This window comes from Centruroides sculpturatus, unplaced genomic scaffold (genome assembly GCF_000671375.1).
Source record: "Centruroides sculpturatus isolate CEXI.00-Female unplaced genomic scaffold, Cexi_2.0 scaffold1532, whole genome shotgun sequence".
In the NCBI taxonomy this organism is placed as follows: Eukaryota; Metazoa; Arthropoda; class Arachnida; order Scorpiones; family Buthidae; genus Centruroides; species Centruroides sculpturatus.
This window is the reverse complement of record NW_019385728.1, coordinates 1-51,656: the sequence shown is the minus strand read 5'-3', so window position 1 is coordinate 51,656 and position 51,656 is coordinate 1. Positions and strand designations below refer to the sequence as shown.

The 51,656-nt window shown below is 35.7% G+C and overlaps 4 protein-coding genes across 5 annotated transcripts; all 4 read left to right on the top strand.

Annotated features, from left to right (window-relative positions):
* Nucleotides 1-2,181: 2,181 nt before the first annotated feature.
* Nucleotides 2,182-7,556, top strand: LOC111641593 (protein sidekick-2-like). Its single transcript, XM_023387777.1, has 8 exons — nucleotides 2,182-2,381; nucleotides 2,450-2,634; nucleotides 3,706-3,820; nucleotides 3,997-4,197; nucleotides 4,938-5,033; nucleotides 5,285-5,469; nucleotides 5,551-5,692; nucleotides 7,343-7,556. The coding sequence occupies exons 1-8, from the start codon at nucleotides 2,312-2,314 to the stop codon at nucleotides 7,456-7,458; spliced, it is 1,110 nt and encodes a 369-aa protein (XP_023243545.1). The 5' UTR covers nucleotides 2,182-2,311; the 3' UTR covers nucleotides 7,459-7,556.
* A 1,569-nt stretch (nucleotides 7,557-9,125) lies between these two features.
* LOC111641594 (contactin-like) lies at nucleotides 9,126-20,543 on the top strand. 2 transcript variants are annotated; one of them, XM_023387778.1, is made up of 25 exons: nucleotides 9,126-9,205; nucleotides 9,290-9,395; nucleotides 11,598-11,655; nucleotides 11,734-11,932; nucleotides 12,001-12,129; nucleotides 12,356-12,474; nucleotides 12,863-13,020; nucleotides 13,697-13,886; nucleotides 14,081-14,173; nucleotides 14,247-14,447; nucleotides 15,496-15,598; nucleotides 16,407-16,594; nucleotides 16,705-16,992; nucleotides 17,066-17,341; nucleotides 17,700-17,866; nucleotides 17,929-18,049; nucleotides 18,127-18,282; nucleotides 18,348-18,589; nucleotides 18,657-18,897; nucleotides 18,963-19,084; nucleotides 19,157-19,346; nucleotides 19,418-19,533; nucleotides 19,701-19,887; nucleotides 19,967-20,063; nucleotides 20,410-20,543. In XM_023387778.1, the coding sequence occupies exons 2-24, from the start codon at nucleotides 9,348-9,350 to the stop codon at nucleotides 20,056-20,058; spliced, it is 3,684 nt and encodes a 1,227-aa protein (XP_023243546.1). In that variant the 5' UTR covers nucleotides 9,126-9,205; nucleotides 9,290-9,347; the 3' UTR covers nucleotides 20,059-20,063; nucleotides 20,410-20,543. The 2 variants fall into 2 exon arrangements, with proteins under 2 accessions (XP_023243546.1, XP_023243547.1); XM_023387779.1 differs by lacking the exons at nucleotides 9,126-9,205; nucleotides 9,290-9,395 and adding an exon at nucleotides 10,675-10,871.
* A 3,224-nt stretch (nucleotides 20,544-23,767) lies between these two features.
* LOC111641585 lies at nucleotides 23,768-26,403 on the top strand. Its single transcript, XM_023387764.1, has 2 exons — nucleotides 23,768-24,006; nucleotides 25,829-26,403. The coding sequence occupies exons 1-2, from the start codon at nucleotides 23,931-23,933 to the stop codon at nucleotides 26,401-26,403; spliced, it is 651 nt and encodes a 216-aa protein (XP_023243532.1). The 5' UTR covers nucleotides 23,768-23,930.
* Nucleotides 26,404-33,690: 7,287 nt separating this feature from the next.
* Nucleotides 33,691-45,588, top strand: LOC111641595 (protein sidekick-2-like). Its single transcript, XM_023387780.1, has 8 exons — nucleotides 33,691-33,927; nucleotides 35,750-36,043; nucleotides 39,699-39,822; nucleotides 41,751-41,932; nucleotides 42,004-42,188; nucleotides 43,670-43,784; nucleotides 43,864-44,061; nucleotides 45,453-45,588. Exons 1-8 carry the CDS (start codon nucleotides 33,852-33,854, stop codon nucleotides 45,575-45,577), a joined length of 1,299 nt encoding a protein of 432 aa, XP_023243548.1. The 5' UTR covers nucleotides 33,691-33,851; the 3' UTR covers nucleotides 45,578-45,588.
* The last annotated feature ends 6,068 nt before the right edge of the window (nucleotides 45,589-51,656 follow it).

The following is a 51,656-nucleotide window of genomic DNA, read 5'->3' as shown; positions in this document are numbered from 1 at the left end:
TTTTTTTAGGATTAGAATTTTCAGCTTCTACTTTTTTACTTTTTATTTCTTTTTGCAAATCAGCTCAACACTTTTTCGGCTATCATTTTCTGGGGTGGACCGTAATTCTCGTTGAAATTGTAGTTTTTTTAACGTAGTGTAGGTCCTACAAACTCTTGTCTTTTTCTTTTACCCGCGACCCCCGTATAAGGCTTCGCGACCCCCAAGGGGGTCGCGACCCACAGGTTGAAAAACACTGTACTAGAGCAATGCAAACACAGATAATATATGTACTGTACATACATTTCAAGTCTAAAATGGGATTTTTTTTCTATCTTACAAAGGAATTATTACAGTGTTTTGAAATGATAGAGCCACTTTGAAATAGTGACATAATATAGAAATAGTAAGCAAAACTTAGAAGGGGATTGATTATTGGTTTATCATGATAATGTGCAATAACAGGACGGTATAAAATACAAAAGAATAATAGGAGTGAATTTGTGTAAGAATGAAAAGTAATATACATCAGTGAAATCATCAAAAAGGTAATAACTGATGCTTGGCACGAAATCACACATAAGGAAAGGAAAAATTTTTTAAATCAATGCGAAACGAGTTTATGAAATAATTAATAGTCAAGGTGGATATAATACTTATTAATAATAAATAAAATCAGCTCTTAATTTAATATTTAAATGCTGCAGTGGATCTATCGGTTTGGAACAGATTGTATTTAACATGATGGATCCTTCAAAGTAAACTGTCTTCTAAACAAATATTTTAATCCTCAATCTATTGCAGTTCAAAGCTTTTAGTGAAAATATATTTTAAGAATAACTATTTAATTATTAATATGACGATTTTAGTCTCTGTAATCCAAAAATATTCTTGGTAGACAAATCTCACAGCAATCTTATTGGCAAATTAAATTTATTTTTATTAAATTTATTGCTGATATATAAGATTGCTGTGAGATTTGTCTACCAAGAATATTTTTGGATTACAGAGACTAAAATCGTCATATTAACTATTATACAGCAAACCATTTATATATATTTTAATTATTAAATTCTGTATTAATATTAAAAGTCAAAATTTAACACAGAAACCAAAATGAAAAAATTGTAACACACTGATCCAAAATTTATATCTTGCAGGTGTGGAGTTTAATTGCCCAAACATTGCAAGAAAATGATTTCCTTGTCACGGGTAATCAATGTGATGAAAAATGAAGAAACTTAAAGAAAAGTTATAGGAAAATTAAAAATGGAAACAAGCAAACTGCCCGAGGAAGAAGCCAGTGGGAATTTTTTTTCCCATGATGGATGAGATTCTCGGACAGCGGCCAAATATTGAACCACCTGCTACATTTGAGAGTTTCTCTTCAACTTTACAGGTTTTGAGTAAGTGATTTTTGTTTGCATTATACAGGTGATTTACCTGAATGTCATATTACANGATAATTCCATTTTATATGAATTCCATGTTGTACGAGTCACTTAGATTTTATAAATATGTGTGCTGGGCTGTGAATGGCTCATGTATTTGTAAAATCTAAGTGACTCGTACAACATGGAATTCATATAAAACGGAATAATCAACAGTGTTATAGGAGGGTCGACTTGTAAACTTTTTAAGGAAAACAAGTAGGATAATTAATGTATTATATACACTTTTAAAAGTACATCTAGGTGATTCAAAAAGAATTTACTTACTGAGTAATACATTTTATTACTTAATATGTAGCAAATTAAGAAAAAATCCAGCAAGGAATTGCTTAACTTTCCTGGCAACGACCCCCCCTTTATCTCCTCACTCCGACCACCTTTAACCATGAAAATTTAATAGCATCGATCTCCCTAATACACAAACCTCCCTGCAAAATTTCAGAAATTGTCGACAAAACGCATGGAAGTTATTAAGCTTCAAAGAGGGTGAACAAATCGTAGCCCCCTACACACACTAAAACTTCGACTAACTTCTGCACTGTCGCAGATGTTCATCGAAAAAGTTGTGGTGACGGGGGTGGCCCGTTCTTGTTGAAAACAAAATTATTGGTTTCTCGGTGTAGCCGTGAGTAAAGACATCCCATTTTTCTTTTTGAATTATCTCACATTGCCTACAGGGCGATTCCAATAAAAATAGTACAAATTTTGAATTCCAGTCTAAATATATATTAGTTTCATCTGTAAATATATAAATTCTTACTCATTTCAGAATAGGAATTAAAGGATATTGGGATTTAAGTAAAGGAATAAAGACCTCAAATAACAAAACAGAATTTCAGGTAACGAATTTGATACCGCATACCGAATACTCTTTTATAGTAATGGCAGTTAATATCATTGGAGAAAGCGAACCTAGCAAACCGTCTTTATCTGTACTTACGCTAATGGAAGGTAAGTGAATCGGATATAACGCATCTGAGAAATTATATTACATTAAATAATTAAATATTTGTTAATAGTTCCGGTCGGAAAACCCGTCGTCACCAATGCTTACGGTGTTGGCAGTTCGTCCATCCGTCTACATTGGGTGCCACCGTCACAGTCGACCATATACGGAGAGTTTTCCGGATACCGCATCACATTCAGGTTCCGGGATAAACCGGAAGAGAAGAAAGTTATTGTAATTCGTGATCCCATCATTAGAGTAAGTTATTGGTTTTCACATAAATAAATAAGTATACAATAATATATGCAGTTTAGTATATTCATCTATGATGACTTTATGATACATGTTACACCTTTGATACATTTTTCTGCTGCTCTGTAAGACGGCACACTAGCTTCCTCCATGTGACCCTACGTACCAGATTCGAGAGTTGGAGGTGTTATTCTGGAACGGAATCATAGACACTTTCGATCTTTCTAGTAGAGAAATCGGGTCCCTGTAATTGCACAATATATCTTATAGATAAGCTGTGCAATAGCTAGGAAAGATGAACCAAATAAAGGATGAGGTAAACTATGACATCTCTCTTTTCTGTAATCTTTAAAGTGGAGATGGGTTCAACGTCCACGTGACCTTAGGGTTGAGAGGTTTAAACTTAGCACTAGAATAACCAGCGTATAGAATTGTGCAATAGTTGTAGCTCAGCTTCTACAAAGTATTGGGAACGGGGGCAGAAATAAGCTCTGAGGATTAATACGGAGATGGTAAAGTTTTCGTAGATTGCAGTCTGCAAGAAAGATGCTGGTATGATTAAGGGATTCGTCCCAAATTTATAACTAATGTCAAACGAATGTACTAGATCTTCCCACTATATGTAGCTAGATCAAGGAAAGAGATGGTACATCGAGCAACTTTTTTCTCTAAAGTATACTTAATTATTGGGAAGATGGACGACAAGAACTCAGTAAACTGTAATAACTCTTTATGCTTGCTGTCCCGAGCAAAAATCTGTTGGGTAGTGACACCTTTATCAATTGGCAGTGTGCTCGCTAACTTAACTGCATCAAAGACAGGGTACAATGAGACGATATCTATTTTGCAAAACTTATAGCAAGACATCAGCGGGGGACTAAGAACTTTTTGAATTTGACATTTGGCATGTAATAACGAGGAGATTACAAATTCTGATTTACGCAGGGTTATAGTTAAGGTGCTCGTATAGGCCTATATATGTTTATTTTCTTGTACCATTTCTTTCATCATTTCTCTAATTCTTAGTACTTTATTGATAATAAAAAGTAATAAAGCCTATACTAAATTTTTTCACAGGACTTTACCATCAACAACTTGGCAACGTTTACTCGGTACATAATATCGGTACAAGTGTTTAATCCCAGAGGAGAAGGCCCTTCGACTAGCGTAGGAGTTAAAACGGGCGAAGGAGGTAAGTCTTTGTCGTTGCAATATGTTAATTAACAATTTAAAAAGTACTTTACATATCTTTAACCGTTTCACAAACGATTAAACATATAATTATATTTACTTTGTGGAGTAGGACAGATCGAGAACCCCGAGAATATTTTGTAGTAAAACAGAACGTTTTTTTTTTTTTATTTTTAGTTTCGAGTGCACCTTCAAATTTTACTGCCGTGGGAATCACGGATAATTCGATTCGGCTGAAATGGAATGGACCGGAAAAGCCCAACGGTATTATACGAGGGTATAAAATATATATTGTTCACTTCGTTCGCAATCTCACGAAAATTAATAAGCTGACCATTCACCATCCCGAAAACTTCGAACAGGTTCTGTATAACTTGAGTGAGTATTTAGATTTAAATTATGCACCATAAAAATATATACCAGTTTCTGTTAAGTAGACAAATCAGCTTATATGTAAACTTACAACGACGGTACGAAAATACAGTAGAATTTGCTTTACTGTAATCATTTTGGGCCTCATCATTATACCCATAACGATAAGCCAGGTAAATTTGGTGACATTAGACAATATGTACGACTATATGAACAGATTTTACTGTGTATTCTGACCGTTATGACAAACGGGAATAATTTTTATTCAAAATAATAAATGTGATAGATATAATAATAATTTTATATTTAAAAAAAATCAACATAACCCTATGGTTTCAGATTTACAAAACACTCTGTATTTAAAGCAATTTGCAAACTAGTACAATGTAAATTATATAAAATGGCAAGTTTTGCGAGTTACTTTGCTTGTATTAAAATTATATCTCATGCCATAACAATAAGATCCTCGATTGTTTTCTAAAAGAGTTTAAATTTACTTATTTAAATTAGAATGGTGTTAAATACTATATTTTTATGCATATACTCTACACTCTAACGCGCCCTTAGCCTTTAGGAGCACCCATTGTGCCACAGGCTCGAATTTAAAATTGACATACATGCACCCCATTGCGTAATCTGTATCACTTTTCAAATCGTCTTTCCAACGCGGGTTATTCGCATAAAAATACAATAAGAATAATTTTGAATGGAACCAGTCTCATTATATTTTGATATATTGTTTGCAGATCCGTTTACTCGATACAGCATCTGGATTAGAGCATATAATTGGAAAATGGAAGGAGATTCAAGCAAGACGTTAGAAATACAAACCGACGTGAGAAGTAAGTAATCGAGGATAAACACATTAATTCCTGTTAATTATAGTTAATTATAGAAAGTTTTTTAATAAGATATGACAGCAGATGGCGCCACCAAAGTTTTAAATGTTGCCGGGAAAGTTGAGCAACTTGAGCTGGTTTATTTACTTATATATCGCAATATAATATTTTATAACTATGGCAATTGCATTGTTTATTTAACAATATATTATATATTTCCGATTAAATTATGACTTCGACTTTCTTTTCTGCAGGTCCGAGCGCACCAAACATTACAAACCTGACGTGTATATCTGTAAATAAACTGTATTTACAATGGAAAAGACCGCAGATCGTCTACGGTAACGTCGATTATTACACGATATATTATCGATCGGAAAATTTCGAGGATTTTCGAGAAGTGGTGACGACACCGTCTTACGATAAGAAAGGCCACGCCGTAAGTTTCTTTGTACGAAAGTACAGTTTACTTACTTTACGTGGCTCCCACACTAACGATTTTTTACTTATATTGTTTAAGACGATTATTCCTAATTTGACTGAGAACACGTCGTACGAAGTTAAAGTCCGAGGAGTGTGTCGCAGCGTGGTTGAAAGAAGTAAATTATATAAAGGTCGGTTTTCCCCGTCATGGAAAGTAATTGTTCAAAATAACTGTCGAGGTACGTTAAGATTGAAATGAAATTTATTTATTTATTTTTAAACATATTAATTATGTAATGTAAAATGTTTATTATAATTCGGCTGATTGTGGTATGATTAACCCTATTCAACGCTGTATACAGATATTTAGCTGTCTGAATGCAACCAAATCTGGTGTGGCGAATTTGACACAACACCATGAAGACATTTCTATAATAAATTGTTAACAATACTCACCACTAATTGCACTTTTGACGCTGCAAGTTTGTGACACGAAGTGTGTGTTCGGCAGCCAATCGTAGCCGATCCTTTGCCGTGTTTTTCGCAGGCGGCACCATACTTTATTTCAAAGCTGCCAACTCTGTCTCCGTAACTAACTTTTTACAAACTTTTGTTGATTGCAATGCCAAAAGTGCTGTAGCGATGAGTTTTGGCACTTTTTTTTACGAATATGCCTTCGGCATTTGGCTTGCTAAATATCTCTCAAGACGGCGTTGAATGGGGGTATTACGATCACTCAGTATACATAATATAATCTTTTTGTTTGTTTTTTACTTAACAAATCATTTGTCGTTATAAAATATTCAGAAGGAAGCTTAGCAGCACTTACTTGTGATTTAGTTATACAGATAAACGTGAAATTATTATATAATATTTTCATAATAATTGTTAATAGTTTATTATAGTCGTGCGAATACCGATGAGTAATTTATTGATTAAATAAGCCAAATGAATTTTGTTCTATGATTAACGACAATAATGTTATAAATGCCCACTGTCGTCCGTCCGTCTGTCTTTCCTTAATCTAGAGAACGAAGTCAGATAGATGAAATACGAGACCAGATATGGAGACCTTAAGGGAAGGAGACCAGGATTAATTATATAGGAACTTCCTATACAAATCTAAAGTCACGTTATTTTAACTAAAATGTTTTCCCCCCGAAAGGAGTTAGATTAGTTAGTTAGACGGCATTATCCTATTGCCAACAGGAAAAGTATGATGTAAAAGGGAAGACTTCAATTCCATTCGAACGTTGGTCTTTCCTAGCAATGTCTTATGAATTGGTCGATCCTCTGTTAATAATTTGTTCAGGTTAATAATGTTATATTCCTCACTCAATCTCTTTTCTTGTATCGCTTTGTAAATTTATACAGTTGTTTCTTTGAAGTAAATTATATCCCTGAGTATTTATTGTCTACTTGGACCTTATTTGTTAATAGAATTTATTACACTGGTGAAGTTTCTGATTAGCAAAGAGAGGAGATCTTAGTCAAAAATCAAAACGAAATATCTTTATAATCAGAAACTATACCAGTATAATAAGTACCTATTAATGAACAAAGTCCGAGTAGACAATACGTACACATAAAGATAGAGATAAAAAGAATAAATCCCTTTCATTTTGGGAATGAAAAGGGTATAATTTAGTGTTCTTTCAAAGGAATTACCGCATGAGTTTATAAAACAAAACTTAACTCCTTAAGATGCATGACGTCGGCGGCAGTGTTGTATACCAAAATAATATTTGAAACCAAATCCTAATGCATAAAATTGTTATCGAGAGACCTAAACCTAAAATGCCAGTCATTGTCTTTTATATAATTTTTTGGCATTAAGCAATTTTACCTTCGTTACGACCCTATAATAACTGCTTGAATTTTTTTTACAGGTGTCCTCGGATCGCTACACGACGATAAACCAGCGAGCGCGAGAAAAATTACGGACGATGTCTGCTTTGCGTGTTTAATGTTGCTGTATATTGTATCGTTTTGTATATGGAGGTGAGTTGTAAATATGCCGTGCGTCGATGATAGCGATTATTGCCTTTATGTAAATTTGTATTTTATTTTTATGATAAAGAAAAAAACATTAAATTATCGAAAACTCGCCCTCGTATTTTGTAATCACTATCCAGTACATTTTACGGTAAGGAATCAACGTGGTTAATTTTACCACGTGGTGTTTACACTTAGGTGCCTTACAAAAGGGCACCTTAATACATATCACGTATTAAATAAACATAGAAAAGACTACCTCAGCTATAGAGGATACACAGTACCAATACTTGAATATAACAGTACTGTCTTGTACCACGATGGGGTAACATGAGCCGATTTATAGATCTGTAGCCTTCCAAGTGGTTCGATCCAACTTTATTTCGGACGGGTTTTATTACTTCGCATTGTCGTAACCCACTACAATAGCCTTTCTTTTGCATATGTAGTTAACGCCGTTTACTGACTGCTCATTCGTTATAGGGTATTTTTCGTGTTTTAACGAAACGTAAGATCGCGCAAACGTGCTTTGTACCATTACCAATTCTTGATCTATTATTGGCACCTCGTAAAAACTGGATATTGACATTAGGCCCGACCCACCTTTATCATTTCTTAGAGATTGGGTTCTTTCCGTTCGTTACAGAAGAGCAACTTAAGAGTGCCGGAATCAAAGTTTTTGGTGAAGAAATACGATTATTTGCGCAGAAATGATAAATTAAATTTGACTCAACAAGTAATTTGGTGTAACAAAAGGCTTGAAGATAGATAAAAACAAGCGGGGACTACCGAAGATCTTCGTCCAATGACGTAGTTTCTGTAAGAATCTACAAGAAACTAGGCTGGTGGACACCGCTAGTGTTTACACTTACGATTTTACACGCGAGTGGAGAGTTCTTATACGAGTTGAGGTTCGTTCGTATTTAGACATCGAACGTGCCGGACGCGACGAATATCGTTTAGTATGTTATGTACTATACGAGGACATTCGTATCTAGCGTAACGTAGTCGTAGAGACTATCCTTGCCCGAGATTAAGGACGGACGGACGGACGGACGAAAAGTGGGAATTTATAGGTCTACAATCGAAAAATCCTCAGGAATTTTTCGGGATCGGACCTCGTCCATCCGGCCGCCCCATTGTGGGCTTGGCCGAACCCATAATGGGCTTGCTAAAAGAAGGCCCTCTTAGTGTCTACAGAGCAGAAAGAGTTTTAAAAAAATCTAAAATTTTTTCAAATTGCAGCCCATTAAGAGTTATAAATTAATTTTGAGTGTAAATTGGCATAAAGCTAGTAAAAATAGCTTAGTATTTTTTTATTTTTGTCTCTTCGCCCTGTGGGCACTAAAGAGGACCTTTTTAATCGTACTTGTCATTGGTATTGAGGGAAGGGACCCGACGTATACGGGATAGACTTACCCTCCCTGTTGTTAAATATTTCGGTATTAAAAAAGCAATTTGCACAAAAACGCATGGAAGCGCCGTAAAGTCGCCTGGTGGCCGTTGTCTGTAAATTTAATCATTTATTTATTTAAATTATAATAACATTTTCACCAATTTTATTTAGATGAAGAAAAATATAATGAATTATCCTTTAAAGAACATTGAGGGTATTGGGTATTCGAACTGTTCTGTTGATGCAGAACAGTTCGAATACCCAATACCCTTCAGTCGCTGTCGTAATGTCGGTTGTCTGGACGTTTAAAAAGTTCCAAAACTCAAATTTATTCATAACCTAAAGAAAATCAATTACAGATGTAAGTAAGCACTTATCGTGTGAGAGAAATTTCCAATAAATTACGATAATAAATACTAAAACATAAAAATTAATAATAATTTAGGAAATGCTACTTTGTGATGACTCGTAAATTTCGGAATAATCTGCACCATTGAGGTGGAATGCGATCGAACGTTTTATACCTAATTCGTGAGGGTTTTTCGTCTGCGGTACGTATCTAAACTTTCGTTCTATTGTTTTTTTTTAAATATAGATTAATATTTTACTAATTGTTAGAGCATTCTGGTGTTTAAAGGAATCGATTACAATGGACACGAGTCGAACTCGATGACCAAGTCCCACCTGCTGTTTGTTCATATAAACTTTAATCCGATACGTTAGGTATATTAACCCGATTCGGTTTCGTCCAATCGTAATTCGTGTTGGAAGAATTGTAAATACTATTGATTTACAAGAAAATATTAATTAAATACCTTATTTAGATACGCGTGAGTTTACAGAAACGAAATCCAGAGCCGGTTATAAAAAAATTATAAAAAACAATATAAAAGCACCGTCATTTATTCGACAAAAAAACAATATAAAAGCACCGTCATTTATTCGTAGACAAAACAATACTAAGTGCAGTTTTAACAAATGATTACGAATTTTTTTTTTGCGGTTTAGGAATGAAATTCTAGAGAATCTCGGACGGGGAGATCTTACAGAAGGAAAAAATGATTCGAATTTACACCCCCTTTTGAAAGAACAATACAAGTCGACCCCCCTATAACACTGTTGATTTTTCCGTTTTATATGAATTTCATGTTGTACGAGTCACTTAGATTTTACAAATACGTGTGCCAGGCTGTGAACACCTCATGTATTTGTAAAATCTAAGTGACTCGTACAACATGAAATTCATATAAAACGGAAAAATCAACAGTGTTATGGGGGGGTCGACTGTATTCAATTTAATAAATACAACGGACGTATGTCGACATTTTTCAATATGGACTCTCTGCGTACACGTCATTTTCGTGTGTTAGAAACTAAAGAGAATGCCGTTAGAAATCCTGCTCTACGTAATAGGTTAAAAAAATGGCGGACGAACTGTGTCTTTTTCGTAAAACACTACTATACACTTACGTCAATATGACATCATTTCTGCCTTTATAACCAGTGTGAAAAAATGGCGTCATATTGAAAAGACTGTTAAAGCCTCTGTAGATAATGTAATTTCTATAGCTGCTCTAGAAAGTAATTTTCCGCAGCTTCCGTTAGCGCGAGCTCTAAATATACAGTTGACCCCCTATAACACTGTTGATTTTTCCATTTTATATGAATTCCATGTTGTACGAGTCACTTAGATTTTACAAATAGGCCTACATGTGCCAGGCTGTGAACGGCTAATGTATTTGTAAAATCTAAGTGACTCGTACAACATGAAATTCATATAAAACGGAAAAATCAACAGTGTTATGGGGGTCGACTGTATTGTTATTATTTAATAGGAGACGATCGGAATCTCGATCATTCAAAACAAATTTTAAAAACAAAATCGAGGTATTTAACACCACAACGAATTTGTTTACGGAAGACAAAATGAAAAAATAATTCGTGGAAAAATAATTACGTGATCGCTTTTTTTTCCTAGACGTTCTTTAAACGAATTTACCCATTTATATAAATTTCCATTCTGTAAGGTACGTAACAATATGTATTGTTCGAATTACGTGTTACGAAAGTGTCTGAAGAGTAATTTAAGACGATTAAGTATACACACCTTTACACAGAACAATTATTATATTATTAATTAGTGTAATAATAATTTTTTAATTAGTGTAACGAGTGACGAGCAAACACTATCTCTTAGTATTCTATTCACTATTCTGTATAATTTTTGTGCGTTTATAAGGGTGAAACTAGTTCGAATGTACGGTGTTTTCGCACTAGTGTTTGTAAATTAATTTTTTAAAATTAATTTCGTGTCCTTTCGGGAGCTTTTCAGACAGGCGAGACCTTTTACACTATCGTAACAGTACATCTATCGTATTTGATGATACTAATGCATCTATTCGGTGGCGTAACCTTTTCAAAACGGGAGCCCCATTGGGCTTTCTGTAATTTACACAGCTTAATACACAAAAAATTTTAAGCTGTAATTTATTCGTCTTAGAAATAGTAAACTACTTACTATATTGTTTTGATGAACACTACGCCTAAGGTAACAATGAATTGGGCCATCTCTTCAGTTGAAGTTCCCTCCTCACCAATGTGAGAATGATTATAAGTAATAAAACAGAGACCAGGACCCTTGTGCAATTGCACCTTACACAAATGATAGTAACGTCACTGTATCTATTATGTCACACTACACATCTGTATTTCTATATAAATGTACTTGTAAGATAATCTGATATTTTAAACAGATGTTTCAGCATGCGCTTTCAACTGTTACACTCTACTGTTTGTGCCTGTGGTCCGTAGGTAAGATAACGAAATTTTGATTTTAAAAAATTAATATTTACACCTACTTTTTAAAAATTTATCATGGTATCTTTTCAGTCTACGGTCATGAATGTCCCAAGAAGTGGATTCCGTACAACGAACACTGTTACAAATTCGTGCGCTACCCCACTCTGGATTACCAGTCAGCTCGATTACAATGCGACTTCTACAATGCCCAATTGGTTTCTATCAGTTCCTCGGAAGAATTTCGGTTCATTGAGGAATGGTTAACGGAAAACGATCCCTTTTATCGCAGGTAACAATTACTTTTCAGTTTAATTACGCTGGTTCTTCTTAAATGAAAATTCCGGAGTGTTTTTGCAGATGGTACACCAGTGGAATTTTACGCGTAAACAGTTGGAATTGGGAAGGAGAAGACAATAGTTATATAAATTTCGATTTCTTCTTGGATCCTCCTTACGATCCTGGCCAAAGAAGAAATGCGGCTTATACGTAAGTAAAGTTCATTTTTATAATTCGTGAGTTGTAATTTAACACGTAAAATATGACGAATGGATTCCAATCATACGACGTTTTTGACGTAACAATACTTCCACGTGGTAAATTAACCAATTAGAAAGAATAATTTGTGTTTCGAGGAAGAAGGGGTTAAGACAATGGCATTACGAAATATTCTTTATATTTTATAGATTCGAAGATAATTGTAATTATTTTTCAGTTATTCTTCTTCGGCCAAAAAATCGGGATTAATTCCGGTGTTTTCCGACGAACAATTACCTTTCATCTGCGAAATTCATCAGAAAAATTCGCACGAAATTCCATTGGAAAGATATATTGGTAAGTAACCACAGTACACTAAATACAGTGCGATGTAGTACACTAACTACACTAAGCTTTCAACGTACTACAGCAGTTTACACTAAAAACACAATGCATTACAGCTGTTTACACTAGAAAACACGATGCACTGCAGTAGGCCTACATTACAATATAATAAACATCACTAATTAGATAAATACAGTGCATTAGGTAAACACACAGTACATCTACAGTAGATATTCTGTTATTAATTCATAATAAAACTCTAGTGTTTACTAGTCTTTGAAGTCACTTAATTTCAGTGACGTCATTTTACCGAAATCTAGACAATGGAAGCGAGTTACCTGAACTATTTGATACCATTTTCTGACGAAACACAGTTAATTTGCATATTTTTCTTCTTCAGGTTACGGTGTAAACGTGTTGAACGAAGAAAAAGTTCCGAGAGGGCCACGTTTTATAAAAACCCCCGAATCGGCGGTAGTTTCTCGACACAGTACAAAAGTGGTGGTATTCGAGTGTGCAGCTGACGGTTATCCTCTACCCAATTACGTCTGGTATAAGGTGACTTTCTTGTATTACCCTCTTGCCATCTCTAACCTACTTAATTTTAATTCTTTTTTGAAATTACCATCATCATTGTATCGAAGAACGAAGAAGACAAAACAATGCTGGAATATCTTGAGAATTTGTGATCATAAGAGGAAATTATTGGATAATAATTTCCTCTTATGATCACAAATTCATTTAATTTAATTTCATTCTAGGGAGAAATTAAGTACAAATTACTAAACAATTGATTTAGATTGCATACCACGTGGTATAACTATTGTCATCAGGTATTTCGCCATCAAGCACTACAAGAACCAAACTTCTGTAGTGTAATTTTCTTCTAGGTCCTAGAAGAAAATGGTAGGATGATCTTAAAACGCAAGGGATAAGATTGACAGTAGAAAAGAAACACTACAGAAATCTGGCTCTTGTAGTGTTTGGGGAAGAGATCTAATAGATGAATATTTCACCTATTCTCTCTACCATTCTCTTGGCATTCATGACTGTAATGTCCCGGTCTTAATCTTATCTTTTCCTCTTCTCTTCTCTCTGTTCATCCGTTTCTTATTGTAATTCCCAGCACTAGCGTGTTATTGCTTGTGTTACCGATTGTTTTGGTTCATTGTTCTCGTTAAAACGATTCTCGATTCCTCTTTCGTGTTTGCCAAATTTTTCTGTTTAATTACAGGCAGAATACAGGAGGGACGAAATTGTGAACAAAACAGTCGATCCTCTCTCGGATTATCGTTACACACAGACGGACGGAACTCTTCAGATCCTCGATCCAAGTCCGAATATCGACAGAGGACAATACTTTTGCATCGCATCCAACCAATACGGACTCGTCAAAAGCCCAATTGTCAAGTTGACATTTGGAAGTAAGTATTTTCATTGTAATAAATTTTAGGTTTTGACAATAGACTTACGAATGAAGCCGAAGGAGCCGGGTATTTGCTGTAAAAAAATCCTACTCCTAAGGAATCTTTATCAATCATACAATGAAGTTGACAGACCAGACATGAAGTAATAAAGCACGTGTCATTTCGTATACAGTATTACGTTTTACTTCCAGATAACGTCGAATTTCCCAAAAGTAGGCAGATGGAATACGGGAAAGAAAACTGGGGGAAGGCCTTGTCTTGCAATGCTCCTCGGTTTTATCCAAGTAAGCAACCAAAACAAGGACTGAAATTGTTTTCGTACAGTACGAAAGAATTCCATCGACTTTCTAATTGCAGGTGTTTTCTACGCCTGGAACAGAGACAAATTTGCCAGTTTCGTACAAGAGGATCGAAGAGTTTTCTCCTCGTTTGACGGGACTTTATACTTTTCTTCTGTGGAGAAAGCCGATCAAGGCAATTATTCCTGTATGGTCAAGAATCCCATCACCGATGACGGTCGCATAGGACCCAAATTCTACTTAGAAGTGCAACCTGCGAGTAAGTTTCTTGTTATTTTCGTATGCATGAATTTCCTTTTCCTATACTACACGTAAAAGTTTGCAGGACGTAAAACGAATCAAACATACTACTTCACAATAGTAACAAAATACGTGCATACATTCAATCGTGCATTTTCCCTTCTTGGAGCTTGTTCTAGAAAATGGAGAGTGCGCTTCTTTTAGACCCATGCCATACTACATCTATATGTCATTAGCTTACATCAATTTAGGTACCAAAACTCTAACATACGGCCATTATAGTCTATATATTTCATTGTTCTCTAGCATGGTACAAAATTGTAAATGCTAAGGGGAGTACTAAAGGTAAAGTACTGTACGTAAAATACATTCGTCTTTTTCAAAATAATACACGTCATCTTATTGTAATTACAGTAGAGCGTCGTTTATCCGAAAGTCGGTTATCCGAAAGAATTCCAGTCGGCCTAAAGTATAATTTTTATTTGTTTTTATATTTTTCAATGTATTTATTTCGTTTGTAAAACATAAAGAAATCATTTTTAACGATACAACAGCCACGATTATTATTTTAAAAACTTTACGTTAGGCTTAACATCGAAGAAAATTCAACGCGAAGCGACACGCAACGGAGAAAAATTTCAACACGGGATAGGTTAATATATTTTTTCGTGCGTAATCGGTTATCCGAAAAATAAGTTATCCGAACAACTCCAGTCCCCAATTGATTCGGATAAACGACGCTCTACTGTAATCAAAAAAATACTGAGTACAAAGTGATTCGAAAATACCCTACAAAACACTTGGAAGCTTGTATGTAGACTTTACTCGTATTAAAATATTGTTTTCTTTGTATAGACTTTGTGTCTTGCCTGTACTCGCGTTCACACATAACATCAGATATATTAACACGCTTTCTCTGCTAGTAGAAAGAAAATTACCCCATACATAGAGATTGTTTGTGTAGAAACTCTTTAATACTTAGACAAAGACTAGTTTACTTTTATAATTGTAAGTTTGAAAAATATTTTATTTGTTTAAATGATTAATTCTTGTGTTATTATTGACAGCCAGTAAACAAAAGTTACAATTTCCAAATAATTTCTTAAAGATTTTTCCTGATAATCCTACGGTTGGTAATGACGTTCGATTGGAATGTATGGCATACGGATAGTAAGTTCTAATTAGCATTTCTCATCAAGTATTTTTTTAATTTTTTTTTATAAGTTTTTAACAATTTAAAACTAAATTATTGGATAAAAGCATTAATTAATTAATATACTTTAAAATAATCTCAATATTTAAGTTATATTATCAAATACTGGGCGGTTTGAAAGTAACTAAGCATTGAGAAAGCACTATAATTTTTACAATAATAATGCATTATGTCTCCATATTTTCTTTTAATAAGGTACAGTTCATGTTTTGTATTTGCAGTAGGAATATGAACAATACAACGCCTAGTTACTTTTCAACCACCCTGTAGAAGTTTAATAAGCTAGAAATTTTGGTTTTAGTAGAGTAACCCATGTAAATTCTGTAAAATTCTTTTTCTTAAATTAAAAATCCAACTTCCGCATTTGTAAGATATAAATATTAAGTGACAAGCCTTTTATATTATATAATCTAAAACCTGCACCATACTCGATATTTTACAAGTGTATTATAGTTAATAGTAGATGCCAAGGCCCTAATGAAAAGCCTAGAACCTTGCAGTTTCTGAAAATTTCATGGAAAATATACCAAAAACAGGTATAAATTCTAGTAGAATATTAGGTCTGAAAAATATAAGAAGTTTTATCAAACGGCCACCAAATACAGGTTCTAGAAACAAGCACAAGTATAGAAAATTTTACATACAGACATACAGCATACTCTGGCGAAGCGTATGCCTGTAATGAGCCTCCCAAAGATAAATATTTCCCCCCTCGTACACGCTAAATTAAGACTTAATTAAAATTGTAATCCTATATATTTGTAGTCCGACGCCATTTTATAAGTGGACCAGAGAAGGCCGTAGGAATGAATTGCCCAAAAATTCTAATCTAAAAAGTTACAACCGAGTGTTGATAATATCGAACGTGAAAGAGGAAGATCAAGGAAAATACGTTTGCAAAGCCTACAACGAAGAGGAATCCATCGAAACCTCCATTAAACTGAGCTTAGAAGGTATCGTCATTTTAATAGTATTTAATTTAATAATAGAATATTTGATAATCCCAGCTTCAAGCCACCGGTGAATTGCTTTGTTTTTCTTACTTTGTCTAATCCAATTGCAGCATTTCCCAAATTTACCATTCCTTTGGAAGACGCCATATTGGATTCCGGTTCGCAGTTGAAATGGAAGTGCGAAGCGTACGGAATTCCGGAAGTGGAATATTCTTGGTATAAAAACGGAAATAGATTGAAGTCCAATATGTCCAGTTTCGGTTACGGAAATCGCTACAGAATACAGGATAACGTTCTTATCATAGACGAAGTGTCAGAAGAGGATAAAGGCACCTACCAGTGTAGGGCAAAAAATGAGTTAGGTGTCGTCATCTCTAGCGGGAGGTTGAAGATTCTTTGTTAGTACGACTCTCCTTCTTTTTTACGCGAATCGTAATGATTTGTAGCGTCTATAACCATTTATTCTTGCAGCTCTCGCTCCAAATTTCATCAAATACCCGTTAGAACCGGATGTGTACGTTGCGGAAGGTGGCAATCTTACCATTCCTTGTCGTCCGGAAGCTGTCCCTCCTCCCAAATATTCTTGGAGCCACAATGGTAAAGCTGTATCTGGAGGAAGATTTCGCATCAAGGATAACGGATATCTTCATATTGAATCCGCCAGGTTCCTAGACGAAGGAATTTACACGTGCGAAGCAACTAACAGATATGGTTCCGCTAAAAGTAGTGGACGTTTAGTAGTGTTACGTAATTATAATTTTATTTATTCCTTAATCAAGTAAACTTACATATGATGATGGTGCCAAAATACTTTTGCTATTATCATCACCCTTATATAATAGTATCATCATATACTACTACTGTATATCTAGTGTCTCAAAATGTATACATACTCCAATAACCCCATATTCAAACCCGAAACTTACAATTTTGAAATGAGGCCTCATTTCAAAATTGTAAGTTTCATTCCAGAGGTCATCAAAGTATGTATACACTTTTTTAGACAGGCTCCATCAGTGCGACACATAAACCAGGTTAAAAACTACGGATTTATAGTGTTGTATCTGTGGTAAGTTGATATTAATCAACGACTTTTACATATTAGCTTATCCATCACTGAGGGAGTTCCCCCCTCGTACTATGACAGCCAAAATAAACACCAACCTGACCTTAAAATGCGAAGCTCGAGTGAGTCCTCTACTAGAAGTTGCATACATTTGGTACTTGAACGGCTTAAGAATCGACTTTACAATGCAGAAAGAATATTCCGTGGTAAGTAAATCTACCACATCATCTGTTCCATTGTATTCGTGTAAAACTACTTACAATTGCAGGGTGATAACGCCGGTTATTTGGACATAAATAACATCAGCCTGGCCCAAGCGGGCGTTTATACTTGCTTAGCCAAAACATACTTGGGATCCGTCAACGCCTCGACCGAATTGGTAGTATTGGGTGAGTATTGTGAGTATTTGTCCATCGCTAATCCCTCTGGTTAACAATATCGTTGTATTTTAACCTTTGACCCTCAGCTCCTCCGGCTGCACCGGCTGCCGTGCTGGCCGATGATCTGTCCATCACATCTGGATTCATACACTGGAGCGACGGTACCGATAATGGGCGCCCCATTCATCATTACGTAGTAGAAGGTTACACGGAACACAACAAAACTTGGAGCTTTCTCATCAGTAAGTTCCTTTGACACTTTACTTTTGTAGACAATTATAACAGTGGCCTGTGTTACTATTGTTAGATGCTTCAATATCCAAAACCAATGTGGATCAATACAATGGCCGGCGAAGACTGTTTCTAGAAAACGTACTGTCACCATGGAACGTTTACAGTTTCCGTGTTTCTGCCATTAACGAAATCGGGAGGGGACCACCCAGTTTGGCTAGTCCCACTTACCCCACCGGAAATGACAAACCATACAAAACCCCCAGTAACGTGGGGGGAGGAGGTGGACACGTCGGAACTCTCACCATAACGTGGAGTGTAAGAACGTTTGTTTCCTTTCACATTGTTCATACAATTTCATATAAACAGTCATGCAAATTTGCAGCCTCTTCCGATGGTGGACTGGAATGCCCCAAACATCTGGTATAATGTTTATTATAGAAAATTGGGATCGAAAGAAGAATATTACCGGATAGACTTGAAAGATGTTCGCACTAACGGTTGGTATACTGTCAATGTAGGAGAAGAGAATTACTACTTAAAATACCAGGTCAGAGTTCAAGCCATTAACGACCTAGGCCCGGGACCAATCAGCGATGCGGTTACAGTGTATTCGGCAGGAAGAAGTAAGCCTATACTTTTCTACACAGCTGTAACACTTGAACCTGGTTAATTCTTCTTTGTTTCGTAGTGCCCCAGGTTCGGCCAATCAACGTCAAGGCTCTTCCATTTAATTCCACGTCATTGAACGTTTCTTGGGATCCAATAGACATGACCCGCGAGAAAGTCGGAGGAAAACTTATTGGATACAGGGTAAACAATGGCCAACAAAGCAGCGCTAACTTCCTTATTACGTTCATTTTAATTAATTTCAATTCATTTTAGATCAAATACTGGATAAAGGACAAAAACCCCGAAACAGACTCGTTAATTTTGCTAAATTGGGGCACTACGCCCTGGGGTCTGATCGTCGGATTGAGACCGTTCACGGAATATTGGGTGTCTGTCATGGCCTATAACGACGCCGGAAGCGGGGTTGAAAGCGAAAAATTCTTGGCCCGAACCTATAAAATGGGTAATGCTTTGTTTACGCGCTTAAAATTTTAAATTTTACGTAATTTATTCTAAGAAATCCGTTAATTTCAGCGCCGCAAAGGGCCCCGACCAACGTTAACGTTAAATTTGTATCGTTTACTTCCGCATCCGTTAGATGGAGAGGGATGTTAACCTCTACCGAAGAAGAACCGATTATGGGATACAAGGTAAATCTCTCTCTTGTTTTAATTCCTATTTTTTTGGGGGGTATGGCCCTTCGAATTAATATTAACACGCGGTAAAACCGCATACCGCGCGTTTCGATCGCCAAACTGCAAGTTTTGTACAGCTTAATTAAGATTTAAATTTGCTCTCTATTGTTTTTCCCGTACAGGTACGATATTGGGTGTCTGGACAAGACCTGGCCAATGCCACTGACGTCATCAAGTGTCTTGACGGAGAAGATTTGGAAGTTAAAATTTCCGGTCTCAAGTTCGGGATAACGTATACTTTAAGAGTTTTGGCCTACAGTTTGGGGGGAGACGGGAAAATGTCTTCTCCCCCTTCGAGATTCACTATTGGTAAGCAGAGAATACAATTTCAAAGTTGTTTTTTTTATTCTCTAGAAAATTAATTTACAAAAAAATTTGAAAAATTTAGTCTATCCCCAGAAGGGAGGAGAGGAAAGTCGGAAATTCCAATTCCCAATTTTATTAATTATTTTGATTATCCATTTTGTGAATAATCCGTAATCCAGGTGAGTCATTTGCATAAGTTTGCATTCGATTTCGTGAAATTTTTTTTTGCCACCGAGAATAAAGTCGCAAATTCTACCGATGGTAACAAAAGACTTCTTTGAGCCTGGGATTTTATTTGGTAAGGCCTCGTAAACAAGAGGCCCCACCAAATCCCTCAATGATAACGAGCACGGGCCACTCGGATGCCGAAGAGGTCTTTTAACGTGTGTTTATCGGAGGTAGAGGGTATACTTAAAGTTTAAATTTAATTATTTTAAATAATAAATTAGTTAACAATTTGATTTTCTAAATTTAGGTTTTCATATTTTTATAAATAATTTTATTTTTTTTTTTTTTATTTTTTAGAGGAGGAAATTGAAGACGTAATTTTCTGTGTATATTTATTACAGAATTTAAATACAAATCAACGAAACCTTTGTACCTTTTAATAATTGCTTTAATAAAGGATTACGCTAGTCACTGATCTTTGAATACGAACATTAGGTTGTCAGTCTGTAAGTAACTTGTCGTAATTACTTGTTTAAATTTGAATTAAATTCGCGTTTCTTTGTTGTGTTACGTTTCTCTTATACGAGTGTAAACAGATAAATTTCTCACTTCCGTTGTTCCTCGATAAAACGAATTAATAGGATCCAACAATAGTTAAACGTGGACAAGGAAGTGTTATGGTTTGTCAAGTATGTCACGATTTTATTCACCCTCTTTGAAGCTTAATAACTCCCGTGCTTTTTGTGGAAAATTTCTGAAATTTTGCTAGGAGGTTTGTGTATTAGGAGGGTCGATGCTATTAAATTTTGGTGATTAAAGCTCGACGGGTTTGGGAGATAAAAGGGTGTCGTGTGTCGTATCTCCTGTAGAGTCGGACTTAGTGATAATTTTACTCATCGTTAGCATTTATAATTTTTATAAAAACCCATTCCTACTCTCAAAATTCGGCTTTTTGCCATTTTATAATAATTAAAAATATAAAAAGTTTTTAATAACAAAATATCGTAATAGATGGCACCACGCATGCAGATTTAAATGTTGCCGGGAAAGTTAAGCAATTCGTTGCTGGATTTTTTTTCTTGCATCCTATGGTAGTCCTGTGAGTTTTCATTTATAACACTTTTTATACGGGTCAAAACGTTCTATCTGTTTAGGACATGTCTACAATTGCGATCTCTGAAAAAACACAAATTTAAAAAAAAGGTGACCTGTGATTCGATTAAAATATATAAGAAAATCTCCGATTGGATAAATTGAATTAATTAATTTAAGAAATAAATCCGTTAGAACAAGAGATTAATTGGTTTTTCCCTCCTCCTTTTCTGTTTAACTGAAGGTGCTGGCAGCTTGCTTTGAAAGATTAATTGATTGATAAATAGTGACAAAATATCCTATTGGATAAAAGATCTATTACGTAATTTGTACAACTGGTTGGCATAGAAAGATGTTATAATTTCCGACACGATCCATAATTAAAGCTAATATGACTATATATACTTTTAATAGGGTCTTTTCTATAGATGATATTTTCTATAGAGATAAAGTATAAAGAAAACTATGCAAAAGACACAGTATACTGTGCTTACTGTTGGATTTATGCATAAGCTGGATAAGTCAGAGCTTAGGGGCATCATCTTAAATGGCTTAAATCTAGCCTTGACCATACTAAATTCGAAAACAATACATTTTTCCCGGAAATTCGACCGGAAGTCGTTAATATCTGTAACACGTAGCATAAAGTTAGTGGAAATCGTACATTTCGCAGACATTTTGACAGTATAAAGTTTAAAATTAACATAAACACGATTAAAAAATGAATGGATTTCCTTCTTATACTGCTAAATTTCCTATGGAATTAGTTAGCGACGTTGTATCCGAAGTTATTCAACGGTACCTTTGAATGAAAATGTCTTCCTGAACCTCAAAAATCGAGTTTTCTACCACTTTTAACTTGTCAGAAAGTTTATAAATGAATAAAGATAACAAAAATAACATTAATTACATAAAATTAATGATAGATTGTAAGTACAGTAGCGTAAAACAATTGACATAAGAGATTTTATCTCGCGCTCATCCGTCATTAAATCCACTTTTTACATTATAAATGTAATTTTTCACTATAGAAAACGCTTAACAAATTGATAAATTAGGCATTTCTCATAATAAAGACGTTATAAATAATTTTCTTATCCAAAATTGAAGTATTACTTAGTCTTATGTAAGTGAATGTAATGAGGATGCTCGTCGTTATAAGCAACAAGAACGATATTATATACTTTAATGCTTTGTAAGGCGAATAAGGAAATATATATCGAAGTATATTATTTTAAAATGTTCATTATAAAACATTTCTAATTTAAAATATAATTTTTATATATGAGAAAATATTTATATCGAAATATAATAGTTATAAAAATGTCCACCAGATAGCGAGTCGAGCGGGACAATTTTTTTTCGTATTTTATTTATTTTTTTAATGAAGAATTTTTATTTATTTTTAACATTTTAAAAGACTAAGCAATAAAATACATTTTTCAATGCCATATTTTAATGAAATAACAATTAATTTTTGAAAGCAAAAATAAATTTTTCAAAATTATAAATATTACGGTCGACAGATGGCAGAACGCTAGCGGTAAATTTTATCGATTATTTAAAAATTTTTGTTTTTATTTTAAAAATATGTTTAATTATTAATTAATATACGACTAAATAATCATAACGTCATGTTTTTATAATTTGTAAATTAGTTATAAATAGTTTTTTAAATTAATATAAATTTTTAAAAAATTAATTTTTAGTGTCGCCATCTATCGCAAACTAAAATAAATACTTCACGGAAAGTATTTTTTTAAATTTTAAACATTATTAAAAACTTAAAATTTCATTTCCTAGTGTTATTTTTATTCACTAGTGTTTGTATTACTGCCGACGGGTGAAAAAATACCTAAATATTTGTATAAATAATGAAACTTTGTGATCAAGATGGCGGCATCGCGTGTAGNAATTATTAATAAGAAAAAAAGGTATTTAATTAATAATTAAAAAAATTACTGGTGGTGCCATCTATGGGCTTGATTTTATAAAATATTTTTTGTATTTTTTAAAAAAAATTACCTAAGGTATATTAAAGTTTCTTTTATGAAGAATAAACTAGTTTAATCATTCAATTTATCTTATCTCTAACCGGAATAAATGTATAATTGTACCTATATATAAGTATATAAAAGATAATGTTATATCTATATCAGTAAATCGAAGGAAATTATGTGCTCTCATTTAAAAAATTTTTCTATGTTAATGAAATTTAATTTTTTTTTTAAATTCTACTGTATATTTTAGTAGATAAATAACATTTTTGTGATAAAAATACTTTTAAATTAAGCGCAACCATGCCGCTCGACTTTCGCGAAACGGACGTCAGAGGGAGCGTTTCGATTTAAAAAATAATAATTTTTTTTAATTAAATCTCGAAAAAAAAAATTTTTAAATTAAAAGAAATTTATCGATGGAATTTTTGCTGCGTATTAATATCCGCGCGAAATTATTTTTATTTATTTTTTTAATTTTCCGACAGCGTATCGATAAATCGATCGGGTTAGAATTGTTTATTAAGTCGAGACGATTTATTCTAGCGATGATTAAAGGTTCGGGTCGATAAAGTTCGATTTTCTACAGCCCGAGAGGCGCCACCAAGCGGAGAAACGGAGCGAGAGCGGCAGACGATCAGTTGGCTGCCAGCCGAACTGGGATGTGGATGTAGACGCGATGTTCTTGTTTTGCCGGATTTAAAAGAAAAATATTCTGTCGTTTCGAACGATACTTCGATGGAAATAAGGTAGAAAAAGATGGTTTCTTCCCCTACGGAATTCTAGATAATGATCTGGCAAAGGTTGCGACTTTGTCCAGTCATCTACTTACTAATATGGATCGCACAGGGAATACATTACAGAGGTAGGTGTCGGTAAACCTCCGAAAAAACCCCTAAAAAATATAAAAACCTCCGCCCGCCCCCTCGCGGTTTTGGTGGTAAACGTTTCGGATGCGACCGGATCCGTGATATTTCCGAATTCTTTCGGGTCCCGTCCGAATTTCCCGACGCAACGTCACGTTGGTGTGACGTTTCGGCTTTCGGAAACGTCGCGTAACCGATCTCGCTCTCCTCCCCCCTCACGTCACTATATAAACCCAGTGGCCATTTTGGCATTCCGTGCCCGCTCGGGTTTCTCTCGCGTGTAGCGACATTCTCAGCACACGACTTAATAAGGAAGTGTAATCATCCCGTTGGATAATTAGAAAATAAAGAACTGCGGAGGGGGCCATCGCATCCCACCCACCGATCCCCCACAACACAACACACACACACACACTCCCCGCTTACGTCACTGCCGATGCGCGGGGTCCCTCTCGGCTTTGTATATTTTATATGGTGTGTGTGTGTGTGTGTGTGTGCGAGCGGGGAAAAATCGATTTATCCGGCATTCTCCCGATTCTTCGGTAGCGTATGACCCAAATCTTACGCCCTCCCCCCGGAAAGTTTAGCTTTTCCTTTTCGGTTAATGACGGGGGTGACGAGTAGTGTCGGGGCTATTGTCCGACCCGGTAGTCCGACAACGAACGCCTATTAAAGGTTCGTCTCGATATGCCACTTCAGCTTAATGTCCTTCGTTTGTGTCAGATTGTGGGAGAAGATCACCCCGCTTTTCTAAAGACTTCGGAAGATCCCGCTCCAATGGGGTATTTATAAAAAAAAAAAAATAAAATAAAAGGTTATCGACTCGGCCGGGTGGATATTACTGCACCATTTTTTCACGCAACCCACACTTAACCCGTGTGTCGTTACGGAGCTGTCCCTTTCCGGATGACTGTCCTTCGATCGAAGGCCCCAAAAAGACACTAACAACATTCCGTGTTTCCCGACGTCACACGTACATACACACGCTATCGATTTTCGGCCCACGCGGGCCCGAAATATTTACCGGGGTTGGACGCTTCACCCCCCCTCCCCAGATAACATTCACACTCGGAACACAATGGAGGTAGGTAGTCCCTCCCTCCTACCATCTGTCTCTAGTCGAGATCGTGAAGCCTCCGGGCTAAGACGGCAGCTGTATCGCATGCACGATTTAGCGGAGAAGCCTATCACGATCCGTATCTTCACCTCTGACCCCCCCACTCTCTGTGTGCCGTGTTGGGAGTGGTGTTGCTCCCGTTTTTAGGTAGTCCGACGGTAATAAACCGTGTCGTGGAGAGTTCGTGACGCCAAACCTATGTTTCCTGTCGACTTTCTCCGCATAGTTTTTGTTCGGGGGGGACGTCTCTCTCTTTCTCTCTCGGTTAACCGGCTAGAAGAGAGAGAGAGAACGTCGCCGAGTTTCAGCATCGATTTTCCGTGACTCCGAGGGTTTATCCGTGCACCCGGTAACTATTACCGTGGTTAAGGCGTGGAGAATTATCGATTTCCGCCTTACGGGGGGGAGGGTGTTGTTATCTGGCGGATTTTCTAACCCCGGGGTCGTTTAACTATCGTTTTTGACCCTTCGCATTTCGTTAGTTCGAGTTTAAACGATCGAAAACGTTTCTTGGAAGTGTAGCAATTACTTAGTCATTCACATCGGTTGTCCTCGTTAAGGTCTAATTAAGACGGGGAGGAAAATTATTACGTGTATTAACGCTCTCGTCACTCGGTGGGGAGGGCGATTTTCTCTCTTAAAACTCCGTTCGAAAAACGTTCACTCATCCTCTCACACTCCCCCCCCCGTTTGCTATCCCGCAGATGATGAAGTGGATCACATATACGTTCAGGTCGGACACAACGTCACCATCCAGTGCAGGGAGGTGGTGGATGCCAAAACGGTGCATCGGATCGAATGGTGGAAGGAGGACAAGAAAATCGTGGATATTCAGGGGGAGCACAAGTCCACGTGGGAAGCCGCTTCGCACGTGTCCATACTGCCCAACACCTACACCCTATACTTTCGTCGGGTGCGAACGGAGGACAGCGGAGAATATTCGTGCGCCGTCAACGGAAAGCGACGCAAAGACGGAGTGGTCAAGCTCTTCGTCCAGGGTGAGTTTTTCTACTACTTTCTATTATCGTGCTACCTACGGCGCCGAATCCGTCCGGCGAGAGGAATTTATCGCATTTATTCGGTCGCGGATATCGATCGCTATCTCTGTTTCGCTGTCGCGGGGTCGACTATCGACCGGCCGTTCGAGTCCCGTGTTAGGTTCGATTGGCGCCTCGTCCCCACCGATTTAATTCGAAACCCGGCCGCGGTATTTGTCAACACCAATCACGTGATTAGCGCGCATTACTCGTCCAATTACCGAGCGATACTCGGCTTTTAATAATATTTAAATAAATTAATATTTAAAACATGATTGAGGAATGTTTAATGTTTTAAATTCTGTTCACAGGTGGGATTTTCAAGCGTAATTTGAAAGAAAAACAAGGTCACAGTTGAGCTTCTCCCATTGTAAGTAGCCTATCAATTAAGAATTCTTGGTGAAAGTTACTTAAAAGTAACTAATACCAAATCATTTTTTTATTGCAATAATTTAAAATATTCGTAATTAAGAGAAAATGAAAGAAAACAAATAACAAAATCACACAAAAATTACCTGAGACGACATACAATGTAAAAAACGTGACAAAATAACAATAAAGCGAGAAAGACGAGAACACTTTTCTATCACTTTAACCTGCTCATGGCGACCTACTTGGATAAATGTCTTCTTCCTTGTGATGTCAAGCCTATTGTAAACAAAATTCTTACGTGGGAGACCGTATAATGAAGCAGAATACCCTCTCTTAAAAATACTCTTATCGATCGGGGAATCATGCAATTCTCATAAATGCATACATATTTTCCTCCTCCCTATGTTACAAGGAAAATATATATATATATATATATACATACATACATACATTTAGTACTGCCAGTAATTAATTCAAGCGTGGGATTATGCACATAACCTTGGGTGTCTCCGGTTCTGTAGAGTGTGGACTGTTAGAGTGATGAGATTTCTCTACAGGTTTTAATTGTTTGACACTATTTCGTGCTTATCACGATCAAGATGAATTTACAGGAGAAATTCCACATGTTATTTGTATTCTGAATGAATCAATTTGTCACAAGTAAAGAAAGAATGATAAAAGTAGAAATAATTTCCGGTTTTTTTCTCAAATTTTTTAAAAGTAAACTACTGATTAACAGCATTGATTATTATATAAATTGGTTGAGAATTATTGAATTTATATACGAAAACAATAACCGTAAAGTATTGCAGTGCCTAGAAATAATCGTTGTCGGTAAGGAGGATGTGCTTCACACTGCTGGTTGCAACATCTGGTCACTAAGATATTTCTACTTGTAATTTCTTGACTCTTTTTTTTTCTACCTTCTTCCTTCTTCTGGCAGATAGTTCTTTGAAATAAAAAAAAAAAAAAAGAAACATCTCTTCCTCTTTATAAAATTTAAAAGAAGTAGAGACCATCCCATTAAAATCGGGACACACTTCGTCTCGTGTCTTAAGTAATGTAATGAAAAGAATGAATCGATGATAGAGAGAATTAGGACATCTACAGTTATATTTTGCACTCGAAAGTTTAACTATAACACGCTATATCTAAGGAATTTTATTTAATTTACTTAATAATTTTAATTTCTTTGTTATATTTAATGACTTCTTGAAGTAATTATCTTAATAATACACACATAATTATGTAATTTTGCTTCTTATACATGTTTAATTATTTCATATTTACAAAATGTAGAATTAAAATATACTTAAATACGTTCACGAATATATATTTTTAGAGTAAAAGTTTTAAACATTGATTAATTATTAATTATATACGAATAATTTATAGTAATATATATATATATATATATTAATAATAAATTAAATTACAGTACGTTATGTAAACTATACTCTCGGGTATAAGACATAGATCGATCCATATTCATTAATATAACGATGTTATTAAAGTCATGAGTCTGATTATGCTATTGAAATTATGGATAATTATATAGCCTACATTTAGACATATTGGATGGAAATTAAAATAACAATACCCTGTGTTTATTAAAATCATGCCATACACCTTTAAAAGAATAGTTACTTGTTCCTTGTGGGTAGCACTAGAGCTTAATGCTTCTCATGGCTAAGCACAGAAGCTTAATTTTCCTCACAGCTATGCACCACGGCTTAACTTTACTCATAACTATGCACTAGAACAGTGATTCCCAAAATCCCCTTGAGTGTAGTAGGAGACTCAAGGGGATACTGGAAGACAAGGGGATACTGGAAGACAAGGGGGACAAAAATTCATTTTGAAACAAAAAAATATATAGGCTATATATAAGAAATATATGAACTAAAAGAGGGTAGTAATAGTCCGAAGAGTTTGGGAAACACTAGAGCTTATTATGCTCCTCATAGGTATACACAGAAGTTTACTTCTCTTCATGGCTGCATACTAGAACCTAATGCTCCTCATGAGCATGTGGTGCAAGAGCTTAATGCTACTAATGGGTAAGCATAGAAGCTTAATTTTTCTCAGTGGTATGAATTAAAGCTTAATTCTACTCGTGCCCGTTTTAAAGCTTAACTGCATCAAAATATAGAGTTAATTACTTTTATATATATAGATATATTTGCGCATAGACTAGTAAACTTAATTATTTACACAATAAAGGTTAAATAAATTTTACATAATAGCATTTTAAAAATACATTTGGATGGGAAACATCATAAGAGTTAAAATTAACTGCAGTATCCTAGCTTCATACATTTATCAATACAATTTCTTATCTGCTTTTCCCTAGAGGCTAACTCTGATCGGAATATTTAAATCGTACTGTACACATAGAAAGAATGAAAGAATGTTTGACCAATCCGCAAAGTTAACAGAGAAACACAATAACAATGGCATTCTTTATCGAATTTGGGATTAAGAACCTAAAAAAGGGCTAATATATACGCGCTAATTTAAAAGGGGAAAGAGGGAACAATGTGGGAAAATATCTTGTGTATGAAACCAGCTTATAGGTACTTAGGCAATTAAAATGTAAGGGGGGTCGGGTTAGTTTACATGCCTCATTAATCGTGATTTATTATTATAACCATCAATAATAATACGTCGACTCGATAAATTATCAGAAGAGTGTCAAAACAAGCGAACCTGAGAGACTTTCTATAAAAATATAAACACACCAAATCAAAATAATAATAAAAAAATATACTTTGTTAGTTTATTTTTCAGTTATGGAGTTTGATAGTTTACATTTTAATATGTTTATCTTGGTATATTCGATAGTGAGACGTCGCTAAATTAAAAAAAAAATAAAAAATCCTGTGTTCTATAAATATATAATTGGAGACCAGGAAGTATAAAGGGGGGGGGTATTCGGGTTGCACTTAGTAAAAATGTAAAATCGATATGGCGCGTTAGAATAGCATATAAATGACTTTACTAGCCAGAAAAGGTTATGAATATAAAGTAATTTTTAACGCAACCCGGTAATCTCGTATAATGTTATCTACGAAGGACAGCCGTAATCTAGTCACATAGTGTTATTCTCTAGTCATAATTTTCATTTCGCATCCATTCCGACGTCGATAAAATTATGTTTATATAATTATCGAGTGTCTAAGTGTTGTTTTTCTTGTATATTTTCAATTCTGCATTCGATTCTTCTCTCATTTATTTATATCTTGTATGGCTCTATCAACTCTGATCATCTTCACACCTATTCTCAGCAACTCTCTCTCTCCATATATAGCCTATATACACATACACACGTATTTTTATATATATCTGTGGTATCAATCAGCCGAATAAATTCGATATTTTCCGCTCGAGTGTGCTTGAAAGGTGGCACTCTCTTTTGCATCCCGCTTATCAAACCCCGTTTTATGGCCGAAAATAGAAAAGAAAACTCACTTCTCCCCTCCTTTTTTTAGTATATTTGAAAGTTCTTTCTCCTTTTTAACAAATAGAGAAGAAATTTGACCCCTTTCTCCTCTACAAAACTCCATTTTCTACAGATTTAATTGGCAGGATTGGCACTTTAGAAGCTCATATTGAAGGGGGGGGAAGTTTTGGATATTTTACTTAAAAATACAGTAGAAAATGTATGAAAGTTGAAGTCAAAGTTATAAAATATTTATAAAAAAAGTGGACAAGTTCGAAGGGTGAAAAGTTATCCAAGCATTGCATTTTATATAAAATATACAGTATATATATAATAAGAAAAGATGAGTTTGACTGGGAGGCATCAGCTCGAATTTAACACATTTATATTCAGTTACACGTTTACATCTCGATTTTCTGGGATAAAAACTTAATTTAAAGTGGCAGCACATTCTGATCCAAGTTGGTATGTAACTTAATACACATTGGATAAGCCCTTAGAGAGGAAAGGGAGCGCAACCTTGACAAAACTATGGACTTTAAACTTTTCCTAGTAAACAACTTCCGTTCTCAATACGTAAATTACACGCGCAACCAACTCAGGACCCCAAAAGACATGGAAGTTCACCAAAAACTATGTTGATATTCCCCAAAAATGCCATCTAATGGTAACAAATTGAAGTTTTGGAATCAGTTCTCANACTTCACGGAAAGTATTTTTTTAAATTTTAAACATTATTAAAAACTTAAAATTTCATTTCCTAGTGTTATTTTTATTCACTAGTGTTTGTATTACTGCCGACGGGTGAAAAAATACCTAAATATTTGTATAAATAATGAAACTTTGTGATCAAGATGGCGGCATCGCGTGTAGTCTTTGTAGATACATTTAATAGATTTATTGCTTATGATTTCATATTAAAGGTATTGACTTTGCTAATATGAAGTGTAACATTAATCAAACACGGAGGTCCTGGATGATTCACTAAATTGATTTTGGGTTATAGCCCAAAGAAAGCACCAACGCCCATTGTAAAAAATGGCTTCCAATATTAAAAAAAATCCTCCAAAAAATACATAAAAACCCATTAACTAGATAACGGACATTATTAATTATTAAATTACATAAGTTATAACTTTAACATTATTAATATTTACAAAAAAAAAGTAGCAAACTCATTAATTTTTTATGCGCCATGGAGGCCGCCATCTTGCTCCTTTATATGTCACTCCCGGTTTTGAGATAACCGAATAATTTAAAGTGTAGATTTTAAACTGGATAAACGAATGCTTAGACACAATCTATCCTAGAAGAAAACATTACAACTCTTTAGGTAATGTTTTGCCCTCGTTGCAAGGGAAGAAATAATGACCGCCCCAAAATGGCCGAAAATTACTTTATGGCAATAGATTTAGCTACGAATTTGGCATGCATTTACCATAAATGTTTACGTGTTTGAAAGAAATCTTAAGAGAGGGCGAGCGAAAGAAAATGTTTGATGGCAGGAGATGAACTTTCGTCACGACTTCCATCTGGGAATAATTATACAAACTATTTTTCAAACTGACGTTTTCGGACATATTATATTACGTTTTAAGGCAAATTTAATTGGTGTATAGATGATATTTTTACCATTTTTAATTAATTTCGAGTAAATTTACTGAATTTTTTTTACCTTCCTTTCCTTCAATAAATCGATAAGGCACAGACAATCATGACAAATTCATAAAGGCGTTTTCCATTTTCACGAGGGAAATGGCCTGAACGTAGATATCTTTGACCTCCGCTTCTTTATTAATTCACGCTAATTATAAGGTGTAGGTGATGTTCAAAGTGATCAGACTTCATCTAACCAAGTTGTTTAATTCTTACTTTTTACATGCCTTGAGTCGTTACGTCACGAATCCATCCTTAATTCCTGAATTATTTATATAAATATTTAGAATTGGGTTAGCGTGAAGAAAAAAAAAAACGCTTGTCTTATGACACTGACAATTACTTTTGGTCATTCACACGAAACGTTTATTGATTGCTTCAACTTATGGCCTTAGAAATGGCATTAAAAAAAAAATGTCTCGACTGATCCTCGACCTTTAAATATAGGCTAATATTGTTGATATCTGCTATATTAAACTTTGACCTTCTCTTGCTAGCTTTTAAGAAGGAAACTCCTGTGTTTATCGTGGTATAAGAGACATACGAGAGACAATTAAAACGATTTTCTTCTGTGGCGTGGTTCCTGTAACCTTTATGCAAAGATCAAATAAAACAGAGCATAGGATAGGTCATGACTTCCTTTCTAAGTGATGCCAGGCGATGACTCTTTTCTAAGAATGTTGTGACGAGATATTCAGCCATAACAACAAATACACTTCCCACAATTTTAACCACCGATTCACAATTGCGATTCAACAAAAAAAACAAAAATTGCGTAAATAAAGCGAATCCACAACCGTCTTTAAAATATCGGTCACGAACCCGTCAAGCAACAAATGGACAAAGAGAAGATCAAACAACTTAAAAATGCTTTCATCTGTGACAAGGATCACGTTTTGCGTGACCGANCAACCGTCTTTAAAATATCGGTCACGAACCCGTCAAGCAACAAATGGACAAAGAGAAGATCAAACAACTTAAAAATGCTTTCATCTGTGACAAGGATCACGTTTTGCGTGACCGAGTAAATAAAAAAAAAAAAAAAAAAAAAAGGATGTCTACGTATGACCTTTCCGAATCCATCCAGTTCTTGGGTAGAAACCAAATTTTCTTCAGAAAACACAAGGTTAAAAAGGTTGTTTACAATTCGTGAATTCGAAAGTTTCATGTTGATGACAAATTAAGAAACATATCCCGAAAAGTATGTACACTAGCCATCCAAAAGGGCGTTTTGTTTGTCGATGAGGCCTTGTAAATATCTTAGCCCTACCTATTTTAGATGCCATTTTACACTTCTTTACTCTACTAACACAGAAAAATTCTTCTTAAATTTCATTTTAAAAACCCGAATTTTCGAGACTCATTCTAACAGAACCGGTAATCTGTATACACTCGTTAACCTTCCGATCCTACTTTTTGATAGATGCGTTCAGAAAGGTCGACCTTTGTCAGCTTTGTTATCACTCTTTATTACTCCAAATGCCACAAGCGGGTTATTTACTTGTTTCCGAACACAAAGAAAAAAAAATCTACGCCATCTATATTATGAAACAATTTGATAAAAATCCATTTTTAAAATTAAATTAAGTAGACCTCACACTGAGAACTTCTGCTTTTTTTCGTGGAAGAAACGTTGGCGAATGTTTCAGATAAATTACAATAGAGCTATTAAAAACAATGCGGAATTTTTTTTGTGTTCTTATTCCTGTTTTTTGTGTGTCGTCGGAGAGTCTAAGTGTAGTTAACAATTAATTAACAACGGCTAGCTCCTTTGTATGATAATCCAAACGGATNATTTTTTTTAATTAAATCTCGAAAAAAAAAATTTTTAAATTAAAAGAAATTTATCGATGGAATTTTTGCTGCGTATTAATATCCGCGCGAAATTATTTTTATTTATTTTTTTAATTTTCCGACAGCGTATCGATAAATCGATCGGGTTAGAATTGTTTATTAAGTCGAGACGATTTATTCTAGCGATGATTAAAGGTTCGGGTCGATAAAGTTCGATTTTCTACAGCCCGAGAGGCGCCACCAAGCGGAGAAACGGAGCGAGAGCGGCAGACGATCAGTTGGCTGCCAGCCGAACTGGGATGTGGATGTAGACGCGATGTTCTTGTTTTGCCGGATTTAAAAGAAAAATATTCTGTCGTTTCGAACGATACTTCGATGGAAATAAGGTAGAAAAAGATGGTTTCTTCCCCTACGGAATTCTAGATAATGATCTGGCAAAGGTTGCGACTTTGTCCAGTCATCTACTTACTAATATGGATCGCACAGGGAATACATTACAGAGGTAGGTGTCGGTAAACCTCCGAAAAAACCCCTAAAAAATATAAAAACCTCCGCCCGCCCCCTCGCGGTTTTGGTGGTAAACGTTTCGGATGCGACCGGATCCGTGATATTTCCGAATTCTTTCGGGTCCCGTCCGAATTTCCCGACGCAACGTCACGTTGGTGTGACGTTTCGGCTTTCGGAAACGTCGCGTAACCGATCTCGCTCTCCTCCCCCCTCACGTCACTATATAAACCCAGTGGCCATTTTGGCATTCCGTGCCCGCTCGGGTTTCTCTCGCGTGTAGCGACATTCTCAGCACACGACTTAATAAGGAAGTGTAATCATCCCGTTGGATAATTAGAAAATAAAGAACTGCGGAGGGGGCCATCGCATCCCACCCACCGATCCCCCACAACACAACACACACACACACACTCCCCGCTTACGTCACTGCCGATGCGCGGGGTCCCTCTCGGCTTTGTATATTTTATATGGTGTGTGTGTGTGTGTGTGTGTGCGAGCGGGGAAAAATCGATTTATCCGGCATTCTCCCGATTCTTCGGTAGCGTATGACCCAAATCTTACGCCCTCCCCCCGGAAAGTTTAGCTTTTCCTTTTCGGTTAATGACGGGGGTGACGAGTAGTGTCGGGGCTATTGTCCGACCCGGTAGTCCGACAACGAACGCCTATTAAAGGTTCGTCTCGATATGCCACTTCAGCTTAATGTCCTTCGTTTGTGTCAGATTGTGGGAGAAGATCACCCCGCTTTTCTAAAGACTTCGGAAGATCCCGCTCCAATGGGGTATTTATAAAAAAAAAAAAATAAAATAAAAGGTTATCGACTCGGCCGGGTGGATATTACTGCACCATTTTTTCACGCAACCCACACTTAACCCGTGTGTCGTTACGGAGCTGTCCCTTTCCGGATGACTGTCCTTCGATCGAAGGCCCCAAAAAGACACTAACAACATTCCGTGTTTCCCGACGTCACACGTACATACACACGCTATCGATTTTCGGCCCACGCGGGCCCGAAATATTTACCGGGGTTGGACGCTTCACCCCCCCTCCCCAGATAACATTCACACTCGGAACACAATGGAGGTAGGTAGTCCCTCCCTCCTACCATCTGTCTCTAGTCGAGATCGTGAAGCCTCCGGGCTAAGACGGCAGCTGTATCGCATGCACGATTTAGCGGAGAAGCCTATCACGATCCGTATCTTCACCTCTGACCCCCCCACTCTCTGTGTGCCGTGTTGGGAGTGGTGTTGCTCCCGTTTTTAGGTAGTCCGACGGTAATAAACCGTGTCGTGGAGAGTTCGTGACGCCAAACCTATGTTTCCTGTCGACTTTCTCCGCATAGTTTTTGTTCGGGGGGGACGTCTCTCTCTTTCTCTCTCGGTTAACCGGCTAGAAGAGAGAGAGAGAACGTCGCCGAGTTTCAGCATCGATTTTCCGTGACTCCGAGGGTTTATCCGTGCACCCGGTAACTATTACCGTGGTTAAGGCGTGGAGAATTATCGATTTCCGCCTTACGGGGGGGAGGGTGTTGTTATCTGGCGGATTTTCTAACCCCGGGGTCGTTTAACTATCGTTTTTGACCCTTCGCATTTCGTTAGTTCGAGTTTAAACGATCGAAAACGTTTCTTGGAAGTGTAGCAATTACTTAGTCATTCACATCGGTTGTCCTCGTTAAGGTCTAATTAAGACGGGGAGGAAAATTATTACGTGTATTAACGCTCTCGTCACTCGGTGGGGAGGGCGATTTTCTCTCTTAAAACTCCGTTCGAAAAACGTTCACTCATCCTCTCACACTCCCCCCCCCGTTTGCTATCCCGCAGATGATGAAGTGGATCACATATACGTTCAGGTCGGACACAACGTCACCATCCAGTGCAGGGAGGTGGTGGATGCCAAAACGGTGCATCGGATCGAATGGTGGAAGGAGGACAAGAAAATCGTGGATATTCAGGGGGAGCACAAGTCCACGTGGGAAGCCGCTTCGCACGTGTCCATACTGCCCAACACCTACACCCTATACTTTCGTCGGGTGCGAACGGAGGACAGCGGAGAATATTCGTGCGCCGTCAACGGAAAGCGACGCAAAGACGGAGTGGTCAAGCTCTTCGTCCAGGGTGAGTTTTTCTACTACTTTCTATTATCGTGTTACCTACGGCGCCGAATCCGTCCGGCGAGAGGAATTTATCGCATTTATTCGGTCGCGGATATCGATCGCTATCTCTGTTTCGCTGTCGCGGGGTCGACTATCGACCGGCCGTTCGAGTCCCGTGTTAGGTTCGATTGGCGCCTCGTCCCCACCGATTTAATTCGAAACCCGGCCGCGGTATTTGTCAACACCAATCACGTGATTAGCGCGCATTACTCGTCCAATTACCGAGCGATACTCGGCTTTTAATAGAGGGGGGCGAGTTAAAGCGAATAATAAACGATTGGGAACATTTTTTTTTTTTTTACGGCCGCACGCGCTCACCTTATAAAATTATCGCCGCCATTAAAAAATAAATGGGAGTACAGAAGGTAAATTAATAATTTCCGATGCAGTAAAAAAAAGCGCAGTAACACGACGTTCTCTTAATTAAGCATGCGGTACAAGCGGGGTGGGTTCGATAACCGATCCGACCAGCGACTTTCCCGCGCGCTGTTTACTCTCGCTTTCAACTTTCCCCTTTTTAAGCGGGGTGTTCCAGTTCTTCGTCTCCCCTCCCCCGCCGCCGGGGGGGGGAACCGGGGTCACTACCCCTTTGCTCTCGAGCTCCGGCCATGCGAAAGAATCGTCATTCGGACAATTCGGGGTTTTAAATCTAACTGATTGGTTACATAGAAGCGGAAATGACACTCTATTACTTCCTGCGTTGCGGTAATTGGAGACGGGAAGAGTCAATAAGATAATGACGTCACACGGTTATAGTAGTGTACGCGCTCGTTCGGAAAATAGAAAAAAAATAAAATAAAGTTTCGGGGGGGAGATGCTCCGGGCCGTTCGAAAATCGATTCCTCTCTCGTTACGACTTTGGAAGTTCGTTTATGGACTACAATGGGATAATAGAAATGCGGTTAATCTGTCGAAGGCGTTTATCGATCGCTGAAAAAGGCAGGGGGGAGGAAACGCATTGGGTCTGCGGTACTTCCGCTCGGTCGATCGGGTATTTTGGAACCCCGGCGAACGTCCCAAAATCCCCCTTTTGTGTAGAATTAATTTACCCATTTTCGGGGGATCTCGCCGACCGAACGGGGGTTTTATAAGGTATTACGAATGCTACGTGGGTTAATAGGGGATAAAGCATTAAAGTTTTGGGGGGGTGATCGTTAGCGGCAGGGGTTTTAATACTTAGGAAAGTGAGGCATTACGTATATTTCAGGAGTGAGGCATTACGTTAGAGGTAGGAAAAATACGGAGGAAGTTAGTATTATATAAACCAGACCGCATTGATAGGGTAAAATGCCAAAATGTTGGCAAGGTAGAACCCGCTTGGTCCTTACGACTGCCATAAAAATCCGTTTCCTACTTATCGCTAGCTTACAATTTTATTCCGCGCCTGCTACTATCTGTCTAACAATTTTATTTCCCTGCAGCTGCTGCTGCTGGTTTCACCAGAACCTTACGGGTAAATCTTAAGGATAAAATAAAATTTATCTTAAGGATAAATCTTGTTTTATTCCCGTTCCAACGGAAAGAATTTCGCATCCGAATTGTAATGAGTCCCTGTGTAATTGTATCGCCAGAATTACATTTCTAGGCGTTCGCTGCGGCGTAATAAAGAGGTAATTTTACGGGTAGAAAGATAGTTTCTAAACCCGTTAATGGGTGGCCCAAAAGTTAGTTACGCGGCTTGTAGGAAAATATGCAGCTAATACAGCGGTGAGGACAAGAGTAAAACGTCAGTTTAGCCGTTTAAAATAGGGAATTTTAAGGCCGTCAATAGGGCAAAATACACTTAAAACGCACAGTGTCAAGGCAAGAAGAAAGCCAAAGGAGTTATAAGGTTAGAATAGTTATGCCAAGAATAGCGTTGTAAGGTTAAGATTTTAGGAGGGGAGTAACGAGGAAAAAATGCTAAAGGTTAGTTTGCCAAGATGGAACGTGTAGCGGCAAGAACGAAACGTTAAAAGTAGAGCTTAGGGTCGAATAAAATTGTAGAACAGTAATTGGAAAAGACGAAATAAAATCCTTACCAATTCGGTAAGTACCAAATGGATTTTTATGGCGGCTGTAAGGACGAGTAGAGAATTACAGCGGTGTGTCACACTTAAAGAAATGGAAGGATCGCTTGCAAATTTATTAGATTTGGAAGCCGATAACACCGCTCCATCAGGCAAAAACCCTACAGATTTTCGCCAATCTTAAGTAATTCCCTAAAGCTCGGCCAATCTAAGGGATTGTTACACCCCTTTCCGCGCCATCCCGTTCGAAGGGGGGGGGGAGAAAGTTGACTTTTGCCGTCTGTGACGTCACATTCGCCTATCCTTCTTCAATTAAATATCGATTATGACAAAAGCGATAACGAGGAGCGAAGTCGGGGGATATTCGAATTAGTGTTTAGCCAGGTGCCGCGAGGGGGGAGGTTAGTTACTATAAAACTGGACGACCCTCAAGCATGACGTGTTCCCGAGTGAAAATCGGAAGAAGCGTCGCCAGCCGAGCGTGTCTTTCACATTCGACAATATCCTTAATCGTTGCGTCCCGATGGTACTGGGATCGTCACGTGACAGCGGGTTAAATAACCGGAGTAAACATTAGAGAAACACTGCCACGTCTCTCCCCTCCGAATAGAAGAAAAAAAAACTAAAAAAATAATAATAAAAATTGCTACTCTCCAGCGCGGAGAAGGATCTTCTATACAATGGATTTAAAAAAATGGCACTCCAGAAACAAGTGGAGGTGGGGTTGCAACCTTCGGGTTTTGTAGAGAAATTGCTTTTGGAAGGAACAAAAGAAGGACGTGTAGTGTGTAACTGACTTTGATGATTATTATTTTTTTTTTTTTATCCCTCCCGCTCTTCCCGAGAAAAATTAGGACCACCGAAAAAATGTTTTAGAGGTTCTCCTACTCGATCCTTGCCTAAACAAAAATATGTCTCATCTTTAACGGATTTAAAAATCCTTTAAAGATGAGAGACATTAAAGAATCTGTTTACAGTTTGCCGTTAACATAAACAGTAATCTTACACCCTACGAAATCGTGTCCGCGTTACAACGAGGTGTGTAAGAGATTTCAGAGCGCTTCCAGTTACACTCGGAAAAATAAATATGTAAAAAGTTATATCGGAATAAAGTAGAAATGACGTTTAAAGGGAATTTATTTATTTTTTCTATGTCGTCGCCTTCTATCACACGTCTCGTAGGCCCGGGAGGTGTTCTGACAGGAATACTTTAAGGATCGAGCCATATTCTTTTTTCGATTTTCCGGCGCGTCGTGGTGGAGAAAACACGAAATATCGAACGAACCGAGGTTCGTATATAGGGTTTTAGCGAATTGATTGTTGCCAACACAGGTACGAGGTCGTTAGGTTTATTATTAGATTATATTCGTTGCCATGCAAATTAACCGGAGATGGGAGTTAACGAGTCAAAAAGAGATGCCGGTAATTAGCACCATTTACAGAATACACCGTGTCGGAGCGTAAAATAGCTTTTGTAAATAAAATAACTCTACTGTAATTAATGCGAGATGCGGTAAATGCGGGTTTCGAAAGAGAGATTTCGACCCTCTCTTTGTCTTTATTTTAAAAAAATAATTTTCTGACTCTCGTCTTTTATTTTTTTGGCAGATGTACCCGACCCCCCTGGCATGCCTCTAATGATGGGATTTACTTCTCGATCGGCTAATCTCTCGTGGGCACCGAGCGGCAACAACCATTACAGCCCTATCAAGTACTACGTCATCTTCCTCAGGTACGTAGGTAAATCGTTTTGTTCTGTCGGTTCGGCCATGTTTTCTAACGATAACATCGCTGCCTTTAACTACTTTTTACCATCCTCCAACCGACTTTACCTCGTTACCAGTGGTGATGTACCCGTTGCCAAGTGACGCGATCGATACAATCGAACGTTTGCGTTTACTTGGCGCGATGTCCTCCTCCTCCTCCTCCTACCTACCTCCAATCCCGTGCACAGAAATTACAAAAGAATGGACAGAATTTATTTAATTCGTTAGCCCGCCTCTCGCGTAGACATACGTGACCCATATACCAGAATGGCTAACGTTATTAATCTTTCGGCTATCGCATCCAGATGCTGTCTTCTGACCCCCAACCACCCCCTCGTTCAGCTGGCGCAATTAAGAGTATTGTTCTGTCCTTTCTCCATTTCGCCACCGTTAACATTCTGCACACAAAATCGAGCCATCCTACGACCAATCAAACTCTTAATTCCTCCTCCATTATCATTTTTAAAACCGTCACTTCCGGTGCTAGTCGTCCCCCCTCCAAAATGAGGTTTCTATATTAAAAAGTTGAGCCATCGCTCCGGTTTTTAAAACACAATTACGCAGTTTTCAGTGTTATCAATAGAAATTTAATAAGTGATGCTTGCCTAATCCCCGCTTTAAATTCTGATTTTCGGTCTTCAAAGCTGTCACATAACGTCAATCACCCCGAACGTTCTGACCAAATTGATCGATGTATGGCCTAATTCCCGTTTCGGATAGGTACTGTACATTTAATTATACAGATGTACAGTACCTTCGAACGTAAGCTTACGTTTAGAGTCATTTTTGGAAGCGCTACACGAGGAGAAATGCGGTAAAAAATCTATATTCTGTACAGTGTTATACCCCCGTTCGAGTCAAGTTTAACGTGGACATTTTTCTAAGTTAATTTGTTTAAGGCGGGGAATTATCTTGAACCATATTTTTGCCCCTTATCTTGGTGGAGTTGGAATGTATCCTATCATTTTTATGTAAATAATGACTAATTTCGCATTCTAAATAGCGATTATAAACGTAAAACACACAGAAAATTATGTGTATAAAGTACAAAAGATTATACAGGGTGGCCTAAAACTCGGTTAACCATTATAAACACTAATTTTGCTGCCTTAATATTTTTGTATTACGCTTCTTCGGTCGGTTTGTATTCGCCAAGTATACAAGTCGACCCCCTATAACACTGTTGATTATTCCGTTTTATATGAATTCCATGTTGTACGAGTCAGATTTTACAAATACGTGTGCCGGGCTGTGAATGGCTCACGTATTTGTAAAATCTAAGTGACTCGTACAACATGGAATTCATATAAAACAGAATAATCAACAGTGTTATAGGGGGGTTATATAATCTTGGACGTATAATACAAATAGCGGTCGACTGACTTTTGGACCACACTTTGTTTAACTCAGTTTACGGTTAGGCCCGTATCAAGAACAAATGCCGAAATATTTATATAAAAAATAGAATATTCCTGACCTCTAAGCGAGAAGGGGGTTTGGAATTTGACAGTCTTTTAACACCTAACACGTTAAATTCTTTTTAAATTTAAAAATTATGTAGAATTATATTATCGAAACACAGTCTTGATTTGGGTTAGTACATTATCACCGCACTATTGTAGAATTTAGGGGGGGGAGAAGTGAGTATTATTGACTCTATTGTAGAATATCACAAACCCGTCTTAACTGCATACCGTTGATGCTAGACTCCGATTATCCAGCTGCTACGAGGGGGGTTCTAAAATTCGCGATTAACCGTAATGTGTTTTATTAGCTGGAACGTTTCCAGGTAACGCACGCGCTTTTTTCCCTCTATTCCACCCCATTCAAGGTTGGGAGCGAAGGACATTGACAGTCAGATCTAAGCACTAATGTGCGCCTTTGAACATTTCAGAGTAGGAGAAAAAGGACAGTGGGACTTGAGGAAAGGGATAAAGACCCCGAACAACCACACCAGATTCCAGGTGACGAATTTGGAACCGTTCACAGTCTACTCCTTTCGCGTGGTGGCCGTTAACGCCATAGGAGGGAGCGAACCCAGTAAGGAGTCGTATTACATGGTGACACTGCGAGAAGGTGAGTAAATAACACTACGAAATTAAAGAAAAAACGGGCTAGCACACACTTAAACTACATTCTAACCATAGTGCCGGATGGAAGGCCCACCATCGCCAGCGCTTACAACGTCAGTAGTACGTCGATTCGCCTGCAGTGGGCGCCACCGCCCGAGTCGACGATACACGGAGAGTTTTTGGGATATCGTATCACCTTTAGGCCTCGAGATAAACCGGAGGAGGAAAAAGTCATCACCATACGCGATCCCACCGTCAGAGTAAGTTTATGGACTTTGATTAAAGAATTCTCTCTTACAAACGAGCTCCCCCTCTTACCCTTTAACGAAAAGAAAAACGGACAACCCCCCCTGCCCATGCAGTATTGCGTAAAGGAAATCCCTAAACAAAGGATGCTGTTTTCAAGGTGAAGGCCCGTTCTATAAAAATCCTTGGCACCTTGCTCTTGTCTTCTCTCGTCCTCACCCTCCCCCATCTCTTGTTTATAAACGTCTCGATGAAAGCGTAACTCTTCCTATTTATTAATTGGTGCTTTTTATGAGGAGTCCAGTAACTTAAGATGCTGGTGTTAAAAACTCCTTATGGCCTTGAAGGACCTTGGAGTGTGTCAAGTTTAAGGTTCGCTAAACCGTCTACCAGTAATTTTAACCACTTCTCAAGTTTCTAGATTTATTTTTCTATTGTTATAAAGTAATCTGTATTATTACCTAACTGCACGTAGGATTTCAACACTGCTAGATTAGAAAATAAACTAGAAATTCCAAAAGGTATCCTATTATTTTGCAAGCTCCAGTACACAGAAATGTATTTATTCAGGTTTTGCATGTTGGATTTATTTCCCAACTACGCAAAAAAACTACACCGGCAAGATAAATAATGCAGCGCATTCTGTTTTGTTTAGATAACGGCTTCCCGATTATCAGTATTTTTAAAATGATATGCGGTTGTGCATATTTGTGTTGCGGATGGGTTCTGAACAACGCGCGGATGATTCGTCGCATACTTTCAACGTCGTGTAATGTCATACTTTGGAACAGAAGATGAGAAAGATGAGTTTAATTAGGAAATACTGTGTGCTCTTGCCACTCTTACGCCTATAATTTAGGCCTCATAGAGCCGAACGCAGCCGTCTCTGATAAGCTTATCGACTTTTAATGTTTATATAAAGTCTAGAAGTAGGCTAAAAGTCTTGTTAGACAAATATAAATAAATGATTTGATGTGGTAATGCCTGACAATGCATTTTAACATTTAAAACTTGAATATTTACCTTAATTTTGTGGGATTAGAAGTAAAATTTATCAAACATATCCACACAAAATTACATTTAGAAGAACTCTGATCTTCACTGCTCATTTATTATTCTTCAAATAATTATTTTATCATAAAAATGATGAAATACAGCACATATTCTACAGTAATTTCTTTTTTTTTTTTTATCATATAAAGAGCAAATAATCCAAATTCAAAAAAAAATAAAAATGACTAAATGTTGAACTTGAGCTTTAACATAGAACAAATGATACATTGAATAAACATTTATAGCTGCTCTCTATTAATATTTATATATCTGAAGTGTAATGGTTAGTATCAGTTTGATCAGTTTTAACTCTCTTTTATGTTAGTCAGCACATTAAGTGAAGGATTTATTGCTGCTAGAAAAGAAAATAAATTGATTTATATTAATATCGTGGGCTATTAATCTATTACCATTTTTTTTATGTGCATTTTTTTCTCATTAGGGATATACCATTCGCAATTTGGCAACGTTTACGCAATATATAGTATCCGTACAAGTATTTAATCCGGAAGGAGACGGTCCGCCGACCAGCGTAGCAGTTATGACGGACGAAGGAAGTAAGTTTTTGTCTCGGGATATTTAATTAACATTTTAAATAAATATCCAAACTGATTAGACTACCATTTGCGGTTTTAGTTCCGAGTGCCCCGTTAAATTTAACTGTCGTCAGAGTCACGGACAGCTCGATTCGCTTAAGATGGCACCAACCGGAAAGGCCCAACGGCGTGGTGAGAGGATACAAGGTCTACTATTTACACATGGCTCGTAATCTTACGGAAACCCGCAAGACGACCGATCTCCGTCGCGATATGGAATTCGTTCTGGCTAATTTAAGTGAGTATTTATGACAAATGTAGAAATATCAATCTTATTTAAGAAATAAAACCTTTAAATTGGCATTTTTACGTTGTTTTTAAGTAAAACTGTTGGTTTAGAGATTTATTTCTTTTCAATTATGTAATCGTTATTGTTGGGTGCTACTTCGACTCTTTGCAGTTAATCCTTTCTCATTAACATTACACAATCTCTTGAACACAATTTTAATTAACATTAAATTTGCCTTATCTTTAATGAGGCAAATTTAATGTTAATTAAAGATAATATTGTGTCCATTTAAAATATAAGTATATAATACAAAATCTCAGAAATATACTTTAGCATTGCTTTAGAGATCTTATCATTTGAATATTCAAGTATTAATAGAAAAAATTAATTTACTTCATATTTAAAATTGGAAATATCAAATACATCTGTTAATTTAATTTATTTTTTAATTAATTTAACTATTGTTAGTCAGTCGATAACTTGTTAGCAAATGTTAGTCAGTTCGTCGATAATTTAACTTGCCTTAGTCCACAATTTGCTGGTAACTCTGTCGGTAACTCTTGCTAGCCGGCGAGTAATTCGGCAGTAACTGCTAAATTTATTTGCCGGTAATTTAATATTTAATAATTTAATTGCTATCTTTTCTAGTTTATTTTTTTTATTACACGATACAAAATGTATAAAAATAAATTTTGATAATTTAACAAAATGATTTATTTTTTTATTAACGATGAATTATAGAATAGTTTATTGTTAATTTAAGCTTAAATAAATAGATTTTATTGGCAGAATTCTTTATTAAAACTTAATATTTAGTTTATTATTGATATTAACATTTAATCATCCTTCTAAATTAATTGACTTAATTTTCTTCTGTGATAGAAAGTAAAAATAAAGAATATATATATACACACATCAACCGGAATGCTTGTTTAGAATTACATTCTTGACACATATCCGAGTTCAAAAAAAGAATTTCTGTAGGATTTTTCCAGTTTTCAAAGCTCACATTGTCAGACCAAATTACTTTTAGTTCATTCTTTAAATCAATAAATATAGAAAACTTACGTCGCACTCTGTTTGCAATCGATTCGGCTCGATTCAATTCGGGACCGCTCAAATGAAATTATCTCTCTTTTTTCTGTAAATCAGTAAAAATTGAAAAGGATGTTTTCAATTCGTATCCCTTTAGTAAACTCCCAAATTTAATATAGTACGGACAGGTTTTCAATCACGTTCTATTAGCTGATGAGATTTTATGTAATCAATAATTTAAGACGTTAGTTTACTCGATAGTTGTAAGTCCCAGAGTAAAATAAAACTATAATTTTAATTATTTAAAGTTTGATTACATAGAAATAAAAAATACATATATATATATTTTTTATTTTTCTTTTCAGATCCGTACACTCAGTATAAAATTTGGATAAAAGCCTACACTTGGAAGACCGAAGGAGATTCTAGCAGAATAATAGACGTACGAACCGACGTGCAAGGTAAATTTGTAAATTATTCTTTGATTTAAAAGAATAAAACTTAATAGGAAATACATTAATTATTTATTTAATAGAAATTAAATTTTAAATATTGAAAATTATCATTTCATTATTTAGAAGTAAAAAATATTGATTAAAACACTATTTTGTAAATTAAAATTGTAAGATTTTATTTTATTTTTTCTTAAATTACAACAGTTTAGAATAACTTTGCATATATTTTAATATAAATAATGTAAAATTTTTATTAGATTTTTTAAAAATAGAAAGTAAGTTTCCTCTATATTTTTAACTTAAAGTGTAACTTGATATAACTTTAAAATATTTATGAAATTTAAAATTCAATCGAATAAATTGTACAGAGAAACTACTGGAGATTTTTAGTAGATTAATACAATTTTTATTAATATATACAAAAAATTAAAGCATAAATGAATTATTTTTATCATATTTTATGACTGATGTATGTACATATCAGATTATTGACTTGTTAGAGCTTAAATGAAATTTGATCCAATGAAAACCCTCTTAAGATATCAATGAATTTGCTGTCTTTTTTTTTTTTTTTATTTAAAATTGCATGCAAAATTTATTACTTTGGATAATAATTGTATTAACATATTATATTTCTCTTAATAATCAATAAATATTAATTAACTGAATATTGTAATTAGTTTATGTAATGCAACTAGTCTTCAATTAACACAGAAGATATATTTTAAAAAAAATTAGTGTTGATTGAACACACTACTTTGCCCTATTAATGACCTTATCTGGAACGGGGTCACATCTAGCCTCTGTCACTCATACAAACTAAGGTCCCATTGTTCTGGAGGTTTGAGATGTGATCAGTCAGTCTGTGCCCCCACTGGCTTACCCTTCGCATGCCCTTTCCACTCATCATCCCATAATGTTATTGATAAATTATCCCTTATAACTTATTTTTAAAATAATTTCCTTAATAATTCAAATAATTGCACACCTTCTCCTCTTGGTGCCCCTTACAAAGTATCAAGAGGAGAGGATGTGTAATTATATGAATTATTTTGGAAATTATGCATGGAACCACATGGCACACAGTACAGAAACTGTTCATAATCAATAAACTGTGTTAAAACAAAAATATATTAACAGAGTGCATTAATCGAGGGCTACCTGTATATTTATTGATTTCAAAATCAATACTAGCAAGGTTGAGACCAAAGTTTTAAACACGAAAACGTGTATGTTGGACGTTCAGCGCTGCTTTCCTGTAAACCTAGAAGTTTGACAATGGTGTTTGGATAGTCAGTGGAATCATACTCGACATTCCAAACACCATTGTCAAACTTCTAGGCGTACAGGAAAGCAGCGCTGAACGTCCGACGTACACGTTTTCGCATTTAAAACTTCGGCCTCAACCTCGCTATTATTATTGCTAAAACCTTACAAAACTTGTACACTGTTGTTTTCATAATATATCTTTTAATAATTCTTTTATGTAGTTTTATTCTAACAGTATCATTTCTGAAATGAATAGAAAGGTTAATATATATTAAATTATTCTAACAGCTGACAATGTTAAATTATGAACCAATTCTTAGTCAAAATATTCAGAATAACATGAAAAACACTTTAGAAAATTAAGCTCTTTAATTAATTTATCTTAGTTTTAACAAATTTATAAAAGCTTTAATTAATTAAATTAAATTACAATTCAAATTAAATTGAAAATCACACAATTTAAAGATTAAAAAATATCGTATAACATAACAAACTTTATGACAAAACAGAATTATTTACATGATGATCACTTCCACGAAAACAAAGCAAAATTTCTCCTGATCTTTATTTTAGAGGAGTGACATAGCCATTTTGCTGGATACACACACACGTTTACAATTCGTAAAAAATCTGCCAGTCATGCAATGTAACTGTATGAAGTATTTTAGTTGTAACACGTTATATTATTATTATTATTTATTATTATTGTCATTTGCAATATTTATGGCATGAATGGAATGAAATTTCTTAAAAAATATAAACTAAATGGCTGTTTATAGTCATACACTCATTTGCTTTGGATTTAAAACATGCCACACTTTATAAATAGAGAAAAATTGGATAATAATTAGAGTAAAATATAGTTTAAAAGACCTTTAAAGAGTAATGACGACAATAATGTATTTAAAATTAAGTATAATTAAAGAAAATATAAAATCTTTTGAACAGTAACTTGAATTTAAAAAGTATTTTGAATTTAAAGCACAATTTAATTTTAACTTTGAATATACAAGGGAACTGCATGTTAAATTCAAAGCAATATAGAATGATAGATTGCATTTCAAATAAGAATTTTCTGTTGTTTTAATCAGTGAGATCGGGGGATAAGGTAGTTACATAAGAATAAGTTCTATATTTTTCCAGTTAGTAGAGAGGTTGAGGCGCACGTTTTAAACGTGTAAACGTGTACGTGTGACGTTTGGCGCCGCTTTCCCGTAAGCCTAAAAGTTTGACGATGGTGTTTGAAATGTCGAGCGTGATTCCACCGACTATCCAAACACCATTGTCAAACTTTTAGGCTTACGGGAAAGCGGCGCCAAACGTCACACGTACACGTTTACAAGTTTAAAACGTGCGCCTCAACCTCTCTAATCTCTATACACAGTCTGATGATGTCATGATGGAGAATCCAGTTTTCTGTTGCCATTTTTTCACATATTTTTTGGCAAATTGCTTGTGTAATTGTCATATAATGTTAAGATAATCATTCTTGATTATTTCACCTGTCCAATAATATGTCTTTTGTCAACTTTACAAGGTAAGCATTTAGATTTGATAGAATTTGCATGAGACAAATCAAAGATTTTGTCATCCCCAAGAGAAGCCGATTTTTCTAAATTTTCATAGATTGGCTGAAGAAAAGAGCAACTGTTTTGAGAAATCTTAAATAAATTTCTTTTATATCCCATATTTTAATTTTTTGACCTGTTCCCAAAACTTTTTGAGCATACCATGTACATAACAGCATTCACTAACAATGAATAAAGTGGAAGTTTTGTTTTAACGTTTTCAATATTAATTAACATTAATATAGTTGATGGAAGGTCCCTTAAATGCTATCTGTACAGTCCCAGAGAGAGAGTCATTCAAGGCATTTAGGCGGACTTCTCTTGTGGCAGGCGAATTTGTTCTTATAAGCCCACTTACGAGTTGTGCGAATAAACTTTAGGTTAGAAAACATATGCAGAACATTTTTAAGTCGTTTCTCCAAATGTCGGGGCATTTACTAAATATCAAATGTGTAATTAAAGGTAGGGCTTGCCAAAAATACATCAGTGTACACAATGGAGAGGGAGAAGGTCGAAAGTGGCTTGAAAAATGTACACATAATTAACAAACCAGCTTTTGTGTTTTTAATTATTTACCATCCAGTGAGAGAATTCTTATTTAAACAGATTCAAAAGCAGATAAGAAATTTAATTTACATCATTATATGTTTCTACTGTATAATATTATGGCTTTGATTAACACATTTATGCACTAAATCATGTCTCCATATAATTCAAGAAGTCTGTCTTGGAGAATGCAGAGTGTACTTGACTTGATCCTTCACAAACTACTCGAGTCTGCTCTCACTTAGAGAACATGGATAGAAAGAATTAATCATACTTGTTTGAATTTGTTCATTGGTGTATTCTTCTCTTGCTGCTCTTTTGTGTTCAAAGGTTTTTCTGTAAGCCACGATATGACTTCCTGTTGTAAAATCTGTCATTTTAAAACATTATTCTGTTCTTTAAATTATAAAGACTCAAAAAAATATATTTAAAATTTTTGTTATTTAACAAACAAATCAAGAATCTCAAATTATTTTCTGTCAGCTTGTTTATTAACTGCTTAATCCTTTTACAGTTGTTTTATCCATAATAATAGTATTAGAAAAAAGGGTCCACACATTATATGTTGCATTAAATACATGTTAAACATTGTCTTCACGTTAAATGTTGAACTGATATGCATTTTAAAAACACAAAAATACTGCTTTATCAATGTTAAAGTGGGGGAAAAAATGCACAAATTTTTTACTTTTGGATCTCAAGAATTATGAAACTTGTTTTAGTTTCACCATTTTGACTCCCATAAGGTGATATTTTTGTGTTATTTGAACTTGTGTAATGTCAATGAGTTTTCTTAAATAAAGATAAAGAAAACATTTATCTTCATTTGTTTAAGAACTAAATTTGTAGCATTATTTATAACAGAGTTAAAATATTGGTTCTGCACTACTACCCACATAAAAAGAAATGAAAATGAATGAGTGATACATTCAAAATGAATGAAAAAATTTAACTCTTAAATCTAAGGTAGAAACCTTACAAAGCTTAAACAAAAGTTGACAAGGTACTTTCCCATTTTTTTGTTGTCACATCAGTTTATTGAAGTAACTAAAATAATCTAATCTAATCTATAATACCCATTCTCACCTTTGGGACATGTTGAAATCATGTACCGCATCCCTACTTGACCATCTTGTGCCATTTCTGTCTATCCATACATATTCTCTTTTGCTTCTTTCAGCTCTCTTCCACTTGCTTAGTCCGTTTCCTCTGTCTTCTACATACTCTTCTTCCCTCCACACTCCCCACATGGTGGTCAAACTGCAGCTATTCTAGATCCTTATTGCAGCTCTTCTATCCTTATACAATTTCTTATAAACTCGAGATGTGCCGATTGCATTTACATAATATTGAATAACTGTGTGGGAACCACAATAAGGGTATCGAAGAGCCGAAGTTTGTCCTCAGTGGATATATGCTCTGTATTAAGTATGGTCAAAGCATTCGCTGTCTTCGACAAACTAAGACAATAATTAGAAAAGATCTGTTCGTTCTTAAGAGTTTAGTTGATTAATACACATAATTAAATGTTAACTTAAAAGAGAGTATTATTATTAAACAGCCACGAAACAAATGCTAAATACATACAATTGTCTGGTAATTTAACAGAATAACAATACTTAACATACTGAATTATAGCTTGAGCCGTTGATGGAGTGATTGGACATTTTTACGTACATTTTGTAATAATACATCAAACAATAAATTATCAATTAATGTCTGCATAGAGTAATAAATAATACTTAATTTACAGAATTTTAATATGTAATTTAATGTTTAAATATGAAAGTACATGCGTAATAATTAATCTTAAAGGATTGCATATTTCCTTGGTGTAAATAAGCCATCAAATTGCAAACCAGGAAACATGAAAATAACTGTATTTTTAAGGAAATTTATTAATATTTTGTAAAATAATTTTAAAAATTCTATAAGTAATCAGTAGAATAAAAAAGAGCATTTTTAATTTAACGATTCTATAAAATTCTCCAAATTATTTCGTTAATTCAATAGCATAATTTTAATAGAAATTTAATAAAAATTACTCCAAACAGAAGAAAAAAAATTAAATTATTAAATAATTTTCTTTTTTTTTTATCGCATCAAAAGAATTAATAGAAGCTTAACGGCATTTTTTTAATATGAAATTTAATAATAAATTGATTATCGAGACAAGATTAAGGTAGTTTTTTTGCTTTTTTAATCCATTGTATCTTTCTGTAAATGCAGAAAAATGAAAGAAATAAGAAAAATTTTAATTTAAAAATTGCTAATGCTTCTTACATTTTTTTATTTATTTTTTCAGTAAATAGAATTGCCGTATTTTATTTTTTATTAGAAGAATAAAAGGAAACAAAGAGTTAAAAGACTTTTTATCTCAATTGTCACAAACTGAGATAAAAAAATTCCGCTCTTTTGTTTAAATTGTGATGATGATAACATCAAAAATTCAATAGCTACAATAACAATTTAAAATTTTTCGTTTAATTTCTGTTGTTTTTAGTAAATTCAACAATACCACTTCCAACACACACCGTAACTTCAACAGACTTACTTCTAGATAACCAAAACGGTGCTTAAATCGCTTTACTTTGTTTCACTAACGTTTTCGAACCTTTTGGTTCTTCTTCAGGTGAAAACCCTGATATATGACACATAACGGGAGGAAACGTAGGCTCACAACGGCGCATGCGCAAAGGATGACGACGATTGCACGAGTTTCGGAGAAGTT

Excerpts from the sequence above, each read along its gene's own strand:
- LOC111641594 (XM_023387778.1), top strand. The coding sequence starts at position 9,348 with ATGCGATCGAACGTTTTATACCTAATTCGTGAGGGTTTTTCGTCTGCG. Across the intron at positions 12,475-12,862 it reads TCCATTGGAAAGATATATTG|GTTACGGTGTAAACGTGTTG; the intron begins GTAAGTAACCAC and ends TTTCTTCTTCAG. Across the intron at positions 19,888-19,966 it reads CCCTTCGAGATTCACTATTG|TCTATCCCCAGAAGGGAGGA; the intron begins GTAAGCAGAGAA and ends TGAAAAATTTAG.
- LOC111641585 (XM_023387764.1), top strand. The coding sequence starts at position 23,931 with ATGATCTGGCAAAGGTTGCGACTTTGTCCAGTCATCTACTTACTAATA. Across the intron at positions 24,007-25,828 it reads ACAGGGAATACATTACAGAG|ATGATGAAGTGGATCACATA; the intron begins GTAGGTGTCGGT and ends GCTATCCCGCAG.
- LOC111641595 (XM_023387780.1), top strand. The coding sequence starts at position 33,852 with ATGATCTGGCAAAGGTTGCGACTTTGTCCAGTCATCTACTTACTAATA. Across the intron at positions 36,044-39,698 it reads GGTCAAGCTCTTCGTCCAGG|ATGTACCCGACCCCCCTGGC; the intron begins GTGAGTTTTTCT and ends TTTTTTTGGCAG. Across the intron at positions 42,189-43,669 it reads TACGCGATCCCACCGTCAGA|GGATATACCATTCGCAATTT; the intron begins GTAAGTTTATGG and ends TTTTCTCATTAG.
- LOC111641593 (XM_023387777.1), top strand. The coding sequence starts at position 2,312 with ATGGCAGTTAATATCATTGGAGAAAGCGAACCTAGCAAACCGTCTTTA. Across the intron at positions 2,635-3,705 it reads TTCGTGATCCCATCATTAGA|GACTTTACCATCAACAACTT; the intron begins GTAAGTTATTGG and ends ATTTTTTCACAG. Across the intron at positions 5,470-5,550 it reads ACGATAAGAAAGGCCACGCC|ACGATTATTCCTAATTTGAC; the intron begins GTAAGTTTCTTT and ends ATATTGTTTAAG.